Consider the following 70,678-nt stretch of genomic DNA (forward strand, 5'->3'; position numbering starts at 1 on the left):
CCAAAAAAATTTGGTATCTAGGGGGCAGGGCTTAAAACGGAGACTGTCCCAGCAAAAATGGGACATAGTGACCCTAGGCTGTGGTAAGACCTACCCAGGGAGCCCAGGAAGCGGTGTGGAGCCCTGGACCCTCCACCTGCCCTGGATGGGGTGCCAGGGTGCCTGAGAGCAGCCTTCGGTCCCGGTCCCTGCCCCCCTGGGTGCACTGCCCAGGACAGACTGAGGTCCTGGGCTCCCCACAGTAGCCCAGGTTCCCTGTGCAACTCTTACCACAGCCTGGCTTCTGGCCAGGTCAGAAGATGGGACCTGGGGGAAGGGGAGGAGCAGGGGGCAGGGCCCCATGGTGGTGTGGGGGTCTAAATGTTCTTTTTGCCCAGGGCACCAATAAATCTTAATTCGCCTCTGCCCAGGAGATATGGGACCCCCGATGGGTGCAGGCCCCAGGTTGGGCTGTGGGAGCCCCGATGGATACAGGCCCTGGGTCGGGCTGTGAGAGCCTCGATGGGTGTAGGGCACCGAGTCAGGCTGTGGGACCGCCGATGGGTGTTAGGCCCCGGGTCGGGCTGTGGGACTCCCGATGGGTGCAGGCCCCGGGTTGGGCTGTGGGAGCCCCGATGGATACAGGCCCTGGGTTGGGCTGTGGGAGCCTCAATGGGTGTAGGGCCCCGAGTCAGGCTGTGGGACCCACGATGGGTGCTAGGCCCCGGGTCGGGCTGTGGGACTCCCGATGGGTGCTAGGCCACGTATCGGGCTGTGGGAGCCCCAATGGGTGCTAGGCCCTGGGTCGGGCTGTGGGATCCCCAATGGATGCAGGCCCCAAGTCAGGCTCTGGGAGCCCCAATCGGGGTCTGGGGCAGACTGTAGTGCAGGTAAGGCATCTCCTCCCTTTCAGAGACAGTTCCATAGATGAACTTTCACTGGCTGGAAACCCCATTTACACCCACGGGATCCGGGAGCAACAAAGCCATGTCACGCTTCACATGTGCTCTGCTCTGCCTGCAAATCGCTGCTTGGCTGGTGGATTTCCTGTAAACACTTATTTGCTGGCTCAGAAGCTGAAGAACAAAACAGGAGCTGGATTGGCATGAGCTGTTTGTGGGGGCGCTTAGAGCCATCTCTGAGCCCCTCCAACCCTGGGTACACCCCCCTTTCTGGGGCTGCTGCGGGTAACCATGGGGTGGTGTCTGGCTAAACCTGCTCTAATCCTTCTGTCTAACCCTGCGCTGAGCAAACCCGCTCTGAGTGGAGGCTGGGGCTGTTACAGCTGTGGTGATGGTAATGAACTGCATGGCTTGACTTACTCGTCTTTTCCTGTCCTACGCTCCCATGTAGCTCTAATGAACCCTCTGCCCAGGTCTTCAGTGGAGACTGAACCACGGGTCATCAGTGCTAAAAGCATAATCCTCTACAACAGCTTGAGCTAAAAGAGCATCCCCACTAGCTGATGGGAGCAGTAGGTTTTTATCCTCTTACGTCACACACACACAGAGACATATATTGTGCAGGCTTGGGTGATTAGTGCTGCTAGGGACAGTGAACTAAGTGCCATGTCCCCTCCTGCCAGCGCAGAGACGGTCAAACCTGTTGGGATCAACTCCCTGTTGGACTGGAATCTTCACTCCACTCCTGACAGAACCTGCTCCCAGCGCTGGGCAAGGATGTTTACCCTGGGGAGGCCAGTCCTTATGGGTGGGAAAAGGCATGAGAAGCTGCTCACAAATGTGCTCTGGTCCAGGCAGAGACTCATAGCCCTCAAAGGCATAGGCGTCAACTCTGTGGATGCTGAGGCTGGAGCACCCATGGAAAAAAAATAGTGGGGGCTCAGCACCCACCAGTGGTCCCACCAATCAGTTCCTCCCACTCCCTGCCAGCACCTCCTGCATGCCGCGATCAGCTGTTCAGCAGCATGCAGGAGGCACTGGGGGGGAGGGGTCAGAGCAACGGCGGGGTGCACTCGGGGGAGGGGGCAGAAAGAGGCAGGGCAGAGTGGAGACTTGGGGGAAGGAGTGGAGTGAGGATGGGATAATCCCCCCGTAGAACAATAGAGAACCTCCATCCCCTGTTGAGACAGTGGAGAATGCCCACCACCCCACCCCTGTGGAGAAGAATGGGAGCTGCTGGGTGCTGATTTCTTCTGCAGATCTGGCCCTTAGTGTCTCAGGGCCTGTTTCCCCATCAGTAAGTGGGGACAATGCCTCCCCGTCTTGCAGAGCTATAGCTAGTATCTTGGGGGGGGCTCAGCCACTGTAGGTGGGGCAGGGATAGCCTGAGCGCAAAAGGATCAGAACTGAACTGAATAGTCACACACTTGCCCCACACCCCAGATGTTCTAGTGCCATGCTGGAGCAGCATGGAGCCATACCCCTGGGGGGCGCTGTCCATGCCGAGGGCAGCACAGTTGAGACCCCACGGCAGGAAGTAAAGTAACAATCCAGGGAGGAAAGTTGCTGGAAGCAGCTGGTTTGGACACTGCAAAGCTACCTACAGGTGCAGCTCTTTGGTTCCACACCCCGCTCTTGGCTCCCGACAGACCTAGTGCCATGCTACAGACGGGAAAACTGAGGCACAAAGAAGGGAAGTGACTCACTACAGTGAGTGGCAGGGTTAGGAATGGAACCCAGGAGTCCTCGACCCTGAGAGTCAGGGGTAGAATGTAGGCAGGCTGACTTCCAATCCCTGCTCTAACCACTACAGACAACCACCTCTCCTTGGTTCTGGGGGAATAAGGCGGCCTGATGTTGCTGGGATTGGCAAATTAACCCAGGAGATCAATTCTGTCCCCCCACGCCCAGCCTCCACACTGATGCCCAAAGCTGGAGGAAAGTAACTCTCACTTGTGTCCATTCATACAGCTGCATAAAGGTGCCCAGACGTCCTCTCCATGTGTTTATTTACAATGTGCATGGGCTGTTCCCAGGCAGGATCCCAGATGTCCTAGTGTTGCAAGCGCTACAGCATGTGTAACAAGAACCAGTTCCAAAGTGCTAGTGAGGTTGTGAGTAATGAGCCGCAGGTCACATGGAGCCTGTGGAGCCGAGCAATTCCCCATTTGTGCCAGCAGGGGGAACTCAACAAAGCAGAGAAATCCCCCCTAACTCCACCCCATCATCACCCTGGCAAGGCCATCGCTGTGCCCCAAGGGTTACTGATCTCGCTGGCGAACTAGGGGCTGGGGGAAGGACGATGATTTTCTGCAGTTTTTGTCAAAAGTTATGAAACAAATTTTCTTTTTTAAATACCAGAGAGCTGCGCCTCCCCCTCACCCCAGGGTCACCCTGGCTGCCTGGTGGGTGGGTACCCCTGCCACCACACTCTGCACCCTTGGGTCACCATGGCTGCCTGGCAGGTGGCTGTCCACCTGCCCCCAGGCTCACTCTGGGGAGTAGATGCCCCGTCCACTCTGCACCCCTTGGTCATCCTAGATTCCTGGTGGGTGCCCCCTGCTCCATGACATGGGTTGGCCTGGCTGCCTGGTGGGTGCTCCTGCTCCATGCTCTGGGTCACCCTGGATCCCTGGTGGGTGCCTCCTGCTCCATGCCCAGGGTCATGGGTTTCCCTGGCTGCCTGGTGCTGTCTGAATTTGAGGCACAATTCTGCTGTTCCCAGGCCCAGGAATCTGTGATCCTTCTGCCCCAGGGATCGTGCCCGGACCCTGTCATGGCTCATGAAGGGGCTTGGGATAGGCTGGAAGAAGTGTGTGGCCTGGACACAGCAGATATCTTCCTCCTGCTCAGATGAGGTCCCTCAGCCAGGGAGTCCTGACCTACACAGCCTGCCCTGTGCCACATGGGCCCCCCAATGGCCTGCCGAGCTTGGAGCAGGCTGTATCAGGAAGCTGGGTGGTGGGCGTTGAGTTGGGCGCCGGCTCCTCCACAAAACCGCTGCTGTCAGAATGCGCACTGTGGGCATGGAGCATGAAACCTAAAGCCAAAGGAAACAAAGACTGAGACTGGGCACCTCTTTTTCAGGGCATCAGCGTGAAAACCACAGCGCTCTGCGCACTCCACACCAGCGGGGCTGGGGGATGTGTGCACGGCTGTGTGAGGGGCTGGGAGTTGTGTGGGGAGGTTGGGGGCTGTGTGCGTGGCTGTATGCAGAACTGGGGGCTGTGTGAGGGGCTGGGAGTTGTGTGTGGGGCTAGGGGCTGTGTGCGTGGCTGTATGCAGGACTGGGGGCTGTGTGAGGGGCTGGGAGCTGCGTGCAGTACTGTGTAGAGGGCTGCGGGCCACGTGCAGGGCTGGGGGCTGTATGCAGGGCTGTGCGCAGGGTTAGGGGGGAGTCATGTGCAGTCTGGGAGCCGTATGCAAGGTTGAGTGCAGGACTGGGCATGGGGATGGGTGCGGGGATGGGTGAGGGGCTTGGTGAGGGGTAGGGTTACCAGGTGTCCGGTTTTCGACTGGACCACCCAGTCGCAAAAGGGACTCTGGTGGCTCCGGCTGGCAGCCGTTAAAAGTCTGGTCGGCAGCGCAGCGAGGGCCCAGGGCTAAGGCAGGATCCCAGCCTGCCCTAGCTCCGCGTGGCTCCCAGAAGCAGCTGCCAGGTCCCAGCAGCTCTTAGGCGCATGGGTGGCCAAGAAGGCTCCACACGCTGCCCCCGCCCTGAGTGGCAGCTCTGCAACTCTGAGGGGCTGCAGGGACCTGGCGGCTGCTTCCCTGGGAACTACAGTAACTGCTGCCAAGACCCCACACCCCAGACCCTCTCCCGCCCCAAACCCTCCCCTCAAGCCGGAGTCCCCTCCTGCACCCAAACTCCCTCCTGGACCCCATACCCCAATCCCATGCCACAACCCTGAGCCCCTTCCTCCATCCCAAACCTCTCATCCCGGCCCCACCCCAGACCCCACACCCCCAGTTGGAGCCCCCACCCCCTCCAGCACTCTGAACACCTCGGCCCCATCTCAGAGCCCCTTCTTGTACCCCAAACCACTCTTCACTGGCTCCACCCCAGAACCTGCACCCCCATCCAGAGTCCTCAACCTCCCACATACCCCAACCTCCTGCCCCATCCTGGAGCCCTCTCCTGCAACCCGAACGCTTCATTTCTGGCCCCACCTGGAGCCCAGACCCCCAGCCCACAGCCCATAGCTCCCGGAACCCAAATCCCCTGCCCCAGTGAGAGTAGTGGAGAGTGAGCGACAGAGGGCAGAGGGATGGAGTGAGTGGGGCGCAGCATCAAAGAAGGGGTGGAGCCGGGGCAGGGCCTGGGCAGGGGTGTTCGGTTTTGTGCCATTAGAAAGTTGGCAGCCCTAGCTGAGGGGCAGGGGGCTGCGTGCGGGGCTGGGGGACATGTGCAGGGCTGGGAGCTGTGTGCAGGGCTCAGGCCCGTGTGCAGGGTGCTGGCTGCGGGGCTGGGGGCAGAGCTGCATGAGGGGTTGGGGGCCATGTGCAGGCCTATGTGCAGGGCTGGAGGCTGGGGGCCGGACTGCGTGAGGGGCTAGGGGCCATGTGCAGGGCTGGTAGCTGTATGCAGGACTCAGGGCTGTGTGCAGGGTGCTGTGTGCAGGGCTGGGGGCAAGTCTGTGTGGGGGCTGGGGCTAGTGGGGGCCACGTGCAGGCCTGTGTGGCAGGGCTGGAGGCTGGGGGCCGGGCTGTGTGGGGGCTGGAGGCCACGTGCAGGGCTGAAGGTCATGTGCAAGGGGCTGGGTGTGGGGCCGCGTGTGGGGGGGCTGACTGCTCTCCCATAGGCTGGGCCCACTCTGCTGCCCAGGGCGCTCCCCGTCAGGCACCCAGCTGGCCAAGACACGCTCTCCGGGGTCAGCTGGGCTCTTATAGATTCACTGATTCCAAGGCCAGAAGGGCCCATTGTGATCATGTCTCCTGACCTTCTGTGTCACATAGGCCAGAGACCTGCCCCCAAAACAATCCCTAGGGCAGAGCTTTGAGAAAAACCTCCAAGCTGGATTTTAAAATTGCCAGTGATGGAGACCCCACCAGTACCCTTGGGAAGTTCTTCTGATGGTTAATTCCTCTTGCTGTTAAAAATGTACAGCACCTTACTCCCAGTCTGAATTTGTCTGGCTTCAGCTTCCAGCTGCTGGATCACATTCGACCTTTCTCAGCTTCCCCTATCTCGTGTGGCTCTGACACCCCTGCGCTTGCCCTCCTGGCTCCCAGACTGCCTGTCTCTGTGGGGCACAAGGGGTGTATATCGGGGTGCAGGATTCCAGGCCATAGGGTACAGAGCCCACCGGTTCCAAATGGGGCTGGAGGGGCTGGGCTTTGCCCAGAGCCAGGCCTGGCCCATCCCATGGGCAGGCAGCTCCGCAGAGGCTCCCTGCCCCCGAGACATCGCCGCTGCCCCTCCCCTCAGGCCCCAGTGCCCCAAACCATCCCCCTGCGGAGACTGGCTGGAAGCCGGAGCAAGGCCATTCCCTGTGCATGGCTCAAGCCAGAGCCAAGGAGCCTACTTACGCCTCCGATGTCTCGTCAACGCAGGTGCGGGCAGCCAGGCTGCTGCCTCGGGGGTGCCACCCTCATCCTCACTGGTGCTTTGCACCTGAAAGCAAGAAACCGCACAGTGGATGAGAGTGCAGGCATGGCACTGGGGGGAGGGGGACACTCGGGCCAGCAGCAGCTCTGTGTGTGTGTGTGTGTGTGTGTGTGTGTGTGTGTGTGTGTGTGTGTGTGACAGAGAGACTAGTGCCCCTGCTGGAGAGAATGAGCCCCAAGTGCACAGGCGCTGACTCCCCTCCGACCTCCCCTCCCGTCTGTGCGAGCAGCGGGCGTGGCCTCCAGGGGAAGAGGCCAAGTGGGGCAGGGACTAGGGAGTAGATGCCGAGAGGGAAAAGTGGCTCAGGGCGGAGCGCAGGAGGAGGGGGGGTTCGGGGTCACAGTCCGGGAGCCAGGACCCACAAAACATTAATCCAGCCCTCTGAGTGCTGAGCACCCCCTATTTTTTCAATAGGTGCTTGAGCCCTGGAGCACCCACAGAGCAGCGCCTATGCCAGCGCGCACGTGTGTGTGCGTGCGTGCAGGTGCATGCCAGGTGGAGGATGCTACGGATGCAATACCCTGGGTACTCACTGAAGGGGCAGGGGGTAGGCAGCAGCTGCCCTGCCGCGACAGGGCTCTGTCAGAATCCTGTTGGACGGACTGTCATAAACAGATAGCTAAGGGTTAATGTTCTTTTACCTGTAAAGGGCTAACACCAGTAACCTGAAACACCTGACCAGAGGACCAATCAGGAAACAAGACTTTTTCAAATCTGGGTGGAGGGAAGTTTTGGGTGTGAGTTCTTTGTCCTTTGTTCTTGGGTCTGACCCTCTCGGCTCTGAGAGTGATTTTTCTACCTCCAGGCTTTCTAATCTTCTGTTTCCAAGTTGTAAGTACAAGGATAGTAAGACAACAGGTTTATATATTTTTTTTTGTATTTACATGTGTGTAGTTGCTTGAGTGTATTCTTTTTGGATAAGGCTGTTTATTCATTTTCTTTAAGCAATTGACCCTGTATATTGTCACCTTATTACAGAGATCCTTTTATGTCCTTTTTTCATTCTTTTTATATAAAGCTGTCTTTTTAATACCTATTGGAGTTTTCTTTAGTGGGGACTCCAGGGAATTGAGTCTGCAGTTCACCAGGGAATTGGTGGGAGGAAGAAGTCAGGGGGAAAATCTCTTTGTGTTAGATTTACTAAGCGTGACTTTGCATACCCTCTGGGGGAGGGGGAAGAGAGATTAGCTCTCTCGGTACTTGTGTTTCCAGGACTGGAAACAGGGAGGGTAGAATCCCTTTGTTTAGATTCACGGAGCTTGCTTCTGTCTATCTCTCCAGGAACCCAGGGAGGGAACACCTGGAGAGGAGGAGGGGGAAGGGAAATAGTTTATTCCCCTTTGTTGTGAGACTCAAGGAATCTGAGTCTTGAGGTCCCCCAGGGAAGGTTTTGGGGAGACCACAGTGAGCTAGGCACTGTATAATTCCTGGCTGGTGGCAGCAATTACCAGGTCCAAGCTGGTAACTAAGCTGGGAGGTTTTCATGCTAACACCCGTATTTTGGACACTAAGGTCCAGATCTGGGAAAAAATGTTATGTATGACACGGACTCATTGCACTTGCTAGTGCTTCAAAGAGACACAAGTGTGTGTCACTGCCTCTGTTCCACCTGCATCTTCCTCCCCAGCTGATATAGGAGGCCGACCCCATCATCCTCGGCTCCCTCCCCTCCTGGGACCAGCTGCATTTAAAGCTTTTGATCTTTCAAACCCAAACAGCCTGGGTCATTGTTAGCATGTCAGGGACATTTGCTGCACCGGAGCCCAGCTGCCCTCTGCTGGCCATTCACCCTTGACTGTGTCAGGCCGTCCTACTCTTTCTAGCCAGCTCTCACTCCCGCCATCCTCTCATTCCGGCTCTTTGAACTCTCACTGTGCCCAGCCACCAGAAAGGGTCAAATCGTGCCCCCGAGCCGCACCCAGGCAGCTCCCTGCACGTGGCCCACAGCTGCCCTGCAGTGGATCTGTCCCAGGAAGCTGGTGCATCCCATAGTCTGTGACCAGGCGAGGGCATGGCCAGCTGTCCCTGTGTTGCGCTGGCCTAGTCAGACTCCCTGCTGTGGGAATTGAGTGCTGAGTGCTGGGAGCTGGAGGAGGTACAGGTGCACGCGGCCAGGGGCAGGGCCATTGAGGTGTGCATGCAGTGACCATGGCTATCTACAGGGCACTCCCTGCAGCCGGAGGGCGGAACTTGCCCTCCCCCCCGCCCGAGGGGCTCAGTGATTAGGCTCAGGGCATCCCCACGTCTATACCCACCTCTTCCAGTTCAAAAGAATCATCCTCCTGGAGGGGCAGCATTGGTGCCCAGCAGGGCCCATGGAGCATGGAGCCCCCGCCTGCTACCCACGAAGCAGGAACCTCCTCCAGGGAGAGCAACGCTGGCCCTGGGACTTCGGTGTCCCGCCCCTGGGGATGTGCCACGTCCTGGGAGCCACACGTGTGGGAGCTCCCTCTGTGTGGTGAGTGTCCTTTGCCTTCAGCCCTCAGCTCCTTTGGGCACATGATAGCTCCTCCGTAGGCCTCCAGCCCATCCTTCCCTGGGGGCCCCCCTGGCTGGGGCAGCCGGGCTATGCAGGAGCCTGCATTATCACTGCTCAGGGCCCTGGAAAAGTCTAAGGCAAACCTGACCTCACTTCTGAGCCCCACTCTGGGCTCCAGATGGAACCACGTTGTCCGGACAGTGCCCATGGCTTTGGTGGCTGTGTAGTGTGTCCCAGGAGAGGAGATGAGACAAGCCCGCGGTGCAGCCATGCCTCCAGAATAGGAACCCTCCTCATCAGACCCTGCTCCCCCTGAGGGACAGGACGTGTCCATGGAGACCTCCCATTTGGAAGGAACCATCTCCATAGTGGCTTCTCCAGGGCCTTTCTCCTCCTGGTAGCCTGGACTACCTGCCCCCTCTGCACATGCCCCAACTGTGCCAGCAGGTAGCCCCTGTGGGGCCCATTGCAGCCTTGGTGGGGTTGGCACTGCGTGGAGCTCTGCTTTCCCTCCTGGAGAAATGGCAGCTGCCTCACCTCCGTGGCAGAGATGCTCCAAAACATGCTCTGCTAGCTCTGGGGACGGTGGCTCTTGGACGGAGCTCTCCACTCTATGCTGGCACTGGAATGTCTCTGTGGGCATCTCACAGTCTGCCCCTTCCACATCCTCTATATCTGTTTGGTCAAATCGGAACCGCTCCTCCCTCGCCCTCTCCAGCACCTCCTGTACCACACTGCCCAGGCTGCTCCTCCGGCAGCTGGGTGCCCTGCTAGCTCTCCGCGAGGACCTGGCTCTGGGTGAGGTGTACAGGCACATCCTGGAGATGGCTTTCTTCAGACGGTCCACGGGAGACGTAGCCTCAGTCTTCGCAGGCACAACCCAGAAATTGGGAATTTCTGGGCAGGCCCAGAAAATCTGGGCCGGTGAAATCTTCCGCAGGGGGGTCTTGGAGACATAGGAATAGAGGCAGAAGAAGGCGTCCGCCGTCGCAGCCAGGGCCTCCACTTGCTGGAACCGACCTGGCAGCATGGAAAGGAGAGAGAGGAAGGTCAGATACTAGGCAGAGATTGGGGATGCTCAGGGCCAAGCAGAAGATACAGAACCAGAAGCAGGAGTCCCTGGGGGCATTCTCTCGCCTGGGCCACGCCCAAGGCCAGACTAGGTGCTTGGAACAATCCCTGCTGGTCTGGGTGCCTGTGGATCTATTAGCAGGGTTGCTGTGGGAAGCTGGTGAGTGGAACCCGACTGTAGTAACCAGGCTCTTCTGATGGCCCGTTCACTATTGGTTGAAGGGGGTTCGGGGGGTGGGGGGAGAAACACAACTCCCCAAGGATCAGAGGGTCTCCATGTGCTTCACTACAGTGGATCGTGTTCTGCCCAACTCACAAGTGGGGAAACTGAGGCACTAGAGGGGAAGCAACTTGCCCAAGGCTGCTCAGAGTGGGATGAGGTGGGAATAGAACCCGAGTCCTGACTTCTAATGACCTGCTCTTACCACTAGGTCCCCCACACCATCTTCCACTGCCACGATCCATCCCAAAACCTCATTTCCCCATGGGCACATCCTATCCCCACCCCAGCCCAGCTCTGCTCCCCGGGCAGAGCCCCAGAGCAGACCATCCCATGCCTCTGCACCGGTCTCTGAGACGGAGAAGCGACTGAGATGGGAACCTGCCTCTGGCACCACAAGTATGAATCCCTTGAGTGCAATGACTGGCCAGTAACCTGGGCTTGGCTAGGCAGGGTGGCAGGGCTCAGAGACCAGGGCCGGCTTTAGGAAGTGCGGGGCCCAATTCCAACACTTTCAGTGGGGCCCTGGCAGGGATGACTTAAAAAGAAAAAAGGGTAAAAAAAAGCTTTCCATTTCTTCCATATATTATTTACTTTCCATAACTATATAAATAATAAAATTGTATATTATGTACATTGCATCATATATGCTGTTGATTGGTTATTAATGACTGCCGTTTCACGTGTGTAGGTCCACGCCACTCCCTGGGGGTGTGCACATGTGTGGGTCCCCGCTGCTTCCTGCCCCCCTCATTGAAGCAAATGTGCAGGTTATTGGCCTGGGAACTGCAGGGCAGCAGTGGACATGGGGCTGGTTCGAGGCAAGGCAGGGGCTGACTGGAGGTAGGGTCTGGCTGCAGGCAGGGCAAGGGGTGCGGGGCTGACTGGAGACAAGGGAGTGTGGGGCGGGCTGGCTTCAAGCAGCGGGGTGCAGCAGGGGTTGGCTGGAGACAGGGCAGGGCAGGGCGGGCAGTGCAGGGCTGGTGCGGGCAGGGATGTGTGGCATGGGTTGGTTGGAGACAGGGCAGGGGGTTTGGTAGGGGCTGGCCACAGCCAGCAGGGGGTGCAGAGCTGGCTGCAGGCAGGGGGGGTGGGGCTGGTGCGAGCAGGACAGGGGGTGCAGCAGAGGCAGCTGGAGCCCCAGCCCTTTAAATAGCCCCCAAGTCCCCTGCTATCCCAGGGCTCTGGGGGCTATTTAAAGGGCCCAGGGCTCCCCTGCTTCTACTCCGCCCTGGACCTTTTAAATAGCCGTGGGAGCCCTGGGGAATGCATGGGGGCGGTGGGGCTCCGGCGGCTATTTAAAGAACCGGGGTGGCAGAGGCAGCTGGAGCCCTGGCCCTTTAAATAGCCCCCAGAGCCCTGGGGTAGCAGGGGGCTCTGGGGGCTACTTAAAGGGCCCGGAGCTCCAGCCGGGGACACGGGGCTTGCGGCGCTCCAGCCGGAGCTCCAGCCAGGAGAGCGGGGCCACGGAGCTTGCGGCGCTCTGGCCAGAGCTCCAGCTGGGGCCGCGGGGCTTGTTGCGCTCCGGCCGAAGCTCCAGCCAGGAGAGCGCACCACGCGGCTTGTCGCGCTCTGGTCAGAGCTCCAGCTGAGAGAGCAGGGCTGTGGGGCAGCCGCGCTCCCGCCGGCGCTTTGGTCAGGGGAACTGGGCCATGGAAGACCCCAGAGCAGACCGCAGCAGCCGGGGTAAGTAAAAAAAATTTAAAAGGCACCTAAGGCGCAGGGCCCTCTTAGGCGTGGGGCCCGATTCCCAGGAATCGGGCGAATCGGCCTAAAGTCGGCCCTGTCAGAGACTGTCCCAGCCTTGGGCACAGCTAATGGCTTCTTACCCCCGACTGCAGGTTTATTGGCCAGGCTGCTTTAACCCCCAACTATCCAGGCTCCTCTGGAGTGCCCAGGCATCCCCGTGGGAGAGGTAACCCCAGCAACACCTACTGGCCAGGGTCAGGCAGGGATCCTCCATCTCCAGGCGCTGCACCTGGGCCTTCAGGAAGAGCTGGAAATCTATGCCTTTGGCTTGGGAAGGAGCTGAGAAGAACCGGGCCGGGATCCGGGCTGTGGCCTGAGGCTCATCCTGCACGAAGCCCAAGTTGTAGAGAATCTCCTCAGCGTCCTCCTGGCACCGCTCCAGGATCTCAGAGACACTGCAGAGAGAGCAACATGGTGCACTGAGATGGGGTGATGGGGCTGGATCACCCCTCCTGCTGGGGCAGCGGTCAGAGCAGGGGGAAACCCGACACACCATCCCCACTGGAATAACTGATCCCTATGGCACATCCCTACTGCCATGCCCATCCTCACCACCAGGTCCCAGCCACCAGATCCCCAGCACCACGACCATCCACACACACTGTCCCCATCAGCATACCCCATCCCCACCGACACACCCCATCCGCACACACCATCCCCACCAGCATCACACATCCCCACACCCCATCCACATACATCGTCCCCACCAGCATAACCCATCCCCCGCACAATGCCCCATCCACACACACCATCCCCAGCAGCCTACCCCATCCCCATGTCCCATCCACACACATCGTCCTCACCACCATAACACATCCACACCGATGTACCCCATCCCCACACCGCATCCGCACACATTGTCTCCATCAGCATAACCCATCCCCACACCCCATCCGCACACACCGTCCCCACCAGCATACCCCATCCCCACCGACACACTCCATCCGCACGCACCATCCCCACCAGCATCACCCATCCCCACACCCCATCCACATACATCATCCCCACCCCCCACTATATCCCATTCCCACACACTCTCTGTGAATATGAACCGTCCCCAAACACCTTCCACACTGCTCCACTCCATGCCCCATCCCACGCACCATCCCCAAACACCATCCTCACTGCCACACCTCATCTCCACACACTGTCCCCACTGCCACGCCTCATCCCCATGCCCCATACCCCCGTTACCTGTCTGTCCCGAGTCTTCCTCTCCAAGTGCCCTGGCTGAGGCCAGTGGGTCTCAGGTTGGAGGCTGTTTGGTTGGGGTGGGGGCTATTCCAAGGAATTTGTTGCTGCTCTACAGACACCAAAGGGGAATGCTTGGCTGTGGCTGAAGGACCCCCAAGAGATCTGGCTTGGCTGCAGCTGAGCCCCCCGCCCCAGAGGGGCCAGGACTGGCTGTAGCTGCATCAACAGAGCTGAAGGCCAGATGGACTCACTGCTCCTGGGAAGTACCAACCAATCCCTGGGGTCCTGTCCTGAGGTCCTCAAGGTCCTACCTGGAGGTGGTCTTGTTGGTGCCACCAGAGATGGCACTGGATGCCATGCTATGCCCAAGGTGGGGGTACCGGCCTGGCCAGGGCTTCTCCAGCAGAGTCCTGCTGTGGGAGAGAAGGCAGGAGAGGGTCACAAACAGTTAGGGGTAGCGTGGCCTGGCCAGGGTCACCATCCCCTGGACAGTAACACCCGTGCACCAGATCCTGCCCTACATCACTCCAGGGCTTAGACCCTGCAACTGGGTACGAGCCCCACAGATATGGTTCAGGGCCTGATATGGGGGAGGGTTTCAAGGGGGCTGCTGGGAGCGAGGCCTGCAGGTGCGGGGTGGGCTACGCAGGGCGCACTCCTGCCCAGGTATGGGCTGGAAGGTGGAGACGAGGTGTGAGGGGACGTGATGGGGAGGGCAGCCTTGGTGCAGGACCTGTAGGGGTCTGTGAGGGCACAAGGGCCTGTGCTCAGGGGCAGCTGGGGCAGGGGGAGCCTGAGCTCTGAGTCCCCTGGGGGAGTATGGGGAGGTTCAGGACTCTCACCTGCCCATGGCTTTGTCACTCCTAGGTAACAACAGAGCTGGAAGAGCGAGGAGAAGCAATGGGTGAGTAACACAGGGTGTCTCCGAATCCCAGCTTGGCACCCCAAGCACCCCCATCCCCTGGGGCTCCCCTTGCCTTGGGCACCCAGAGACAGGCCTCACATGGGGCACTGTGGAGAGTAAGTCAGTGCGGTGTCTTTGGCCCAGAAGCAGCTGCCCTTGCCAAGGTTTCTGGGGCCCAGGCTGGTCAGGGTGTTTACGAGACGCTGTACAGGGTGGCTGGGTCTGACGTGCTGGACTGGGGGCAATGGGGGATCAAACTGCTGAGGGAGGGAAAAGGGATTTGAGCACATCCAGCCTCCTCCATCCCACAAGCCCCCTCCCCCACACAAGCCAGGGGATTCGGGCTCGGCTCATCCCAAGTGCATCATCTCCTCCCCGTGGAGGTGGCAGGGAAATCACACTCCTGCTGGGTGCAGGGCTGTGCTGCCCCATGGTGGCTGACACTGGTGAGAGCAGATGTGAACTGCTCCACACCAGGGGTGACTTTGGCCCCACTCCCTGCTGTCGGGGGAACTGTCTGGGCTGGCATCCCTCAAGGCTGGTACCTTCCGCTCCCAGCGTCAAGTCGTCCTCAAAGCTGGTCCCGGTACTGCTGCATCCTGCAAGAGGGCAATGGCTGAGCAGATCCCTGGGGGCTGGGCCAGCAAGCCCTGGGCTGGGCAGGGCGCTCACTGGGAGCAAAGGAGGTCCTGGTTCTGGGAGCGCTCAGGGCACCCAGGGCTGAGTAGCTTGGTCCATGGACTTTCCCCTGCCCCCTGATGAGTGGGGCTCACCGACCATAGGCTGGCCCCTGCACAGGGTCATGATTGATGACATGCAGTGACTTGCACAGGGGCTCTACTCCCCTCCCCGGCTGGGCCTGCGGTTCCCTCCCGCAGGACCATTCCCTCTCAGCTCCACAGCTCAAACCAGCTCCGAGTGCCTGCTCCTGACACCAGGAAGGGGCTGAGCACAGGAGAAAGCAACCTACCATAGGGGGCAGGCAGGCCAGGCTCCTCAGGCAGGACCTCCATGGATGCCCTGAGTCAGAGAGAAGAGCCCATTAGCAGCTATCAATGTCATTGTTATTTCAAGTGTCACAGTCTCCCCAGCATCCCCGAGCCCCTTGCAGACTGAGGGGGTCTCTGCCTACTACTCACAATGCAACTTCTTACTCCTATAACTTTGCTGAGCCCCTCTGCCCCCAGAGAGAGTACAAGGTGTCCAGCCTCAAGGAAAAAGGAAGTGATGTGAAACGGGTGTGAGGGGAGGGACAGGATGGGGTGGGGAAGGGTGTGATGGGAGCAAGGATGAAGGTAGGGAAGCATGCAAGGGGAGGGCTGGGATGGGTGTGGGGAAGGGGCAGGATGGGTTTGAGAGAAGGGGCTGGAAGGGGATGGGTGTGAGGAGATGGGGAAAGGCGTAAGGGGAGAGCTGGGATGGGGCTGGATGTGGGGATGGGGTGTGAGGAGGACTGGGATGAGGTGGGGATGAGTGTGAAGGAGATGGGGATGGGGTGAGGGAGGACTGGGTTGGAGGCAGGGATGGGGATGAGGGGAGTGCTGGTGTTGGTGTGAAGGGAGAGCTGGGATGTGTGTAGGGGGTGAGCTGGGATGGGGTTGGTAATGAATGTGAGGGAGTGGGGACAGGTGTGAGGGTTTGGGGATGAGTGTTAGGGGCAGACTAGGATGGGGTGGGATGGGTGGGAAGGGGCAAGGTTGGAGATAATAATGGGGTGAGTGTGGTTGGGAAGAGGGTGAGGAGAGGACTGAGATGGGGGTAGGGATCATAGAATCAAAGAATATCAGGGTTAGAAGAGACCTCAGGAGGTCATCTAGTCCAATCCCTTGCTCAAAGCAGGACCAACCCCAACTAACTCATGGGATGGTGATATGCGGTGGGGATGAGTGTGAGGGGAAGGGCGGGATGGGACAGGGATGATGGTATGGGGTGGGGACTGGTGTGAGGGGTGGGCTGGGATGGTGGTATGGGGTGAGGCTCAGTGTGAGGGGAGGGCTGGAATGGAGTAGGAATGGTGGTATGGGGTGGGGATAGGTGTGAGGGGAGGGCAGGGATGGGGCTGGGATGGTGGTATGGGGTGGGGATTGGTGTGAGGGAAGGCCTGGGATGGGGTAGGGGTGATGGTATGGGGTGGGGATGGGTGCGAGGGAAGGCCTGGGATGGGGTAGGGGTGATGGTATGGGGTGGGGATGGGTGCGAGGGGAGGGCTGGATGGGGGTGGGGATGGGGGGCAGGGATGAAGAGGCGATCACTAACAGCCAGCATGGATTTACCAAGAACAAATCAAGCCAAACCAGCTGATTTCCTTCTTTGACAGGGTAACTGATTTGGTGGATAGAGGGAATGCAGTGAACATAATATACCTGGACTTTAGCAAGGCTTTTGACACAGTCCCACATGACATTCTGATAAGTAAGCTGGAGAAATGTGGGCTCGGTGGAACTACCATTAGGTGGATACGTAATTGATTAAACAACCGCAAACAAAGAGTAGCTATTAATGAAATGCTATGAGATTGGAAGAAGGTCCTGAGTGGGGTTACACAGGGATCTGTTCTGGATCTGGTGTTATTTAAAATCTTTATTAATGGCCTGGATTATGGGTGGTGGGTAAACTACAAGTGTGGTGAGGCTAGCCCCCATCCCGTCCTGCCCCTCCCAACCCCATTCCCCTGCTGAAGTGCAGAGACCCTCTCCCCAGCAACCACCAGCCACCCCCCCTACACCAGCCCTGGGCTGCCCGAGTGCCGGGTGGGTGGGCACCCCTCCCCCCAAACCCTGAAGCACCAGGTAGCACGGCCCCAGCCACCCCAAACCCCACCCAGCAGGCTTCCCAGAAGAGGAGGCAGCCTGCCTGGGCTCAGACAACTAGCGGCAAGCAGGAGGGGGCCTTGGGATGGAACATGGGCGGAATCACATGGGGCTGTTTTGGGAGGCACAGCCTTCCCCAGCCTATGCTATGCGCTGCCCATGACCTGAGTGCAGGGCCACCCGGGAGGGGGGCAAGTGGGGCAATTTGCCCCAGGCCCCGGGCCCTGCAGGGGCCCCCATGAGAGTTTTTCGGGGCCCCTGGAGCAGGGTCCTTCACTTGCTCCTGGTCTTTGGCGACAATTTGATGGCGGGGGCTCCTTCCGCCTCAAGACCAGCCGCCGAAGTGCCAGGTCTTCCACGGCAATTCAGTGGCAGGGGCCCCCTGCCGCCGAAAACCCCAGGCCCCGTGAATCCTCTGGGTGGCCCTGCCTGGGTGTTGGTATAGAGAGCATACTGATCCAATTTGCAGATGACACAAAGCTGCAGGGGACGTGTGTGTGTGTGTGTGTGTGTGTGTGTGTGTGTGTGTGTGTGTGTGTGTGTGTGTGTGTGTGTGTGTGTGTGTGTGTACACCAACACTTCGGAGGATAGAGCTAAAATTCAAAGGGATCTTGATAAATTGCAGAACTAGGTTATAGACAACAAAATGAAATTCAACAAAGACAGATGTAAGGTGCTACATTTACGGAAGGAAAACCAAATGCACAAATGCAGAATGGGGGATAACTGGCTTGGCAGCTGCACTGCTGACAAGGATTAGGGAGTTGTGGTAGATCCAGGGCCGGCGCTTCCATTGAGGTGAACTAGGCAATCGCCTAGGGTGCCAGGATTTTCGGGGGGCGGCATTTTGCCAGGGGGGGCGGCCGGCGGCTCCGGTGGACCTGCCGCAGTCATGCCACTGGTTCGTGGCTTCAGTGGAGCTGCCGCAGGCATGCCTGCGGACGGTCCGCTGGTCCCGTGCAGCTCCGGTGGACCTCCTGCAGGCACGACTGCAGCAGCTCCACCGGAGCCGCGGACCCTCCGCAGAAATGGCTGCAGCAGCTGGAGCCGCGGGAGCGGCATGCGGGGCGGCGAAATGGCCGTGCGCCTAGGGCGCGAAAAACTCTAGCGCCGGTCCTGGGTAGATCACAGCCTCAACATGAGTCAGCAACACGCTGCTGTTGCCAAAAAAGCAAATGCAATTTTAGGTGCATTAACAGAGACATAGCATGCAAGTCATGGGAGGTGATGGTACTATTCTACTAGGCATTGGCTAGGCCTCGTGGCGTACCGTGTCCAATTTTGGTCACCATTGTATAAAAAGGATGGAGAGAAATTGAAAAAGATCCAGAGGGGAGCAACGAAGATGATCAAAGTGTTGGAATGCCAGCCACATAAGCAAAGGCTGAAGCTACTGGATATGTTTAATTTGAAAAGAGGAGATTAAGAGGGTGGTATGGGGTGGGGATAGGTGTGAGGGGAGGGCTGGGATGGAAGATTAGAGTTGGAAGGGACCTCAGGAGGTCATCTAGTCCAAACACCTGCTCAAAGCAGGACCAACCCCAACTAAATCATCCCAGCCAGGGCTTTGTCAAGCCAGGCCTTAAAAACCTCTAAGGATGGAGATTCCACCACCTCCCTAGATAAACCATTCCAGTGCTTCAACATCCTCCTAGTGAAATAGTGTTTCCTAATCTCTAACCTAAACCTCCCCCACTGCAACTTGAGACCATTGCTTCTTGTTCTGTCATCTGCCACCACTGAGAACAGCTGAGCTCCATCCTCTTTGGAAACTCTTTCAGGGAGTGATAGCAATCTTCAGATACTTGAAAGGCTGCCATAAAAAAGATGAAGAAAAGTTGTTCTCTCTTGCCACAGAGGGCAGGACAAGAGGCGATGGGTTTAAACTACAGCACAGCAGATATAGATTTAATCTCATGAAAAACTTCCTAACTGTAAGAACAGTAGGATTGTGGAACAGACGCCCTGCAAGGTTGTGGAGGTTTCTTCACCAAAGGTTTTCAAAAGAAGGCTGGACACCCATGTGTCTGGGATGGTTTAGACACAACAAATCCTGCCTCTTGGTAGGGGGTTAGATGAGATGACCCTTGCGGTCCCGTCTAACCCTAAGAGTCTATGATTCTATCACATACACACACACAGAAAATAGGTGGCAGCAGTCATACACACACGCTTACACACAGAGGGCAGCTGGACTCACCCACAGTCCTGCAGCCAAGTCTCAATCTTGCTGGAGGAGCTTCCTGTTGGAAATACAAAAGTCCATCAGATAAACCAGGGAGATACCTTCCCCACCCCCTTCCCAGCCCCGCACTCCCACCCTGCATCTCTCTGTGACAACAGCCCCATGACTTCCCCAAGGCCAACCCCAGAACAGCGTGCTCGTTGGGATGAACAGGTTGGGTGGACCAGCCTGGGGATCTCAGTGGATTTCCCTGGCAAGTGGGTTCTGCACTGGCTGGGAGCTTCACCTCTTGGGCTGACACTTAGCATCTTCCTCCTGTAGACAGAAGGTGCCAGGCCAAGGGGAAAGGTCCAGTCCCGGCCCTGGCCACTCTACAGGGAGAGGTCTTAGCCCCAGGCACTGGGGCAGGGGTTGGGACTGGGGACCATGGCCTCAGGAATGAGCTGTTAGGGTCAGGGAAGCAGACACAGGGCTGGGCACAAGATCTGGAATGGAGTCATTGGTGTCAGGAGCCAGGGTCATTTGATGAAAATTTTTTCCATTTCCTTGAACTTTTTCAGAGATGTTTTTGCAGATCTGAAAAGGTGGCAGGACAAGCGTTGTTCTGCTGAGTGCTCAGGGTGAACGAGAGCGGACTCTATCCAAGTCCCACCGCGCACTTACCTCTTGGGAAGTACAGCACAGAAGCTAAAGGAAGAACCCAGTCCCCCCGAACACACATCCTACCCCTGCCCCAGCTGCTCTCCCACCTTCAAGGAAGACATCATCTAGATGTGGTGGCTGCAGCCCAGACACATCCTGCACGGCCACCGCTGCCTCCTCCTCCAGCACAGTGGTACGCCAGCAGCGGCTCTGCCGGACCCACGCTCTGCGCTTCTCCCAGGATGAGGGGCTCAGCACTGATGCAGCCTCCATGGCTCGCAGGGCCACAGGACCTTCTGGGCAAAGCCAAGACCCTGAGAGAAACCAACAGTCAGTCAGTGCATCCACGTCTGAGCTGAGCCACACCTCCTGTGGTCCCTGCCGATAGGGCACAGCTGGGGATCGCCTTCTGCAGCCTGCCAGGAGAGCCATGCCTGCCATGGGCTCTCAGCACCCGGAACCTCTCCTGTTCCCCAGCACCCAGAACTGCTCCCATTCCCAGCACCTGAAACCTCTCCTGTTCCCAGTGCCTGGAACCTCTCCCATTCCCAGCTCCCGGAACCTCTCCCATCCCAGCACTGAGAACTGCTCCCATTCGCAGCACCCAGAACCTCTCCCATTCCCAGCACCCACAACTGCTCCCAATCCCAGTTCCTGGAACCTCTCTCATTCCCCAGCACTCAGAACCTCTCCCATTCCCAGTACCCGCAAATGCCCCCAGTTCCAGCTCCCAGAACCTCTCCCATTCCCAGCACCCACAACTGCTCCCAGTCCCAGTTCCCGGAATCTCACTCATCAGTGATTTCCCCAACTCCCCCCCTGAATTTCCCCAGCACCCCCCTGCAGTTTTGTGAGCTAGTTACATACCAATTTAGTGACTGTTTAAAAATCTGAATTTAAACTGAAACATTAATGCACTCTTTAAAAGCTTATACAGTGTATGATAAAATATGTGTATCTGAAAAAGTATAATAGATTTGAAAAGTATGAACATAGACTAGCTTCCTTGTTTCCTTATACAGCTGCTGTTTTTTATGACAATGTCAGTGCATTCATTTCGGTGATGTTGGCCAACCTAATAATTTCAAATGATGATTTGTAAGCAAAGTCTAAATGAGCTCTCCCTGATAGCCAGTGATGAGCTGGGGCTGCAGGGAAAGGCTTCAGGGCCAGATTATAGTTACATTCACACCTAATCTACCTAGGTATCCAGCAAACAGAGCTGTGCTGTCCAAGTGATAGATTTTGGCTGGGGTTGGGTTACAAATCACTTGAATGTGGGGGAAATGGGGGATGAACTGTTGTTCTTATTGTATGAGTAAAGGGCAGTAGAACTGTACTTAGTCTGTGATGATTTGAAGGCATCAAGAGAGAGGGTGGGGACCTGTCCCTCTCCACTGTTTAAAGACAGAGCTGATTAGGCTCCATAGAGAGTCTTTTGTTCTGTTAAGTGACCACTGCAGCTGAAATGACTGACATTCAGGTCTAAGTGCTTAGTCCTGTTGTGGGGACAGTGTTCCTGTGGGTACAGCGTTTTTGTGTAAGAGACAGCCCAGACTGCACGAGCAGTGAGCAAGGTTCCCACACTGAGAGCTCAGCTGAAATCACTGAGAACTGGTGGAACCTCAAGAGACCAATTTGCAGAGCTCACAGTGGCAGGTAGCAGCAGAAGGTGACTGCGCAGGACCATTGGGAACAGAACGGTGAACAGTGACACAATGAACAGCCGTGACCAGAGCGAACAGTGAGCATCTGGAGGAACAAGTAAGGTGCCTTTTTATCCTCCACCTGGAAGGTGTACTCACGTGAAAGCACCTCTGAGCTCTGAGTCTCCAATGACTAAAGACAACGCCGGTGAGCGGGGTGTGGTGGAGGGAAAAGTGAGGGGCACGTTAAATAAACATTTGTTTGTTGGACTATATTTTAGTCACTTTGCTTCAGAATGCTAGATTTGTGACTGGGAATGGAAACTTACATAAATATGTTTCCTAGTAGGCTAAGATTTTTAAAATGCATTATTTGCCAAGGTTGTTATCTCACATTGTTGCTATCTTGAGAGGTCATTATGTTGGGGAGTTTCTGTACTAAACATTTTTATTATTATAATTAATTTTTACATAAGAATGGTCATACTGGGTCAGACCAATGGCCCATATAGCCCAATATCCTGTCTTCTGACAGTGGTCAAGGCCAGGTGCTTCAGAGGGAATGAACAGAACAGGTAATCATCAAGTGACCATCCCCTGTTGCCCATTCCCAGCTTCTGGCAAACAGGCTAGGGACACTCAGAGCATGGTGTTGCATCCCTCCCATCCTGGCTAATAGCCACTGATGGACCTATTCTCCAGGAATTTATCTAGTTCTTTTTTTAATCCTGTTATACGTTTGGTCTTCACACCATCCCCTGGCAAAGAGTTCACTGGGTTGACTTTGTATTGTGTGAAGAAGTACTTCCTTTTGTTTTTCTCAAAACTGCTGCCTATTAATTTAATTGGGTGACTGCTAGTTCTTGTGTTATGTGAAGGATTAAATAACATTTCCTTATTCACTTTCTTTGCACCAGTCAAGATTTTATAGACCTCTATCATATCCCCCTTAGTCATCTCTTTTCTAATTTGGCCAGCGTCACCGAAATGAATGCACTGACATCGTCATAAAAACAAAAGCTGTATAAGGAAGCTAGTCTATGTTCATACTTTTCAAATCTAATATACTATTTCAGATACACATATTTTATCATACACTTTATATGCTTTTAAAGTATGTATTAATGTTTCAATTTCAATTAAAATTTCCAAACAATCACTAAATTGGCAACACTGCATGTAACTAATTCACAAAACTGGGGATGGGGTGTTGGAGAAATTCAAGAGGGATATGGCGGGGTGTAGGGAAACCCCTGCTGCTACGGCCCTACAGAGGCATGTGACCAAGTTGCCTGGTACTGGCTCCATCATAGAATACTAGTGTTTTTCCACTGAAAGACGCGGGAACTAAAGTTGGAGACAAAGGCTTCCTGCCACATGCAAAAGCTATTTAAGGCAAGGGAGTGACATCATCATGTTTCTTCACTGACTTCCCTCCCAAAGGAGACTCTTAGAAACACCTGAGAAACACGGACTGAACTGGGGGAGAAGGAGTGAACCCAGGCTAGAGAGATTTCTAACCTGTGAAAGAAATACCTTGGGTTTAAGCTGCAAGCAAGTGCAGATTTCCCTCAAGAACTTCTACAAACTGCCTAAACCAACAATTAGGGTGAGAATTTGCTAGTCATATCCAATTTCTTTAGTATATTAAGCTTAGATTGCATTTTTGCTTTATTTGCTAGGTGATCTGCTTTGATTTGTTTGCTATCACTTATAATCACTTAAAATCCCTCTTTTGTAGTTAATAAACTTGTTTCTGCTTTGTCTAAAACCAGTGTGTGGGTGTCATAACTCGGGGCAGAAAGCTGTTGTATATTCTTCTCCACATTGAGGGAGGGGGAGAATTTTATGAGCTTACACTACAGTTCCCTGTGCAGCGCAAGACGGTATAATTTTGAGTTTACCCTTCAAAGTAGGGAGTTCACTTGAGTAACCGAGCAGTTTCTTAGCTGAGCCTTCCCATGCCAAGCTGATCTCAGCATCTGTGTGTACCTGCAGCTAGGAGTGTCCCAACCTGTATGTGTGCTGGAGGGGGCTTGAGGACCTGTCACAGCAGTACAGTATAAAGGAAGCCTAGGCTGATGAGTCAGGCATGTTCAGTGGTATCTCAGTTCCAGGTGGCATCCCAGGGAAAATCTTTCACACTCAGCACCCAGAATCACTCCCACTGCCAGCATCCGGAACCTCTCCTGTTCCCAACACCCAGAACCTTTCTCATTACCAGCACCCGGAACCGCTCCAGTTCCCAGTGCCCAGAATTTAGAAAGTTAAGATCAGAGTCTGTAAGTATCTAAATGGGGAACAAATATTTCCAAATGGACTCTTCTCTCTAGCAATGAAAAGTCTATAAGGTGGATAGACCTTTAAGGTGGATAAAAGTCTATCAGGTGGAAAGGTCTATAAGGTGGATAGAAACCTGGCTAGATTGTCGGGCTCAATGGGTAGTGATCAACGGCTTGATGTCTGTTTGGCAGCCGGTATCAAGTGGAGTGCCCCAGAGGTCAGTTTTGTTCAATATCTTATTAATGATCTGGATGATGGGATGAATTGCACCCTCAGAAAGCTCTCAGATGACACTAAGCTCAGGGGAGAGGTAGATACACTGGCGGGTAGGGATAGGGTCCAGAGTGACCTAGACAAATTGGAGGACTGGGCCAAAAGAAATCTGATGAGGTTCAACAAGGACAAGTGCAGAGTCCTGCACTTAGGAAGGAAGAATCCCATGCATCACTACAGGCTGGGGACCGACTGGCTAAGCAGCAGTTCTGCAGAAAAGGACCTGGGGATTACAGTGGATGAGAAGCTGGATATGACTTAGCAGTGTGCCCTTGTTGCCAAGAACGCCAATGGCATATTTGGCTGTATAAGTAGGAGCATTGCCAGCAGATGGAGGGAAGTGATTATTCCCCTCTATTTGACACTGGTGAGGGCACACTTGGAGTATTGCGTCCAGTTTTGGTCCCCCCATTACAGAAGGGATGTGAACAAACTGGAGAGCCCAGCTGAGGACAACAAAAATGATTAGTGGGCTGAAGCACATGACTTATGAGAAGAGGCTGAGGGAACTGGGATTGTTTAGTCTGCAGAAGAGAAGAGTGAGAGGGATTTGATAGCAGCCTTCAACTACCTGAAGAGAGGTTCCAAAGAGGATGGAGCTCGGCTATTCTCAGTGGTGGCAGATGACAGAACAAGAAGCAATGGTCTCAAGTTGCAGTGGGGGAAGTCTAGGGTGGATATTAGGAAACACTATTTCACTAGGGAAGTGGTGGAATCTCGATCCTTAGAAGTTTTTAAGGCCTGTCTTGACAAATCCCTGGCTGGGATGATTTAAATTGGGGTTGGTCCTGCTTTGAGCAGGAGATTGGACTAGATGGCCTCCTGAGGTCCCTTCCAACCCTAATATTCTATGATTCTAACATGATCCAGTGCTGAAAGTTGAAGCTAAAGAAATTCAGACTGGGAATAGTTTACCAAGGGCCATGGTGGATTCTCCCTCACTAGCAATTTTAGACTGGATTTATCCTATGCTCTACTTCAAACAGGAACTATTTGGGGCAGGTCTCTGGCCTATGTGACACAAGAGGTCAGACTTGATGATCACAGTGGGACCTTCTGGCCTTGGAATCTATGACTGTATGAATTGCTGCCCTTCCCAGCGCCCAGAGTGATTTCCAGGGTGTGCCTATATGGGAAGAGGGGGGCATTCTGAACTCGAATTAGCCAGCACAGGACACCTAGCAGTGAACACAGGGCAACTTGGCTTTAACTCAGGTGAGGCACGTTTGCCAGGGGATCTTTTTAAAAGCTTTTGTTCATTGCTTTGTGGGCTCTGTGGGCTCCTTCCCCCTCACCCCCAGCTCATGCCATCTGTGAGCGAGTGGGCGGCATGAGCCCTGATTTGCACACATCAGAAATTCTAGGAAATTGGGGCCCTGGCATGAGGTTCCGCTGTGCAGTGATAGCTGGGGTAACTCTCAGGCACCGTGACCTGGCAGCACAAAGCAATTAAATTACTAGGCAGCAGATTCAAAACAAACATAAGGAAGTATTTCTCCACACAAAGCACAGTCAACCTGTGGAACTCATTGCCAGGGGATGTTCTGAAGGCCAACAATATAACTGGGTTAAAAAAAGAAAGAGATAAGGTCATCATGGAGAATAGGTCCATCAATGGCTGTTAGCCAAGATGGTCATGGATGCATCCTCATGCTCTGGGTAACCTTAAAGCTCTGAGATAATTTCCCTGTTCTGTTCATTCCTTCTGAAGCATCTAGCATGAGCCACTGTCAGAAGACAGGATACCGGGCTAGATGGACCATTGGTTTGACCCAGTATGGCCGTTCTTTTGTTCTTATGTCCTACCCACAGTAGGGTCGGTACCACATGTCCTCCCCACACATATACCCTAGGGCAGTGGGGGGTGTGGCCTGTGATAACCCCACCCAATCACAGAGTGGAAAATTGTGGCCCCCTCCTGCAGATGGAAATTCCTGCAGCATGACAGCTAGGCAGGCACCAGGTGTCCAGGCGAGGGAGGCGAGCGACTCACCCTCCATCAGCATAGCTCAGGGATTCCTGCACCAGCAGCAGCTACCGAAACCACCGCCCACCCCCTGCAGCCGTGCGGATATCATAGACGCTGCATTGCTAAATCACATGAGCAACAGCCCTGGGGCCCATGGCCATGGGTCTTGTGCTGGCCCAGACCAGGAGTCATGAGCATCTGAGAGTGGCTCAGGGGCTATGCAAGACAAGCTGGGAGGGTCTCAGCCCAATTCCCTAAGTCGCCTTCTCTGCTAGGCTGGTGTGAGGCACCCTGCCAGGAGCCAGAGAGGGAGCTCTCTGTAACATCTCCCTGCTGAGGGCAAACAGGTCTCGGCCCTGCGGCAGAGCAAGCGGTGCGCAGCCAGACATTCACTGAGAAACTAGAAGCAGAACCCCCCCATACGTCCATGCCTGACATGGGAGAATTGCCAGGGCCAGTCAGTCAGAGAGACAGTGTTCACTGCACCATCAGGGCCAATGCCCCCATCCCACCCCACTGAATGTGTGGCCATGCCCCAATCACAGCCAAGGTGCCGCTCGGGGCAGCACTTGGGCCCCAACATACCCTGCACCATCACTTCCAATGCCGGGATTTGGTTTAGCTCTCATAGCTCCTGGCCCAGTGAGATCTGGAGGGGGGACCTGCCTGAGGGACGAGCAAGATGACTATGTTTGGGGACCCCTCCATTACCATAATTGGGGTAATGCCAAAGAGACTGAGGTCACCACAGGCAGCAACAGGCTGTGTCCTGTGACCGCAGGAAAGATCTTCAAAAATGTGTGATTTCTTCTAATTCGAGTTCTTCTAGAGTTCTCCCTCTCCCTACTCCCTCTCCGTTTCCACTGCCACCTTCCCCTGCCTCCCTGTGCACTCCCGAATGGTGCACAAACCCGCCTGCATTTTCTGAGCACCGGTGCAAGCGGGATTGTGTCTGTGCAAATATTGGCCACAGGGGGAAGTGCTGTGAATCCTCCTGCAAATCGATCTTCGCATGAGTGTCTGGGGCTAAAGTGCCTGCGTGGCCATCTTGTGGAGAAGCCTTGTCACATGACTGAGGAGGTGCCAGTCGCCCAGCTCAGCCGCACATCACAAACAGCCCCTGCTCAGAGCAGCAGCCATGGAGATTCTGCAGGAGCCACTGGGAAATTATTCATAGATCCACACAAGAGGCCATTAGACCCTCCAGTCTGACTCCTGGATGGCTCAGGGCAGAGAATGTCACCCAGGCCCTCTGCTGCTGAGCCCACTAACTTGGGTTTGCTTAACACCTCTTCCAGAGAAAGGTTCCAGTCCACATTGGAAGAGACCAAGAGACGGAGACCCCAGCCCTTTCCTTGGGAGTCTGTCCTAATGGTGTCACTCAGGAAGGGGAAACGCTTTGAATAACTAGCCAAGCTCTCACCACCTTCCATCCAAGGCTCCAGCCCCCAGAGCCTCGGGGTGCTGTGTGACCCTTTGCTAAGTATAATGCTGCCTTTCACCTCCAGCTTGCTGGGAAACTCTGCCCTCCTCTGGTTCTGGGCAGGGCCAGCTTTAGGAAGTGCAGGGCCTAATTTGAATAGTTTCGACGGGCCCCACCGCTGAAATGCCACCAAAGACCCGGAGCGAGTGAAGGACCTGCTGCCGAAGTGCTGCTGAAGACCTGGAGCGCGGGGCCCACTTAGGCATGGGGCCCGATTCGGAGGAATCAGGGGACTCGGCCTAAAGTCGGCTCTGACTGTGTGTCCCATTTTGGCCAGGACAGTCCTTTTTTTAAGCCCTGTCCCGGTTGTCCCGACTTCTTTGGCAAAACTGGGCATTTGTGTGATCGTCCATCGAGAAGAGCAAATGGGACAAATGCCCAGTTTTGTCAAAGGGGGCATGCGACCCCTAGCAGAGTGCAGAGGAACTTGGGGGGCAGTGGTAATACCAGCCCCCCATGGGAGGGAGGGCTCAGGAAAGCAGCTCGAGCTGGGCTGGCCCCGCGGATGGCAGGGGGGCTCAGGCCTCCCTGCATGTGGAGAGAAGAGAGACAGGCCTTGGGCTGTCCTTGCACGGGCAGGCAGCTTGGGGCTCAGGGTGCCTCGCACACAGGGGAGAGAGGGGGCCTCAGGCTGTACCCAGGGCATGGGGGGAGAGGACCTCAGACAAGCCTACTGTAGGCGGGAGGCAGGGAGGGCTCAGGCTGGCCCCATGTGGGGTCTCCTTTTCCCTTTAGGGAAATATGGCCACCCTAAGCATTTGGCCACCCGCCTTCTCCATGGCTCAGGCCCCTGGGAGCATATCAGGCCTGTGCCCAGGTCCCTCCACTGGCTCCGTCAGCTCCTTGTGCTGGTTTAAAGCTTTGGTCCAAATCAGCACAGCAGGCAGCTAATGGGTCGAGCCCCAGTGACACCAGAGATCGAATTTCCATCTGTGACCTGCGCTCCCTTGGGATGGTGCAGATCACAGATCCAGGGGGAGTGCAGGAGAGCTGGGGACCCCCATTCCCAGCCGAGGGGGTCTGGCTGTGGGACGTACTCCCAGAGATCTGGAGAATCCAGTGTCTGACCAGCACAAGGAAACACCGCAAGCCCTTCCTCTTTGAGAAAGGCTCTCTACCATGAGAATGACAGCCATACACTGACCTCACTTCTACCTGCAAACCCCAGCACTGGCCCGCCTGCTCCCCCCACAGCCTGACCCTCCTTCAATCCCCCAAACCCAGACACTGGCCTGCCTGCTCCCCGCAGACCCTGACTCCCCTTCAATCCCTAGACCCCAGCACTGAGCCTCTTTCTCCCCTCAGACCCTGGCACTGACCCCCCCCCTTCTATCTCCTAAACACTAACACAGCCCCTTCTATCCCTTAAACCCTGTCATTGATCTCCCTCCTCCCTCTTCTTCCTCCAAAATGGAAATCTTAAAGAAAAGAAAAGGACTCGAAGCAGAGCCTGGCCCCTCCCTGACACAGAGTCAAACTGGCCGAAGGCAGACGCAGGCAGAACTGGCCGAGGCTGCACAGCCCACTGCAGTGACGCTGGCTCCTGCCAGGCTGCCCTTGTGCCAGCTTTGCCCTGTTGCAGCTGGGCAGTGTGCTGGGCTTGGCACCTCCAGGAGCGCAAGGCTCCCAGGCCACAGGGGTCATTGGGAGTATCCTGCCCCCTCCCAGGCACTGCCATGGCTGGGCCAGCCTCCATGCTGCCATATGCTGCAGAGTCTATGGGACGAGGCCGCTGCAGGCCCCAGCCCTGGCTCCTGGGCAATGAGGGAAATGCTGGGAACTGCGAGTCTGATGGCCCATGGTGCTGTGGGGAAGGGCACACGCAGTACACGAGCCAGCCCCTCACCCCCAGCACCACAATGGCAGCTGCAGCCCCACCATAATGAAACAGACCGGGGCTGACCTGCCCCCCAGACCCCCACAGCAGGCTGGGTGACGGCAGCCACAGACCCTCCGGACAGAGAAACAAAGGGCCACAAAGGCTTCAGCATGGATATGCCAGCTCTACTCGAGTGAAACCACTGATTCCCCCGCCTTCCTGCCCCCCACTCTGCCTCTACTGCCTGCCCCTGCCCTCCCCATCCTGCACCCACAACTCTGTCCCCGACCCTGCCCCTACTGCCTGCCCCTGCCCTCCTCACTCCCTGCCGCCACCACCTTCCCTCCCCATTCCCAACCCTGCCCCCCATCCTGCCCCTACTGCCTGCCCCTGCCCTCACCACCCTGACCCCATCCCCTTCCTTCCCTACTCCCAAACCTGCCCCCCACCCTGCCCCTACTGCCTGCCCCTGCTCCCACTCCCTACATTGTCCCCTGCCCTCCCCACTCCCTACCCTGCCCCTACTGCCTGCCCCAGCCGCCTGCTCCTGCCCTCCCCACCCTGCCCCTACTGCCTGCCCCACCCCCTGCCCTGACCCTCACCCCCACCCTCTGCCCTCCCCATTCCCAACCCTGCCCCCCACCCAGGCCCCTACAGCCTGCCACTATCCTCCCCACCCCCTGCCTTGCCCCCCACCATCTTCTCTCACAGCCCTGACCCTGCCTTCCCCACCCTGCCCCCTTCCCTGCTCATCCTGTCCCCATCCCCTGCCATCCCCACTCTTAACTCTTCCTCCTGTCCTCTCTGCACCCCACCTCCTGCCCTACCTTCTACTTCCCCACCTGTCTCCACTCCCCATCTCACCCTCCGAAACAAAGCAGCAAGAGGGTAATTTCCTGTTGTTTCATGTACACTGTCCTGCCCACCATACATCCCCTTCAACACCATCCCTCTGGGTCCCTCTCTCACCTCCCACCTCCACCCTCTTCCTCTACTGCCATGCCCCCCTCCCCCCCGGCACCTCTCCCTCTTTGCTGGCGCCACCTGCAAACCCTGCCCTGCGGAGCCCTTGCTGAGCACATTCTCAGAACAGGTGCCCAGAGTAAGGGGTTTCAGCCGCCCAGCAAGGTCTGTCACTCACCGGGGCTGGGGGGCGCCAGCGTGATCCTGGTCACTGGCTGACCCGGATCACCGTCTAGCTCCAGAGAGGGGCCATCTGTCGTGGCATCCCGTCACAGCCCTGAGGCACAACGGCCCACGCATGCATCTTTCGTCAGCAGGGAGGGAGGAAGCTGATCTGTTTTGAAGAGGAAATTTAAAAAAAATCAACAACGAAACCTCAAACGTTGACCCACATCCGCTGCCTAGACGGGAAAACTTAATGATCCGCCAACGCAGGAGGGGGCGGCTAATAATAGCACACAGCCCTGATATAACCCTTTGTCATCACCCCATCCAGAGGGGGAAATTGAGGCATGGGGAGGGGAAAGGACGTTCCAGAGATGCAGATAGAACCCACTGTCATGGCTCTGGGCTCTAGTGCCATAAAGCTCAACCAAAATTGCTCCTTTGGTTACTCATGCTCTGAAAGGTGCTGTCCATTCAGTGACTCTGAACACACTGGCCAAAGGCTTCTTTATCCCTGACTCTGGAAAGGAGGGGCACAATTATTACTGGGGGAAACTGAGGCATGGAGATAGGAGAGTCACATAGCAGATTGGTGGCAGGGCTAGCAGTCATTAAATCCAGCTCTCCAAACTCCTAGTTCAATATTTTCAAGGTGATCTGCCCAGTTAGGGGTGGGGGGGAAGCGAGTTTCTCCCAATATTCTGCTGTCTGTGGTGGAAACCGTCGAAGAAGTGGGAATAAAGACCTTGCAAATCCCATGGGCAAGCAGGGCTGGGAACTTAGTGTCAAGCAATGTAAACAGGCCCAGCTGGCAGTGAGAGCGCCTCCAGCTGATCTGGGCCTGACACTTGACTCCTGTCACAATGTTTCACAAGGGGATTTGAAACACTTGCACATGCCTGTTTACAGACAGCAAAGTGTTTTACAGAAACCTGCTGAGGTGCTGGAACAATGTGTACAGTGGGGGTGCTGAGAGCCATTGATCCAAACTGCAAACCCTGGAAACCACTTCAAGCCAGGGTGTACAGCAGCACTCCCAGCATCCCTAGTTCCAGCACCTATGAAACCTGTCAATTTAGATAGATCTTTCCTTAGAACACAATTTTTCAAAATCTGCCTGGTCTCTTGCCAGCACCTCAGCATCCCATCAAGAGGACTGGCCAGGACTGGGGACCCCAAACCTTCTTGACTGCTGGGCCAGCTGGCTCCCTGTGCTGTCTGACTCCCCCAGCCTGAAGAACCAGCTGCCCCAAGTGCTGGGCAGCTCAGGGAGCCCTGGGAACCCGACCTTAGGGCAGGCCACACAGCAGGGCTTGAGCGGCTCAGCAGCTGAACCACAGACCTTGAAATCCCTCAGGAATCCTTCCAAGGCCGTCAGCTTGGAAGGGCAGACATGAAGCAAGGGACCCTGCAAGACCTTGCAGGGGCAGAATGAAATTAACATGATTCTTATCAGTTTCACTGCTATTCTGAAACTGGGGTCTTCCTCCACTGCCAGTTAGGGCAAAGCAAGCTGGTGCGCTGTGGACTCACAGCCTGGCTTGCCTTGCAGTAACTCATCACCTAGACAAGCCCTGGGTCAGTTTGACTGCTGCTAGTCAGTGGGGCACAGCAAGGAAACTGACAAAAGTTATGTCAACTTTAGTGCACAGCTGACCAGGATACTGGGGGGCCCATTTTGTTGCAGAAACCTTTCAGGAGTTCCTGGTACTGTGAGGTTTCAGTTCTGTGAAAAGTTCTGACTTTATGGCTGTCATAAACAAATAGTTAAGGGTTAATAGAACAGAAGTACTTCATATCTTTTTTGCCTGTAAAGGGTTAACAAGATCAGTAAGCCTGGCTGTCACCTGACCAGAGGACCAATCAGGAGACAGGATACTTTCAAATCTTGAGGGAGGGAAGTTTGTGTGTGTGCTGTTAGTGTTTGGTGGTTGTTCTCTCTGGGTTCTGAGACTGACCAGATGTGCAACCAGGTTTCTCTCCAGTCTCTTATATGTCCAGAATAGTGAGTACTAGGTAGATAAAGCGAGTTAGGCTTATGTTTGATTTCTTTATTTGCAAATGTGTATTTGGCTGGAAGGAGTTCAAATTTGTATTTTGCTGAAAGGATTTTAATTTGTACTTGTATACTTAGGCTGGGAGGGTGTTCCCAGTGTCTATAGCTGAAAGACTCTGCAACATATTCCATCTTAAATTTGCAAAGATAATTTTTACTGTTTTTTCTGTCTTTAATTAAAAGCTTTTCTTGTTTAAGAACCTGATGGGTTTTTTTTATTCTGGTGAGACCCCAGGGGACTGGGTCTGGATCCACCAGGGAATTGGTGGGGAGAAAAGAGGGAAGGGGGAGAGAAAGGTTAATTTCTCTCTGTGTTAGGATTACTTTCTCTCTCAGGGAGAGTCTGGGAGGGGGAGAGAGAAGGAGGGGGGAAGGTGGATTTTCCTCTCTGTTTTAAGATTCAAGGAGTTTGAATCACAATGATCTTCCAGGGTAACCCAGGGAGGGGAAGCCTGGGAGAGGCAATGGTGGGGGAAAGGGTTTACTTTCCATGTGTTAAGATCCAGAGGGTCTGGGTCTTGGGGGTCCCCAGGCAAGGTATTGGGGGGACCAGAGTGTACCAGGCACTGTAATTCCTGGTTGGTGGCAGCGCTACAGGTTCTAAGCTGGTAATTAAGCTTAGAGGAATTCATGCTGGTACCTCATCTTTTGGATGCTAAGGTTCAGAGTGGGGAATTATACCATGACAATGGCTCTTTGTCCTGATTTGAAAATGACCATGGAACAGAATTTGGGTTTTCTGGATGGCTCAGTCTCAGAGTCAGTTTGCACTAGTGCAAATGGCTGCACGGTGTGAAGGAGGATCAGGCCCCCATGTCCACCTGTGTAATTGTAAGAGGAAATTGGCCCATAAATACACTGTCCCCACGTGTCTTGGTCATGGATAAATGTGCAGGTGTGATGGAGGAAAACATTTCCAGTGCTTGTACTGATGGTGCAAACACCCAGCAGATACAGCCTGGTGTGCAGGGGGTGCTGGGTGCTTGGAATGAGTGCAATAAATCACTGCAGCCTTGAGAGAGGCTGAAATGAAACAGGGGCAGAACCTGAGCTGGTGGCAATGGATCCAGCTCCAGTGGCGCCATTGGCACCGTGCTGATGTAGCATGCATAGATTCCCGCACCACATGTGTGCATGAAAGCCCAGGCTGGGATCCAGCCACCACAGTCACTTGGTCCCTGGTTCGAAGCCCCTGTAGAAATCAGACTGGATTTTTCATAAAGCATCAGTCCAAGCACTGACCGTGCTTCCAGCTTGGCACCTCTCCTGGAAAGATCCTGGTGCAAGCAGCACACTGGTACCAGAGAGACCCTGCCACAGAAATAGATGCTCCCTGGGGAGGGAGTGTCAGGGCGGGGTCTTTGCCAGCAGTATCAACACTCTGGCCTCTCACACTAACACCTGCAGAAGGTCAGCAAGAAGTGCTGGTTGAATGCCCCCCACCCCTGACCTGGGATAAGGCTGGGGCAAGGGGACAGGAGTGGGGAGGGATTTGAGCATGGGCCTGCTAAACCCAGGATTATGAGCTCAATCCTTGAGGGGGCCATTTAGGGAAGTGGGGCAAAAAAAAATTGTTGGGGATTGGTCCTGCTTCGAGCAGGGGGTTGGACTAGATGACCTCCTGAGGTCCCTTCCACCCCTGATATTCTGTGAACCACGATCTTCCTAATTCACCAGCCAGAGGCTCCCATTGAGGAAAGACCAGGGCTGCAAGAAAGGGGATGAGACAGCATCATTCACACCTTAGGCCTGGTCTACACAAGAGTGTTGCACCAGTTGGTTTAATTTAAATTGGTTTTGTTAACCTGTGTGGACGCTCTGATTTGGGTTTAAAAGGGTGCAGTTTAGTTTAAACTGGTTCCTGTTTGGCTTTGTGCGTAGAGCAACTGACAGTGCACTGCTTGGCTGATCAGAGTCAGGCATCCACACGGGGGGTGGCACCACGTAAATGGCTCTTACACTGATGTACATCAATCCAATGTACTTGTGCATGTAAATGAGTGTGTGTAAATTCCTGCAAGAGCCAGGGCCACACAGCATCCCCTGGCAGAGCCATGAGAGTGTTGGGAGAGGACAAGGGCCTGATACTAAGCCTTTATCACTGGGACTTTGCACACAGGTGACCAGGGCACCGGCACTTATTCTCACACCATTTCACACCCCAGACTTTCACACTTCGGAGGGTTTTGCCAAGAGGGTCATTTGGCCGGATGCCCATCCCAGCTGAAGGGCAGGGTCAGGTGGAAAGGCCTCAAATGGTCAGACCTGGGCAGTGACTCCAGGTACCCAGCTCGGGACACAGAGGCCTGTCTCTGACACTGTTGTGCCCCCAGCCCTGAGTCAGGCTGCTGCAAAGGTCACGGGTCAGGGCCCAGCATCCCCCAGGCTCTATCATTTTGGACGTTTTTATTCTTCCCCTTGTTTTGGGCAAAAGTCTGGGGACTCTGTGCAGGGGATTCTCTGGTCTGTGTTACTCAGGCAACTAGACCGATGACCTAATGGCTCTGTTCATGAGCTGGGAAGTTCTGGGCTGATGTGTGAATGGGTCCTCCATTTAAGACAGTTGTAAGAGACAGTTAAGGATCCACACCTAAAACAAAGACTAAGGGATAGGGCCCTACCAAATTCATGGCCATGAAAAACACATCACGAGTAAAATCTGGCTATTGCAGGGGGTTGTGGCATTGCCACCCTTCCTTCTGTGCTGTCTTCAGAGCTGGGTGGCCGGCCAGCAGCCTCTGCTCTCCAGCCACGTAGCTCTGAAGGCAGGGCTGCACCACAGCAATGCAGAAGTGCAGGTGTTATGGGGGGAATCACTTTTTGAGGGTGGGGAAGGGCCAGCCTTACGGGTGGGTGATGTGGGTGACTGCTCAGGACGCTGTGGTCACTCCCCACCACACACACACACACACACACGGTCAGCCCAAGGCCCCTTTAATCCTCAAGTGCTGGAGGAGCAGAGTCAGGTGTGCCCTGGTGGAAAGTTCCTACCATGCGCTGGGCTCCAGCTGCTAGCCCCAGCTAGGCTGTGGAGGGACGGGACTTCCTCTTTCCCTGCATGGGGTCAGACTCACTTCTGGTGGTGATGCAGAAGCAAGGGTGACAACACCATACCATGCCACCCTCACTCCTGCGCTGCTGCTAGCGACGGCGCTGCCTTCAGAGCTGGGCTCTCGGCCAGCAGCTGTCACTCTCCAGCTGCCCAGCTCTGAAGGTAGCACCATCACCAGCAGCAGCAACACCCCTACAATAGCCTTGCAACCCTGCATGACCCTCCCCCCCACACAGTTACACATTTGTGAAATTTCAGGTTTAAATGTCTGAAACGGTGAAATTTCAGATTTTTAAAATCCTATGACTGTGAAATTTACCAAAATGGACTTGGTAGAGCCCTGTTAATGGAGTCTGCCCTGAAACTGTAGCATCAGGTTTGCAGAAGGTTTGACTGGGTATTGTGACCAGATTAGGGGATAGGATGGGGCGAGAACAACAGACAAGTGAAAAGGGCTGTGACTGATAGGGAAAGCCAGCTGGGTAAGGAGCAGCTGGCAGCACAGCAGCAAACTCTGGAAGAAACCTGGGAGAGGTTTTTGGGCCAGGGGGCTCTTAGGGCTGGTTCCTGCTATTTGATTCCCCCTGCGTTCAAAGACACAGGACTTTGCACATTCTTTGTAAACAAACAAAACTCCACCAAAGAAGTATCCAACTAGCCCGTTTCTACTCCCAGCAGGAACATCCACCGGGCCCCAAACTCTGACTACCCACTTGGGTTGAAAGGGGGAAATGGGCCTGTCTGGGACCCAACATCCCAAAATCCATCAGCTGTATGTGTGGCCAGTCAGAGCCCAATTTTAAATTGAAGGTGGGCTCTGGAGTCTCAAAGTACCCCTGGATTTGAGAGGTGAAATGCCCCTCAGGCTGCCAAAGGCAGCAGTGGTGCCTCGCTTGGGCCTGGGAGGCCAATTGCTGGGCTTTGCTTTAGACTTTCCCTACAAACTCACCAGTTGCCAAGAGCTGCCTGTCCAGAAGCAGCAGCACCACTGGGTTCCAGGGGCTGTTTGCAGCTCGCTCCCCGGGGCTCTGCAGATAATAGCTGTCTGCAAGGAACAGATGAGTGCAGGCTCCAGGCAGGCAGCATGAAGCTCTGCTTCCTCCTTGGAAGGGGCAGGTGGCCCCACTCGCTGCCCTGAATCAGCATGGAGACTCAGGGAACAGGGGCAGCTCTAGGCACCAGCAAAGCAAGCACCTGCTTGGGGCATCCCATTTGCAGGGGCGGCATGGGAGCTGAGAACCAACAGGGGGCTCTGCGAACTGTAGTTCCTTGGTTAGCTCCCTGCCTATAGAGCCAGCCCTGGAGCAGGGAAAGAACTCCATTTCCCAGCATTCCCTTGGCCACTACCAACTGGAAAGGAAGGAGGGGGACCTCATGCGGCAGTCTGCTGTGAGTGCTGTGAATGGTGGGGAGACCATACTTTAACATTCAAAAAATAGGACACTCCAGGGGGAGGGAAGCTGCACCCTGCCACCATCCACTCCCTCCGACTGCCCCCCCCAGAAGCCCCAACCCAACCAACTCCCCCCTGCTCCTTGTCCCCTTATTGCCCCCTCCTGGGACCCCACTCCCATCTAAGCCTCCCTTCTCCTTGTCCCCAACTTCCCCCCAGGACCCCCCCCCAGGACTCCCATGCCTATCTAACTGCTGCCTGTCCCCTGAGTGCCCCTCCGAGCCTCTGCCCCATCCAACCCCCCTGCTCCCTGTCCATTGACTGCCCCCCCCGGAACCCCTTACCCCTTCTCCAACCCCCCAGCCCCCTTACTGTGCCACTCAGACCAGCTTGTCTGGCTTCGCGCAGCACCAAACACGCTGCTGCATACATGCTGCCGTGCTCCCTCGTGGAGCCCACAGCCCTCCCCCCCCCCAACATACACGGTTAGCTCTGCCCAGTGCAGTGAGAGCCTGGGATAGGGAATGAACTGGGATCCCCTGAGTCTCCATGCTGGGATTCTCTGACAGGGCCGACTCTAGGTTTTTTGCCGCCCTAAGCAAAAAAAATTTTGGCTGCCCCCCGTCCCAGCCCTGGGCTCCCCCCTGTAAACCCCTGCTGCCCCAGCCCTGGGCTCTCCCCCCTCTATACTGCCTGCCATCCCAGCTCTGGGCTACCCTTTTCCCCCTCACCGTTGCCCTGGCTATAAAGGAGCTCAAGAAAGCAGGAATGAACCAGTATCTCCTCCCCATTCCTTGGGGCTGGTGCAGGATGAAGCATCGATATTCCAGAACGGACTGGGACCACTGCAGGGCTTGGAAACTTACCGCGGCTGTGCCTGGCTCAACCCAGCGCTCCCCAAGGGAGAAGAGCAAGAAAACAAGATATAGAAGGGAAAACAGACCCTCCTTCCAAGCTCAGTGCTAGGCAGAGGCCCAGAGAGCCCCAGCCATGTGACACACAGTGGGAGCTGTTTAATAATAACGTGTGCTGGCCTGGCTCTGTGGTTCCTAATAGGGGCTGTCTGGGATGGTCCAGCCAGGAAGGAAGAGATGGATCAAGATGGTCCCCTAACAGTTTCCACTGTAGGGTCTTTACAGGACAACGCTGGGTGCTACGAGCCAATGCCAGTACTGCTAGCTCTGCCGACACTGACTCGGGTCCTGGATGGGACCTCATTGACCAGGAGAGGCTGAAGCAATCAACATGGGAAGACACGTCCTGGAGAAGAAAGGGCCTGGCCCCTTGCAGAGTTTAATGGGACACTCCAGGACACAGGAGGAACCAGCCTGAGCCAGGGTAGCTGCAGACGCTGCACCTGTACGAGAGCAGCAGGAGTTCAGGACAGCTGGATGTGCGCACGGGGGTGGTTACTTTAAAATCCTTTGAGCTCCAACACATTGATCCAGCGGCTAAATAAAGACATGTTGTTTGCAGGAGGCTGCTGGCCACTCATGCTGCTCACCAGTCAGTGAAGACAGGAAATGCAGCCGGGGTCAGGAACCCCACCCAATCTGCAGGGCGATGAGCGACTGGTGCATGGGCAGTGCACCCAGGGCCCAGTCTGAGAGCAGGAGAGTCACGAGATTCCACAGAATCTCAGGTCAGGGCAAGAGGCCGACGCAAAGCAGTGGGTGCTCCCACGGACACCCACGACGCAGCAGCGGTGCTGGGAAAGCCTGGCCCAAGGCTCTGATTGGCAGAGGGGAGCAGGAGCCATTGATTAGGGAGGGAGGGCAGGAAATCCTGTCCCGACAGCCTGTTGCACAACATCCTGGAAAGAAGAGGAGGTGAGTACGCTGTGCCCTTTGTGTCCCTGGCAGCACAGGGCAGCGAGAGCTCTGGGCATGGCTGCTGCTGCAGCGACCCAGGGAGCTCAGGGCTGGGGGATGCCGCTGATCGCTGGCTGAGGGCACTGGGGCTATGAGCTGCTAACTGAGGTGCCTGCCACACACCTAGGGCAAGAAGTGCGCCCAGGCTGCTCTCGGTCTGTAACTCCAGTTTGTCCTAGCAAACCCCAAGGTTCCAAGGAGGTCCTGCATTGGAGAGACCGGGGTGGGAGATGCAGGGCCGGCGCTTCCATTTAGGCGGCCTAGGCAATCGCCTAGGGCGCCAGGATTATTGCGGTGCGGCATTTTGCTGGGGGGAGGGGTGGCAGGCGGCTCCAGTGGACCTGCCGCAGTCGTGCCTGCAGAGGGTCCCCTGGTCCCGTGGCTCCAGTGGAGCTGCCGCAGGCATTCCTGCGGACGGTCCGCTGCTCCCGCGGCTCCAGTGGACCTCCCGCAGGCATGACTGCAGCAGGTCCACTGGAGCCGCAGGACCAGCGCGCGGGGCGGCAAAATGGCCATGCGCCTAGGGCACTAAAAATGCTAACGCCGGTCCGGGAAGATGGACACGGAGGGCAGACAAGTTCACACTCTCCATCTCATAGGGGTGTCATTGAGTGCTGAGGAGCATGTCTTAGCACTAAGAGGCCCCCATGGCTTTAGCTGATGGCCTAGCACTAGGTGAGGCACCCTGACCCTTGGACTGAAGACGGTTTGATCTGACAGGCAAGCCCCTTATCTGCATTCCCATCTCCAGCAGCCCACCAGCTGAAAAAGCTGAGCACTGCATCAGGCCGGACAGATCAGCACTTCCTCCAGCCACGTTAACATGCACCAGACACGGATACTTGCGAGGGGACAACAGATCAACATGGCCAGGAACTCAGGGCCTGGAGCACACAGAGAGCCCCTCGGGAGCAGTGAGCCAGGGGGAGGAGGGCAGGCAGGAAGGCTGAGTGCTGATGGGAAGCCACCTTGAACTGGCATCTGAACATTGCACGTGACCCGCCCCTCCAGGGCACGGCTGGGTGATTCTCAGAGGTCTCGGGGAATCACAGCCTCACCCAGCATTCCGTCCAGATGCCACAGCAATTCCTGCAAGTACCTGGGCTTGGTCTGTGCCGGCCTTTGGAGGTGGTTGACAGTGGTAGGGCTGAGGGGTGCATCCAGCGTACCATGGAGAGTGGATTGGGCAAGGAGCCTGGCTTGCCTCTTTTTCCAGCAGCTGAACATCATTGGCAGACTCTGGGGAAGTGCAGCTGGGCAGTGACCATCCGGCAGCAAGGCGGGTCCAGGGCTGGACCAAACATGGGAACTATTTTAGACAAAAACTTTGAAAATAAATTAAATGCATTTGAATGCAGCCAAATGCAAGGTCCCCCAACTCGGAACAAGGAATCAGGCCATGGCTACTGAATAGGGGCTGGAGCCACGCACAGTGATGCCTGAAAGGGTTAGGGTTCGTGGAAAACCAGCTGAGCATGCACTCCCCCGCAATGGCTGGTGGGCTCCTTGGCTGTATAAACAAGGGAATAGTGAGCTAAGGACGGAGCCAGACACATTTCAATTCAAAATTAAGCACTAATTTTGAGTGGTGAGAGTGATTAAACATTGCAACAACCTGCTGTGACGATGCGGTTCTGGCGGGACCCAACTGAGAGTGCCAGTTCAGGACCAATTGCTTAAACAGGGCAGTTACAGCACAAGGCTGGGGTTTTTCCACCTCTAAGGCAAACCAAAGCAGCCAGACAAAGAGGACTTTGGTCTTACCCCACTGGCTAACCACAAGTCACACAAGCAATTCCCTTAGACACTCCAGTCTCCCGGTATCACCACCAGTCCCACTTGTCCTGGGGATGAATGGTTATGAAAACCAACACCCCAATAAAAGAAAAACGTTCTCTCGATTCCAAAGAATCAAGCCCCAGACCCAGGTCAATATACACATCAGATCTTACCCACAAATCATGCTGTTGCCAATCCTTTAGAATCTAAAATCTATGGTTTATTCATAAAGGAAAAAAGGGAGAGATGAGAGCTAGAATTGGTTAAATGGAATCAATTACACGCAGTAATGGCAAAGTTCTTAGTTCAGGCTTATAGCAGTGATGGAGTAAACTACAGGTTCAAATCAAGTCTCTGGAGTACATCCCCGCTGGGATGGGTCAGTCAGTCCTTTATTCAGAGCTTCAGTTTGTAGCAAAGTTCCTCCAGAGGTAAGAAGCAGGATTGAAGACAAGATGGAGATGAGGCATCAGCCTTTTAAAGGCTTTTCCAGGTGTAAGAACACTTCTTTGTTCTTACTGTGGAAAATTACAGCAAAATGGAGTCTGGAGTCACATGGGCAAGTTCCTGCATACTTTGCTGAGTTACAAGGCGTATTTGCCTTCTCTCGGTGGGTCCATTGTGTAGCTGATGGTCCTTAATGGGCCATCAAGCAGGCTAGGCAGAGCTAACACCAACTTGTCTGGGATGTCTCCCAGAAGCACAGCATAAGTTTGAAATACAGACAGTATAGAGCCAATACTCATAACTTCAACTACAAAATGATACATACATATAGACACTATAATTATAACAAGGAACCCATAACCTGGTCCTAGACACCTTATATGACCCCCTTTACATAAGATTTGGTGCCACTACAGGATCTTGGTTGCAACCATGTTCTATATGGTCCCAGAATATATCAATAACGTCATACCTGCCAAGTGCCAGGGTGGATTCTCCATCTCTGGATGTCCAAGGATATCCAGCCAAAGCTTTTCTGGAAGATGCTTTAAACAAACACAAGTTAGTGGGCTCCACACTGGGGTAACTAGAATCATAGAATCATAGACTATCAGGGTTGGAAGGGACCTCAGGAGGTCATCTAGTCCAATCCCCTGCTCAAAGCAGGACCAGCACCAACTAAATCATCCCAGCCAGGGCTTTGTCAAGCTGGGCCCTAAAAACCTCTAAGGAAGGTGATTCCACCATCTCCCTAGGTAATCCATTCCAGTGCTTCACCATCCTCCTAGTGAAAAACTTTTTCCTAATATCCAACCTAAACCTCCCCCAATGCAACTTGAGACCATTACTCCTTGTTCTGTCATCTGCCACCACTGAGAACAGTCTAGATCCATCCCCTTTGGAACCCCCTTTCAGGTAGTTGAAAGCAGCTATCAAATGCCCCCTCATTCTTCTCTTCTGCGAACTAAACAATCCCAGTTCCCTCAGCCTCATCTCATAAGTCATGTGCTTCAGCCCCCTAATCATTTTTGTTGCCCTCTGGTGGACTCCCTATTGTCCACATCCTTCTTGTAGTGTCAAGTATCAGAGGGGTAGCCATGTTAGTCTGGATCTGTAAAAGCAGCAAAGAGTCCTGTGGCACCTTATAGACTAACAGACATAGTGGAGCATGAACTTTCGTGGGTGAATACCCACTTCGTCGGATGCATGTAGTGGAAATTCACCCACGAAAGCTCATGCTCCAATGAGTCTGTTAGTATATAAGGTACCACAGGACTCTTTTCCTGCTTCTTGTAGTGTCTGGCCCAAAATTGGATACAGTACTCCAGATGAGGCCTCACCAGTGACGGGAATGATCACATCCCTCAATCTGCTGGAAATGCTAGGTGGAAATTGATGGCTTGTGATATACTGGAGGTGAAACTAAATGTTTAATGGTCTCTTCTAGGGATCTTAAACATTTTTCATTTTGTTTGACATTTCTGACACACCTTTGGGGGAGAGTCAGCAAAATGAAACAAAAATGTCATGAGTTTGGTTCAAAGCAAAATGAAAACTTCAGTATTTCGAGGGTTAGGGGTTCTACCATAATACACCTAATAAGCAATGTACAGCTCCTGGCACAATGAGGTCCTGGCCTTGATGGGCTTCAGGATGCTACCATAATACATCTAATAAATCATCATCATATTCTGCTAGGTAAATAGCAGCACATGAGAAAGAAGCCTCAATATGGGCATGAGAGAGGAGAGGAAGATGAAGGTACATGAGGGAGAAGGCAGCTTCCTAGCACTGAACATGGCAGTTTGTACATGAATCCTTCCTCATCAATAATTGACAGTCTCTGAGTGGGATCAGAGCAGGACACAGTTGCGTTTGCAGCCGTTGGGAGTGAAGTGGGTTTAGTACAGGGTATCTCAATCCAGGGGTCATGACCCAAAATGGGGTCACCAGCATGTGACATAGGGTGGCATGCGAGGCTGCGGTGGGGTTCCAGAGCTTGCCCTACACTCACCCTGCAGTAGCAGCTCCCATGGCTCCAGTCTTGTGGAGATGGCTGGGCTCGGCTCTCCACTCACTTCAGGCATTGTGAGTTGGTGCATGGGGTCACAGCTCTGCTCAGATTTGGCCCAGCACCCTTCTGTCCTGGTGACAGGGGCTATCTGGGCTGGGACCCCATGTACCAGATTACAACACCACTTGCACAAATTTGGTCCAGCTCCTCTCCCCCTCCCCGTATCAGGGGAGCTGGACCAAATCTGAGTGATGCTGAGGCCTTGGAAATTGCAAGGTCCTGAGCAGGGAGCTGAGCCCAGACAGCCCCACAGAACAGGAGCCACAGGAGGTGCTGCTACAATGAGCACAGGGTTCTTATTGAGAACGTATTACATGAATGTGTATATTATATATTGTGGGTAAGAAATGTTTAATAAGCCAGCTATTTCCTGGGACATGATATGCTATCAAGGTGTACAAATGGGTCCTGAGCCCAAAAAAGGTTGAGACCCACCGATTCAGCACTTTTATTCTTAGCCAGAGGTCAGAGTTTGGGTATTCCTAGGGCCTTTCGCCCTGTCTTCAGCTGGTGGAACTCAGCACCCGAGTCAACGCAGTATTGCTGAGTTACTGCTGCTAAGCGGCTGGCCACAGACTCTCAAGATACTGGGCAAAGCAGTGAGTTTGCTAACGGCGGGGCGGGGCAGGACCTGCGTGTGTGGATGCAGTGACAGTTACATGCTCAGCTAGGGGCATCACCCAGGGACAACTGGATGTGGTTTGGATGGACGTGGTGTACAGGCAAGTGTAACCCAAACTGCTGCATCAAGCCAGGCAGCCCCTAGTGGCTCCCGCCCCTCTGGCTGCAGGGCATTAGCTGGCCGGTTGGCTGAGACACAGAGGTACCACAGAGCGCCAGGCCCTGCCACTGCTGCTAGAGGGTAATGAAAGGCCAGATAAAATAGGAGGAGCTGATTTACAGTAGACCCTGCTCCAGGCTATGGAGTGGGGGTGTCTCTCTGTCCCAGCCCTATTGGCAGTGATGCCACTAAAGTCACATTGTCCCAAACGTATCCAGGAAATCTGAGTTGGTCCTGCAGTGCTGAGTAGCTGCCCACTGCTGCCGCCTTGCCCTAGCCGATTGCCATGGCCAGGCACTGACATGGTACTGCAGGACAGGCTGGATTCACTCATTCCTGTGTGTGCTACAGTCATACGGCAGGACAGCAAGACGCTCTGGCTGGGCCTTGAAGAGACGCTGAACGCTTCCGCTCCCACAGCCACACCTGGCCTGTTTAGCGAAGCTGGTGGGTTTGGGTCAGGGGAGCCCAGAAGAAAGGGGTTCAGAACCTGGTAAATCTGGATTAACTCCTTTGGCGTCAATGGAGATGCACCAGTGCCCAAGAGGTGTGAGGTCAGAATCAGGCCTGGATTCTAGGCCACATGCAGCCTCGCGATCGGGCCCAGTGGGAATTGTTCTCCCAGTACTGTTCCCACTAGTCCCCAGCCAGATGGATTATGCCCCCCTCTCCCACCATCACCACTGGGATCCTGGTTCTCCCACATCTGCATCTAGGGAGATGGGCACAGGCTGCAGCGAGGAAAGTCAGCCCAGCTTGCCAGGTGCTTCGTTTGGCCCGAGTTCTGGGGCAAGGCCAGACAGCTCTTGTAGCAGCACTTTAGATACAATTCTGCTTCTTTAGCGTGTTTCCCATCCCTGGCTCCTTGTGACCAAAGATGCAAACAAAACTGGAATCCTTCAAAATCCTCCTGACAAAGCCGCATCCCATGAGACCCCAGCTCTGGCAGGCACACGGACCCTCACAGACCCTGCAGACGATGATCCAGAGAGACCAGCACTTTGCATGCAGGCAGGGGCGTCAGACACTGAACGCACCTGAGGGTCAGCCCTTGGCTCCGGGCCAGTGCCCGTATCACCCTGGCCCCAGGAAGAGGAAGTCGTTGGGTCCAATGAGAGCAGCACTGCGTGTTTTAAAGCTTTCTGCCAGGTACTGGAAGATGCTGTGCCGTCAATATCTGCCCAGCCTGCTCTGGGATCTCAATGCACCCCAAAAGCACACACCACTGCAGGGATGCTCCCGGAACCGGAAGGACCCACAGAAGGAAAGTGGATCAGCCAGGTCTCTGCTGCACTGGGAAAAGTGTGTGTGTGGGGGGAGGTGAGCGAGGGGACCAGGGCGGAGGGAGGGAGGCTCCACTGGGACACCCACAGATCATGCCCAGCACTCTGGTCCTCTCCTCTTCCCCCAGCTGACTGATTAGCCAGCGAGTCAGAACAGACACGGCCCATCTCAATCCCCCACGTTCACTGACCTAGTTAGTTAATTCCTTCTGTTGTAGACTTGCAGAAAACTAAAAGAGCCTCCCTGCTGCATGAATAAGTGATGGTACTTTCATTTCTTTGCTGCTGCTGCTGCTGTTTGACACAGGCAGCTGTGGACCACCCCCCACCCCATGCCTATAAGTCTGGGCCAGCGGCTCTCAGTCCCAGCAACCTGGACTGATTGAAGGGCCTGTGCCCTGAGGACTTGCTGACCTGAGTCAGGCTGATTCATTTGTGGACAGAAGCAGGGGCTTGGCCTCAAACTTGAGTCAGAGTCTGGCTTATGATATGTCTCTACATGGAAGAAAAAAACCCAAAGCACAGCAGCGAATCTCAGAGCCCAGTGCAGCTGACTTGGGCTCCTGGCACTCAAGCTAAAAATAGCAGTGTAGACGCAGCTCAGGTGCTGAAGCCCGGGGAGGGAAGTGGGTTTCACAGTCCAAGTTCCCAAGCTGGAACAATGACGTGGCTACTTTTAGTGATGGAGCCCAAGCCCTGCAAGCCTGAATCTGCAGACCAGTTCTCTGAGACTCACCACCACGAGATTGTTTTGCAGTAGATGTACTCTCTGGGCACCAAGTTACAGCTTGCTTGCTGCAGACCCTGGCTCCATCTGTCTACCTGTCAGTCTGTCTGTGTCAGCCTGCTGCGTGTTTAGTATCCCATCACTCCGCACCCGCACCCCCGCTTCCTGCCAGTGGCACCTGTCTAACCCCTTAGGGACTTTTGATCTCAGTCCTAGCCTTGGGAAGAAAAAACATCTTCAGGGCTATATCTAGGCTATTGTTTTGCCCTTCCTGCTGCCACAGGTCTCTGACAACCTCCTCTGATTTGCCTGTGCATCCAGGCGGGGCAATGTCACCCACAACAAAGCAATACAAACACTGCCCATTTTGGCCCAGCATGGGGGGAGGGATTCACCCTTTCTGCATAACCCGGCAGGGCTAGACCCAGCCAAGCTAGTGCAGGGAGGGTCAGTTACCCTTACCCCAGCCTGTCTCCCTGCCCCCAGACACGTGTGGGTGCTGAGGCTGCCAGTCCTGCTGGAGAGGGAACCCTCAGGCTGCACTTGGGACTAGAGCAGTGGTTCCCAAACTGGGGTTTGTGAACCCTTGGGGGTTCGTGAAATGTATCAGGGGGTTCTCAGGAAAAATAAATTCTGTAATGAGGGACAGAACCATCCCAAGGGCCTGAGCCCCGTGACCATGACTTCCTGGCAGAACAAGTTTAAGCTTTGTTGTAGTCGTGCGTTATTTGCCTAGACTGCTCAAGATCCGAATGCTTCTGGGAGGAACTCTTCACTGAGTTGGCTTCTTAAATATTTTCATGCTATTTCACATCTGGTACTCCTGGATGAAACATGGAGGAGGCTTAATCAAAGTGATATAAGCTACAAAAGTGAAATCTTGGAAGACTGTTGCCGTTTTCATAATGTAATAAAATTAATAATGTAATAATAGTGTGTAATAAGCATGTCATTAAAAAAAACAATTATTTCCAAGATCACTGCTTCTATAATTTATGCTCAGGCAAAGGAGAAAATCCCTGGAAATGTTCATGGGCGGGGGGGTTCCTCCAGATTTGATAGTTTCATGAAAGGGGTATGCGGATTGTTAAAGCTTGGGAACTACTCAGCTAGAGGAAGTGTGGGGAGGGATAGCTCAGTGGTTTGAGCATTGGCCTGCTAAATTCAGGCCTGTGAGTTCAATCCTTGAGGGGGACCATTTGGGGATAGGGCAAAGATCTATCTGGGGATTGGTCCTGCTTTGAGCAGGGGGTTGGACTAGATGACCTCTTGAGGTCTCTTCCAACCCTGATAGACTATGACCCTGCCTCAGCTTCAGAGAATGGAGCCAGCTCCACTCTACAATACACCTCACAGCCCTATGTCTACATTGCAATAAAAAACCTGCAGAGCAACTGACTCAGACTCACAGGGCCCATGCTTAGGGGCTAGAAATAGACATTTGGGCTCAGGTTGGAGCTTGAGCTCTGCCACCCAGCAAGGGGGGAGGGTCTCACAAGCCAAATATCTGCACTGCTATTTTTTGCCTTGTAGCACAAGCCCTATGAGCCATAGTACAAGACCCTGCTGAGATCTCATCTGGAATGGTGTGTGCAATTCTGGTTTCCTGTTGTGTTTCAGAAAGATTAAGATTAAGACTGGAACAGCAAAGAAGGGCTACCTGGATGGGCAGAGGAAGGGAAAAACCTACCTGACAAGAGGAGAAAGCCTTTGACAAGATCACCCACCAAAGGCTCTTTCAGCAAAACAAGCAGTCATGAGATAAGAGGGAAGGTCCTGTCATGGATCAGTAACTGGTTAAACATCAGGAAAGAAAGGGTAGGAATTAATGGTTAGTTTTCAGACTGGAGACAAGTGAATAGTGAATAGCAAGTGAATAGCAGTGTCCCCCAAGGACCGACTAAGGTCCTAGCAGTGACCCCTAAGGACAAGGCTAAGCAACCGTTCTGCAGAAAAGGACCTGGGGATTACAGTGGATGAGAAACTGGATATGAGTCAGCAGTGTGGCTTGCTGCCAAGAAGGCTATCGGCATATTGGGCTGTGTTAGTAGGAGCATTGCCAGCAGATTGAGGACAATGATTATTCCCCTCTATTCGTCACTGGTGAGACCACATCTGGAGTATTGTGTCCAGTTTTGGGCCCCCGACTACAGAAAGGATGTGGACAAATTGGAGAGCGTCCAGAGGAGGGCAACGAAAATGATTAGGGGACTGGGGCACATGACTTATGAGGAGAGGTTGATGGAACTTGGCTTGTTTAATCTGCAGAAGAGAAGAGTGATGGGGGATTTGATAGCAGCCTTCAATGACCTGAAGTGGGGTTCCAAAGAGGATGGAGCTTGGCTGTTCTCCATGGTGACAGATGATAGAACAAGGAGCAATGGTCTCAAATTGCAGTGTGGGAGGTCTAGGTTGGATATTAAGAAAAACTATTTCACTAGGAGGATGGTGAAGCACTGGAATGGGTTACCTAAGGAGGTGGTGGAATCTCCATCCTTAAAGATTTGTAAGGTCTGTCTTGACAAAGCCCTGGCTGGGATGATTTAGCTGGTTTTGGTCCTGTTTGAGCAAGGGGTTGAACTTGATGACCTCCTGAGGTCTCTTCCAACCCTAATCTTCTATGATCTTCTAGGACCAGTGCTATTCAACACCTTCATCAATGATCTGGAAACAGGTTAAACAGTGAGGTGACAAAATTTGTGTAATGTAACAGACCCTACTCGGCAGTGGGCAGGATTGAATCTGGGACTTTGGAGCTAAATGCAGGGGCCTCTACTGCATTAGCTAAAAGCCACATGGCTCGTAGCTAATGCTGTGACAGACTCATTAATCTCTAAGTGGTCTAAGTGCCACCAGAGAGGAAAGAGCACCACAGCCAGGAGGTGTGTGGGTTACATTTGCAGATGATAAGAACAGCCATACCGAGTCAGACTAAATGTCCATCTAGCCCAGTATCCTGTCTTCTGATAGTGGCCAATGCCAGGTGTCCCAGATGGAATGTACAAAACAGGTAATCATCAAGTGATTCATCCCCTGTCACCCATTCACAGCTTCTGACAAATAGAGGCTAGGGACATCATCCCTGCCCATACTGGCTCATAGCCACTGATGGATCTATCCTCCATTAACTTATCTAGTTCTTTTTAGAACCCTGTTATAGACTTGGCCTTCACAACATCCTCTGACAGAGTTCCACAGGTTGACCATGCATTGTATGAATAAATACTTCCTTTTGTTTGTTTTAAACCTGCTGCCGATAAATTTCATTGGGTGACCCGTAGTTCTTGTGTTATGAGAATAAGTAAATAACAGTTTCTTATTCACTTTCTTCACACCAGTCATGATTTTATAGACCTCAATCATATCCCCCCTTAGTCGTCTCCTTTCCAAGCTGAAAAGTCCCAGTCTTAATCACACCTCATACAGAAGTTGTTCCACCCCTCCAATCATTTGTGTTGCCCTCTAATTCCAATATGGCTTTTTTAAGATGAGACAGCCAGAACTGCACACTGTATTCAAGGTGTGGGTGTACCATGGATTTATATAGAATCAATATGATATTTTCTGTCTTATTATTTATCCCTTTCTTAATGATTCCCAATGTTTTGGTTGCTTTTTTGACTGTACTGCACATTGAGTGGATGTTTTCAGAAAACTATCCACAATGACTCTAAGATCTCTTCCTTGAGTGGTAACAGCTAATTTAGGCCCATCATTTTATATGTATAGTTGATACAAAATTATTCAAGATAGTTAAGTCCGAGGCTGACTTTGAAGAGCTACAAAGGGAGCTCGCAGAACTGGGTGACTGGGCCACAAAATGGCAGATGAAATTCAATGTTGATAAATGCAAAGTAATACACATTGGAAAACAGAATCCCAACGCTACATAAAAAATGATGGGATCTAAATGGGGTTAACAAAAGTTTTGCCGACAAAGTTCCAGTGTAGACAAAGCCTTAGGAAACTATTAAGTGCTAACTGTAAACAAGATGTACGTGTCACATCGGAGACAACACAAAATGCACATACACAGAAGATGTAAGCAAGAATTTGCAATTCACTTGAAGGACAGTTGCAGAGGATGTAGGCAATGGGACTGCCTAACCCCAGCACCCTTGCTAGGATTTTTCCAGCACAGAGTTGGGGTATAAGGAGGAGGGAAAAAGGCCTCTGGTCACTTCCCCTCCCCCATCTCGACACATGAAAGCAAGATCAGTTGGAAGTCAAAGGACTGGTCTACACTAGGGGGCAGGGTCGATGTAAGATATGCAACTTCAGTTACGGGAATACCATAGCTGAAGTCGACATATCTTATTCAGACTTACCTCCCGTCCTCACGGTGCGGGATCAACCGCTGCGGCTCCCCCATCAACTCCGCTACCACCACTCGCTCCAGTGGAGTTCCAGAGTCGACGGGGAGCGCGTTTGGGGATCGATCACTGCTCGCCGATATGGCGGGTAGTCTGGATGTACCCAAAGAGAAGCATCTGTGGGAGGTCCCAGGCTGGAAGGAGACAGCCTCTGAAATGTATGGCAACAAAGATGAGATAATCTCATTTGCTTTTAGAACTATTGGCCTTGATAAAGTTTAGGAAATAGCTTGCTTGTTTATTTTTTATTTCTTTCATAATCAATCCTGACTTGTATGCCTTTATCCCTTACAATCCCTGAAAATCTCCTTCCCTAGTTAATACACTTGTTTCAATGTTTTATCTAAACCAGCGGAGTTTTCGTTGAAGTGTCTAGGGAGTCTCTATGCAGGTTAACAAAGGCTGTTGCATATTCATTGCCCTTTGATGGGGTGATGAACTTTATATGGGCTTGGTCTGCACAGTGAGGGAAGTAGGCAGTATATTTCTCAGGGTGCAAGTCTGGGGCTAGATCACTGACTGGGGCTGCTCTGTGTGTAGCTGATGAGTGATGGGGAGAGCATCCATGTAGCTTTGCTGGGTGTGCCTTTACAAGCTAATGCAGGGGTCAGCAACCTTTCAGTAGTGGTATGCCAAGTCTTCATTTATTCACTCTAATTTAAGGTTTCGCGTGCCAGTAATACATTTTAACATTTTTAGAAGGTCTCTTTCTGTAAGTCTATAATTTATAACTAAACTATTGTTGTATGTAAAGTAAATAAGGTTTTTAAAATGTTTAAGAAGCTTCATTTAAAATTAAATTAAAATGCAGAGCCCCCCTTGAGCAGTGGTCAGGTCCCGGGCAGTGTGAGTGCCACTAAAAATCAGCTTGCGTGCCACCTTCGGCATGTATGCATGCCATAGGTTGCCTACTCCATAGCTAATGGCTGGGTGAGCAAGGCCTGGAGTGGCTGCTTCTCACTAGCAGAGAACGGTCAGAGACACGCTGGCCAGGAGAATTAAGCTGACAGCAGTTCAGGGGTTCAGGTTGCACCCTGGCAGAACTGGGAATTGAAGCTGGGTCTTCTGTGTATGACTCAGTACCTGAACCACTAGGCCATCCTTCCCAGGGCAAGAGTCAGGGCTGAGAAACCCTAGACCAGGGGTATTATCCTACCAACCCCACCCTCACAAACCCCCAGGCAGGTACTAGGCTCAAAGGGCCCCATTGCATCTCCCCATTAAAGCCCAGAGCGAGGTGTCTGGGAGCCAGTTACAGAGCTGGACGGCTCAGTCAGACAGGAACCAGGGCCTGACATGGAGTAGGTTTTACCTGACAGGCCAGTTAGACTGCGACCTGCCTGGTGGAATAAAACCCTCATCCCCAGAGAGAGATGAGTCTGACGCAGCCACAGTCCCTCTGGGAATGGGCCACATGCCTCGCTATCGATGAGACCCAGAACTTGGCATTTCTGACCTGAGCCAGAGACCAGGTCCCAGACCCCCCAAACAAACCCAGACAGGACTGGACCTGACACCTCATTAACAATGGGCCTCGGCGGAGTGGGAACAGCCCAGTGCTTAGGGAGGGGGTAGTGCTTAGGAACTGGCTTTGGATTTAGGCAACTCAGAGTCAATTCTCTGCTCAGCCATGGACTCCCTGTGTGCCCCTGCTGTCACCTGTCTCGGGGCGGGGACCTTGTCCCACTCCCTTCTGACCAGGGGTTTTAAGCTGGCACAGTTCCCTTCCTTACACTATGATATCCACAGCAAGCCAGGCTGCCTAATGGCTAGTGCCTCGGTGTTGATTTTCTCCACGGGCTGGGAACAGCGTATTGCCAACAGCTATAAGTCACCACCCAGATCTTCTAAGCAAGCACATTTATTCTCATAATAAACACTTTAGAGAGAAACCATATGAAAACATTCAAAGTGCATGATGTGATGAATCCGGTGAGGGTATCCGAAAGTGTGGAAACCGATGGCATACAAAGCATACGAAGACTGTTCTGGTAGCCAAGGCGGAAGAGACCATAACTTGGTCCAATGGCTTGAAAAGCAGTGCAGCAATGTATTGTGGAAGGCAAAAGGCATGATGGCGAGCTACAGAAGTCATGGCTCTCCACTACAGCTAAAGAAGCCTCCAGTTGTAACAGCTGTTGTGCCACTGGGTCAAGCTTCAGCAGCTGAGAGAATGGGACTGTCCCAGTGCAACGACTTTCCCACATAGACTCATAGACTCATAGGTCAGAAGGACATGTCATTCACGTACATGCACAACCCAACACCGGTGAGTGCCCAGGCCTGGAGTCTTCGCTCAGGGTTAGACGTTCTTCCTTTCACTCGAAGGGGAAGTTGGATTTGAAGATCTGGGCTGGAGAACAGAGTTTCACCATTTACACTGTTACCAGTGGATCAAGCACCAGCTAGTGCTGGGAAGAGGATGAGCACAGGCACTAACCACAGCACTTGAGCTGGTAAATACAGTGAGGAACCCCTCAGTGGGTGTCAATGCATCAATGCTAAGCTGTGGAGTGACACCAATTTACACACACTCAGGATCTAGCCCATTACGCTTCTCTGTGCTAAACGAGGGAAGTTCACTCCACCTGCATTGAGACTCTGTGCAGGTAAATGCACCCCCCCCAGCCAGGTTGCTGGGCAGCTCTGGGCTGGAATATCAGGCTCAGCCCTGATGCAACAGCTGCATGGGACCACTGGATCCACCTAACTGCAGGGCTGCCCCCTCTCTCTCCCCACAATGCCACTCTCTGCCCCTGGTGAATTTCACCCAGTGCAAGTTATTGGGAAATACTAACATTGAAATCTCAGGGCTGGAGCCTCAGCTGCTGTAAATCAACCTGCCGGAGCTCTGATGAGTGACCCCAGCTGAGTGATGTGTAAGTAGGGCTCTAGGGCTCTGTGGATCTGCAAGTTCAAATCCTTCTGTTTGTGGCACCAGTTTGCTGAGGGAGACACCGGAGTGAGTGAGTACCAACATGAGCAATGCCCTTGAAGCAGCTCGCTGTGTTCGTGCAGACTTTCTTAATGATAACAAAGATCAGCTTCCGACAGCCAGAGGCAGTATGTTCCTAACAATAACAAAAAGCAACTTCCGACAGCCGATGGCAGTGTATACCAGATGCAACTGAGTCTCACAGGGAGAGCTGACTCTCGAAAAAGCCAGATACAGGCAGAACCCTCTGTCAAGGGTGTCGGATACACCTGCTTCCTGGTGGCACCAGATAGACACAGCTTCACCAGTCGCGCAGGAACAGTTCTGAGCAGGAAGCAGGCAGCCCCCTCGGCAGTTGGTTGAGCTGGGGACTGACGATGTAAAGGGAAAGCCACTCCTGTGCTCAGATGAACCGGAGGCAGAAGCCTGAGCTGGGCACTCTGCAGAGAGCGTCCCTGAACCTCACAAGGCTCTTACAGCTCCAGAGAACGTAAGGCCAGAAGGGACCATCAGAGTGTCCAGGTTGACCTGTTGTGGCGCACAGGCCAGAGAAGGTCACCCAGTCCCCCCTGTACTGAGCCCAGTGACGTGTATTTGGCTAAAGCCCCTCTCAGAAAGGCCTGGATCTAAGCACAGGAGTGGCTTCCCCTTTAAGTCCCCAGTGTGTTTGTTCCTATGGTTAATCCCCCTCCCTGTTAAACAGTTGTGTCTTATTTCTAATCTGAATCTGCCTGGCTTCAGCTGCCAGCCATTGGCTCTTGTTCTGCCTTTCTCCGCTAGATCTAAGAGCCCATTAGTACCTGCTGTTTTCTCCCCATGAAGGGGCCTACATGGTGATCAAGTCACTGCCCAGCTTAGCTTCTGTGGGATAAACTCAACAGACTGAATTCTTTAAGTCTCTCACTGTGTCAAGTGTTTTCTCCAGCCCTCAGCTTATTTTTGTGGCTCTTCTCTGCCCCCTCACCAATTTCTCAACACCCTTTTAAAACTCTCCTGAGAAGCCTGCTGGGCAGCTGCTGTCACTGTCACTCCAGGGCTGGCAAAGCCCCATCCCTGCAGTGCCTCTCCACACCCATGCTGGCCAGGGCTGTGAGCAGAGGCGAAGCCCCTGGAGTGTGTAAAAGATGCCAGGCTAGGAGTTTCAGTGGGGCCTGCACTTAAGTGCCACAAAGACACACATATCAGTGGAGCCAATGGCAGCTACACTGGGATTCAGCCAGGACCCAGAGCCTGCACTCTTGAGCCCAGGAGATGGTCCCGGCATGTGGGGACAGAAGTAGGGGCAAGGAAGAAGGAGCTCAAAGTCCCACGTTTTATGGTCCAGAAGCATCCAGCAAGGTGTGTGCTGTGGGCACAATCCTGTGCACACCTTTAATGCATCCCATAATCATACCAAAGCAAGAGCCTTCATGGGCCCATGGGTCAGCCCCACAGCTATGTGCTCTGGGGCTGCAATTGGCTCTGGACCGTGCAGTACAAAATCTTTCCCCAGAAGCCCTCTCCCTCTTGCTTGACCCAATCCCACTCACCTAGACTGGCCCCTGCTTTGAGTGGCTGGGCCTGGCCTAGATTTGTCTGATTTTTTCCATAAGTTCATTGGATTTACATTATTTCCCCAAGGGCCAAGACTCCTCCCCTCTGCCCACCAGACCCTCTCCCGTTGGTCCCAGCAGGTCTCATAAGGCATAGAAGGAACCAGGTTCCCCGGCTATCGGCACATCCTTTCACACTGCTCTGAATCCGGAGGAGCCGCTGCCTTCAGCTTTGCGACAATGAAAGTTTTTGGGTGCCTGGCACTGGCAGACACCTTCTCCAGCTAGGTCTCTGGGGGTGAGTAGGGACGGTTGTGACCCTTATGGACCCTCAGTGCAAACTGGCAGAGAGCCACTACTCTGTAACACCTATCAGGCCTGACATGCTCACTACACCTATCACATTGCTGACATAGTAATTAGCTATAAGGAGGGTTATGTGGGTTATTGAATGAACACTGGTGACACACCGGTCATTAATATCATTCCCCGGCATGTACAGGGTTATGTCTGTGTACTGGAAATATGTGCTTAAAATATGTTTTAGGGGCAGAATGGGATAAACAAGTTTGTCCTCGACAAAGGAATGTTGATTTGCCTGTTTGCCTGGGTGTCTTATGTAAATTGAGCATGAGGATGCCAGAGACAATGGGCAGCTCATTTCCATCCGCAGTCCCCACAGGTAGCAGGAGGATGAGGTACCAGCATGGCATCAGCACGCTGGAGGGCACCCTGCAGTTTGAACCCCAGAGGGCCATCCTGACTTTTCAAAGACAATGAGCTTTGGGAAATATAAGGCAAAGCAAAGGGGCATCTTGTTACCCAGCACTGAGGGAACAAAGAGGTCGGCGCTTTTTGCACCTAATAATGGTGGATCCCCAGTTAAGGGGGTTTGGTGACTCTAAACAGTAATTATAGGTGAGAAAAGGGCTTTAGACCAAGCTTGGAGGTTGCTATGGTTACAGACAGGGCCGGTGCAACCATTTAGGCGAACTAGGCGGTTGCCTAGGGCGCCAAGATTTGAGGGTGCCAAAAAGCGGTGCCCCCCAAAAAAATTTTAAATGGCTGCAGCCGCTGCTGCTGGAGAGGCAGTCTGAGCTGCCCACGGCAGCAGCTACCTACAGCCGGCAGCCCAGGGCACCCCCGGGGTCAGCGCGCAGCCGCAGCAGCCCAGCAGCCCGGGGCGCCCCCGGGGTCAGGGAGACGCTGCGGCAGCCTGGCAGCCCAGGGTGCCCCCGGGATCAGCACACTGCCACGGCAGCCCAGCAGCCCAGGGTGCCCCCAGGATCAGGGCGCAGCCACGGCAGCCCAGGGCGCCCCCGGGGTCAGGGTGCAGCTGTGGCAGCCCAGCAGCCCGGGGCGCCCCCGGGGTCAGCGCACTGCCACGCGACAGCCCAGCAGCCGGGGGCACCCCCGGGGTCAGGGAGCCGCCGCGGCAGCCCAACAGCCCAGGGCACCCCCGGGGTCAGCGCGCCGCCGCGCGACAGCCCAGCAGCCTGGGGCACCCCGGGGTCAGGGAGCCGCCGTGGCAGCCCAGCAGCCCAGGGCACCCCCAGGATCAGGGTGGCAGCCCGGCAGCCCAGGGCATCCCCAGGGTCAGGGAGCCACTGAGGCAGCCCGGAAGCCCAGGGCGCCCCCGGGGTCAGCGTGCCGCCGCGCGGCAGCCCGGCAGCCAGGGGCACCCCTGGGGTCAGAGAGCCGCTGCGGCAGCCCGGCAGCCCAGGGCACCCCCGGGGTCAGCATACCGCCGCGGCAGCCCAGAGGTTTGGGCTGACCGTGGCTGCGCTGACCCAGGGGAATCCCTGAGCTGCAAGCAGAGGCTCAGAATCCCTCTCCCTCCCAGAGCAGGGGCTCCAGCCTCTGTAATTTTTCTTGTTGCCCAGTGGGGGCGCCGGCGGCTGGGCAGAGCTGCGCAGCTCTATGTAGGGCACGTGGCAGGGGCCCTGTGACAGCGGCGCAACACCAGGGCTTCGCTTCTGGAAGAAAGCTGCGGATGCCCCCTGGCTCAGCCTCCACGTCAGCCCCAGCGAGGGGCACGGAGAAGAAAAGAGCCTCAGTAGTTGATTGGTGGAGTGGAGGAAGAAAGAGGACCCTAGCGCTCATGCATTGGGCAAGGTAAGCAAGTGCCTCCCCAAAGGTCGGCCTCAGGTGCCTGTGCTCCTGCCCCCTTGGTCCTTAGCTGGTCCCTGCTCCTGCTCCCCTTGTGCCTGGACGGCTGAAGAGAACAGCAGCCTGCAGAGCTGAGCTGTCCCAGTGCCCCCAGGCACCCCCCTGATCCCATCCCCCCACAGCCCTGACCCCAACTCCGAGCCCAGTCCCTCTGAGCTGGAAACCCTCTGACCCCATCCCCCCAACAGCCCTGACCCCCAGCTCTGAGCCCAGCCCCTCTTAGCTGGACACCCTCCTGACCCTATCTCCCCACATCCCTGAGCCCAGCCCTTGTGAGCTACCTACAGCTGGCAGCCCAGGGCGCCTCCGGAGACAGCATGAAGCCGCGGCAGCCCGGCAGCCCAGCAGCCTGGGGCGCCCCGGGGTCAGCACACCACCGCGCGACAGCCCAGCAGCGTGGGGCGCCCCTCTGAGCTGGACACCCCCCTGACCCTATCTCCCCACATCCCTGAGCCAAGCCCCTGTGAGCTGGGCACCCCTGAACCCAGAGCCCAGCTCCCCACCCAGCCGTGGGCAACAACAGCACCACCCCCAGGCAACGACAGCCCATTGGTACCAACTTTCACAATCACCCAGCAACTGCCCATTATGTAATTGCAAATGTATACAGACCATTACAGCTTTTAATGTTTTTAAATAATGTATTTAGTTTATTTTCAAATTATTACAAATTAATTTTTGAATGTATTTCACTAGTTATTTTTTACATTTCCTAATACATGTTACTATAGGATTGCAAATGTTTTATGGAAGGGGCCCCCGATTTTGCTTTGCCCAAGGCCCCCTGAGTCCTCTGGGCGGCCCTGTCTGAGTTTTAAGCCCTGCTGCTGTGTTTTGCCTGCAACAGGCAGGCCTAAGCCTGTGAGTGACCGCCATAGCAGCTGCCTGAAGAAGTGCTTGGGGGAATCATGCAGAAGGAGCATGATATTTGTTTGAGTTCTCTCCTCATGGAGGCTATGCTCCACTTGGTGCAGGACAGCAGTCTCAGCAGGACTCTAGGCCCAGCACCTTGCCTCAGTTTGTAGATTTGTAGTGCACCCATCACCGGGCTCAGTCTGGCACCGCTACCCCTCACCAGTGCCCAAGAAGCAGTCAAAAAAGTTGGATGGACTGGTTAGGTTAGTTGTCATGCTGTTGCTTGGCCACTGTAGAGACCACTGAATGCATAGTATTCCTCTATGATATTCTGTCCTGAGCAAAATTGGCATGTTATGAGGTAGTGCCTGTGAGGGACAGGTGTCTGTTTATGTATCCAGCCATCATGTCTTAGGTCTTCTGCGGGGGGAGCTTTTCCATCCTGCTTTCATTGGTGACATCTGTGATGCTCTGGTAGACATCTATGAAGACAATACTCTGACAGGATCATCTGGCAATACATCACGAATTGATGCAAAGGCTCTTACAAAAGCCATTTCTAGTTTCAAGTTTCTTGTTTCTCTTGTTTTGTGGTATGACATATTGTTTGAGATCAACATAACTAGCAAACAACTTCAGGCAAAAGAATTTGATATATGTGATGCCATTAATCAACTTGGAGAAACCAAGAAGTTTCTTGTGGGCCACAGAAGTGACACAGCCTTTGAGAAAACATTGGTAGATGCAGGTGAACTTGCGGAGGAGTTGTATGTACCGGCACTTTTTGAACCAGATCCAATCCATATTAGAAAGAAGAGGAAGCAGTTCACATATGAAGCAGATGACGAACCTATTTATGATCCGAAAGAAAAATTCAAAGTGAACTTTTACTTTGCAGTCATTGACACAGCAATACATTAGGCTGAAGAAAGATTCACATTGATGCAGCAAATTAGGTCAGCATTTGGCTTCATATATGATGTTTACAGTTTGCAAAATAAAACACCAAAGCAAATTATGGAACATTGCTTGAATCTGGAGAAAGCTTTGCAACATGGTGAATCCAAGGATATTGATGCCTTTGACTTGTGCAGTGAATTGCAAGCTATTGCAAGACGAGTCCAAAGGAGTTAATCACCCCAAGATGTATTGAACTTCATATGGGAAAATAAGCTGACAGATAGTGTCCCTAACAAAGTTATTGCTCTTCGCATCCTCTTGACTCTCCCAGTTTCTGTGGCCAGTGGTGAGCAAAGCTTCTCGAAGCTCAAGTTGATAAAAACATATATGCGAACATCAATGTTGCAACAAAGACTTGTTGGCGTATCTACCTTGTCAACAGAACATGACATTGCTCACAGCATTGACTTGGAGGAACTTGTTTCTAAATTTGCTAAACTTAAAGCGCGGAAACATAAATTCTAAATTATAACATGTTACTCTGTGACCGTGTATTGCGTATAATGTATGTGATTTGGGGGGGGGGGCGCAAGATGGAATTTTCGCCTAGGGCGCAAAATATCCTTGCACCGGCCCTGGTTACCAATAGTCTCTTACAAGTGTGTTACACTTTTGTTGCATTTGTAACCATTTTCTGTTTCGATTACCTCTCCTTGGTATCACTTAAATCTCTGTTCTTTCTTAATAAACTTACTCTGGTTTAATTGTAAATTCATCCCACTGGTGTTCTATGAAAGCAAGATGTGACTATTCAGCTGCCCCAACAGGCTGGTGTGTATATTGTCTCTCTGGAGATAGAGGACAGGATAATTTCTGGGAGTACCCAGTGTCAGGGGCTGGATACTACAGGGATACATCTGCAGGAGCTCTGTGGAGCTCGGGCACTGAAGTGCACCCAGAGTTAACCTATAAAGGCAAGGAAAGGACTGGCAGAGGACTAAGGAGTTTGGCTGGCTGGCTAACAGACTAGGGTGGCAGGGAGCACCAACAAATCTCTTCTGCTACAGGAGAAAGGTAACAGGGTGATACAGTTCTGGAAACTCAGAGGAAGCAGAACACTGGCGTAGTTGGAAGAGGATTTGCACAGTTTGCTGGTTGACTAAGGGTATGGCGACACTTACAGCCGTACAGCGCTGCCGTGGGAGCGCTCCCGCGGCAGTGCTTTGAAGTGCGAGTGTGGTTGGGGCGCCAGCGCTGGGAGAGAGCTCTCCCAGCGCTGCAGGTACTCCACCTCCCCTTGGAGATTAGCTTGCAGTGCTGGGAGCCGCGCTTCCAACACTGGGGCAGTGTTTACACTGGCGCTTTGCAGTGCTGTAACTTGCTGCGCTCAGGGGTGTGTTTTTTCACACCCCTGAGTGAGAAAGTTGCAGCGCTGTAAAGCGCCAGTGTAGCCAAGGCCTTAGGTTCACACTTCAAACACTGATCAATTAGAATCTAAGAGATTCACAAGTGAGATTAGAAACAGACAGAAAGGTCACAGTTTCATTATTTTCTGCTAGTTTATTTCCAGTGAGGAACTAGAACAAAAGAAAGTATAAAAATGAGCAACAGTGAAACACCCATGAAGTTAGAACTGGCCAGACGGAGTTAGAGAAGCAAATAAGGAATATGAGTACCAACAATGATAAACCAAACTGACAGACAAAGAGCGAAAAGGCTGAGAGGGCAGAACCCAAGCACCAGAAATGGGAAGCTGAACACAGAGCCGAAGAGTGGGAGGCAGAAAAACAGCAGCAAGAAGCAGTGCACAGCGAACCCTGGAGCTTGAAGTGCTGAAGTGTGAGGAGAGGGACCAACTCAAGACGCTGACAGTGCAGATAGAAAACCCGCAAGCAATAATCTATCCTTCCCAAAACCCACCCACCTGGGACAAATTGTGCTCCAGTTACAAGGAAATGGAAATGACTGTCCTCCTCTCTCCATTGGGGTAAAGCATCACAGGTGTTTAATGATTTAGATGTAAATGAAGCAATGAATTGTGATGTTTTTAAAATGTCTCTGTTAAAATGGTTACAGATTACACGAGAAACGTATTGCCTCAGGTTCAGGAACCTCAGACACATTGATAAATTAAGCCATCGGGAAGTTATGTGTAACTTTAGTGCCCTCGTGGCCAAGATGGAGTCTACTCAGCAGGCAGCTCTGGCCAAGAGAAGGTACGCACAGGGATGCAGCAGGAGAAATCCCTTCCACCCCAGGGACATCTGTTCCAAACCCCCCAGAGTGAACACACTCACCCACTGGAAAAGTACAGTAGATATAACAAAGGGAGATATTTATTTACAGAGGGATGAGAGGAGAAAAACAACAAGGGGAAATACAGAGGGAGCAGTAGAATAGGGCTGCATCCAAACCAAGGCCCCACAGCCCAGTGGTAGCACAGTCTGGAAGGGCAGACACTGAGCAGTGTGTCTGCACACAGAGTTCAGGAGTCCTGAGCAAAGTTCCAGTCCAGTGGTGAGTCGTGGGTGCTCCTAGTCGTGGGTGCTCCTAGTCGTCTTCAGCACCAGTGAAGTTTCCCTCAACAAACCCCTCCGGTGCCCTCTTCTGCCGCTCTCTGCAAAGCCACACAGAGCGACCACCTCCCCACTTAACTAGCTAGCAGCTTCCCTCCTTATTCCCAATGCAGAGTCACAAGCCCCAGTACTCATAGCCCCACGCAGCTCTGGGCAGCTGTGATACTGGGTCCAGCTCCGGCCTGTCCTTCTCGGGCAATTCCTCCCTGGCACAGTGCTCCTCCTGGCTCCTGTCCTGGGCTGTCCCCGATCGGCCGCCCTGTCCTTCCCAGGCTCCAGGCAGGTTCTCTGCTGCTTCACCTTGCGAGGACCTGCGGGCTGCTGCCCTTCTCTCTCCAGCTCCAGAGCCACACCCTGGAGTTTCTCTCCTTTCCCTTACTGCTCCCCCTCCCCCCTTAGGAAAAAGATTTAAAGGGGCCATGCTCTGTAAACCCCAAAGGGGTTACACCAGGGGTAAGCAACCTACGGCATGCGTGCACTCACACTGCCTGGGTCCTGGCCACCGGTCCGGGCGTCTCTGCATTTTAATTTAATTTTAAATGAAGCTTCTTAAACATTTTAAAAACCTTATTTACTTTACATACAACAATACTTTAGTTATATATTATAGACTTATAGAAAGACCTTCTAAAAATGTTAAAATGTAATACTGGCACGCGAAACCTTACATTAGAGTGAATAAATGAAGACTTGGCACAGCACTTCTGAAAGGTTGCCAATCCCTGGGTTACACTCTGTCCCTGGCAAAAGAAATAATCCTTGATGTCCCCATTAAGGTGGACAACTCTAAACCATGGATACCCCACAGGAGACCCTGGGCCCCCAATTGTCAGGAGCATTCCCATCGTCCATCCCACAGGACCCAGAGGGGTGGAACAGGTTTCCCATGAGGCAACTCGCCCCCTGTGGCACCCCAAACATCTGTAGGTCACTGGGTTCCCCTAAACAAACATACATCAGCACACATCTGGGCTTCCCTTCCCTAGAGGAACATCTAGGCTGGCTGTCAGGTATTGGCTGAGGTGACATAAAATAAACACTCTATAGACAGTATAAAGAACATATTTCTCAACTTGATACATATTTTGAAGCATATGAATTTGCCCTTGTAATTCAGAGATTCTCTGAACCTCTGGTAGCAGCAAAAGCAAATTTTGAAACTGATCAGATACTAAGGCAGTCCAAGTACAGGGTATCTGAAACCTAAGGGCTAATTATAAAATTCTATCTGCAGGCCAATTAATAATATGATCGCCTGCAGCAGTGATGAGATTAAAACGTATATCTCGCAGAATGGTGGCCTCAACATACACACAGCTATCATTAGCTTGGAAAAGTAGGTGTCCTGTCAGGGTAGTTCCTTGTCCCATATCCTCCTGGCAAACGTTGTCATGAACAGTGACAACTTCTCCTGGCTTCAGTTTACAAACACACTGAAGCTGGGGGGGTTCTAAATGACCAAAATATCAGTTCACTCCCTATTCCTATCCAAATGTCAGGTATTATCCCAGGAGCACTGCCTAAAAATCAGCTAGGCATACCAGGTGGTCTAATCTCCCAGATATCATGGTGAATAATCCAGTCTCACGTGCATCCTCCCCATGGACCCAGCAGGATTCAGTATGTGGGAGCCCACACCCTTCCTACAAGCCCATATGCTTGGATGGAGCACTGTGAATGTCCGCACTTTCACCCAGAAAATCTCCAAGTATGTCTCCATTGCCACAGATCAGATGGTACTCCTGAAGTGTCTGTAAGGGCAGTGGGCCACTCCTCATGCTCGAGATCACTCCGAATGGCCATTAGCTGGTCAATCAGGAAATCTTGGATTCTGAGCAAGCCAGATCCCATTGCAATGCCTTTCCAGCCTCAGTGATATTCAGTACCTACTCTTTAAAAATTCTGGGTCATTGAACTAAGGACAGAATAACATGTAATTCACCCACTCCAGCCTGAACCTGGGTTAGCTGTGCTCCAGTCATAAGGCCAGTGGCTTTTTCCAACTGTCCTAATTTCTCTTCATGTTCTTGATTTCTATAAATATTCCAGATTGCTGTTGCACTATTAGCCCCATCCCATAGGTATCCGGTCAAGTCCCTCTTCTTTCTAGAGCAAATAACCCAGGCCCTCTGTTGTGCTAACCTAATGGCAGCCCCCCATGAGCAATTTAGGTATGTAGAGGTGATCTGGAAACTAGATAAGGGCAGTGTGAATTTTATAATCCCTATTGTAGTATTAATCACAGTCCATTGATATCCTAACACATCTCTCTTTGGTGAAGTACCATACCACATCTATTGACTAATCACTTTCATGTATTTCCAAAAGGCATTAACATTAATAGCGTAGGAAGGGGTATATTGCAATATGGTAATTACTGGAATTATTTAAGTACAGATAAAATTTCCAGTGACAGAACAAACTCTTTGGGTATATGTTTGGTTATTCACTAACTGGGTGATCAAATAACAGTAAGGGCCTCTTCATCTAACATGTTACAAACTCCAGGAACAGCCACCATCTCTACCTCGTTTTACAACCTACTAATCTCAATTTCAGATTCTTGGGCTTCATCTGTAGTGATATCACATATTTTCACTGATCCATTTGTTTTCCATTCAATTGTTCTCTCATATGAACTATTCTGAACCTTAAAAAGATAGGTTTTCTGAACAAAATTTCAATAAGTCACTTAGATGTGAAGGCCTTGGCCATTGGGTTTTGTCAGATCTATGGCATTGTCTGTATTTGGATGTATTACAGGGGTAATAGTATAATGGAGGAAATGGCCGGGGGGAGTGGGGGCAGTGGCAACAAGGTGCCTTTGGTATTAGTCCTTTAAAATCCAATTAGGGAGGGTAATACATGCTGAAGGTACTATATACCCCAAAATCCAATCAATATCACATTCCCAAGCATGGGTCCCACATGTTTCTTCCTGTCAGTGTCTTATTCTTTGTTTCTTCACCAGGATCAGTTCTTAATGTCTTTTGTAGTCAGGAATTCCTGGACTTTCGCAATTTAAGTGGAGGGAGTGTTCCTTCTTCTTTCCTGAAGCAATCCTGGCTCAGCATCATACAGGGGAGAGGTTATCAGCACATCACCCTGTAGTGCTTTGGTTTCTATAACAAATACTGAATGCAGGTTAACTCTGTCAGTGAACGAGGGAGAGGTTACCAGCACATAACCTTGTCCTTTTCTCCTGTTGTTCAGAAGGAGGAAAAGAAATACGAGAAGGCAAGACAGGCTGATCAATAGTACGAGTGGAATTATCTCGAGGCGGAGAGGCCTTTTTCCAATAAGAAGCCTGGGTCCAGGCAGTCAGTCACTTCACAGCAGTGTTGGTAGTCAGCCGGACTTGGTAAGGGCCTTTCCAGCATGGAGCCAAAGCAATCTTTCACTGGTGGAACTTTACATAGATCCAGTCTCCTGGTTCTAAGGAGTGGCAGGGCTGCTAGAATTTTTGGGTAGCGCTTCTTTACCTGTGAGAAAAGAAACCTAACAAATTTCATTAATGCCTGGCAGTGTTTTGCAGATTTTACAGCTGCTTGGGCACATTCAAACCCCACCCCCCTTTCTTGGTTGTCAGCCAAGTCTTAGCTGTGAGCAGTGTCCATGAATGGGGCCAGTGTCTTTTTTGATAACTTGTTCTGCTCTTTTTCCTTCTCCCCTTCTTGGCTTCTTTTAACCTACAAAGGAAACTTCCACTCTTCACTCATACACCTTTTCCCAACAATGAACACATACACATTGCCACTATACAGTACTTTAGTCTTATTATTCAACGTATGGCACATAAATCCTTCCAGGAAAATAACTTATTACAGCGTTTCGGAGCAACAAGCCAGGACAAGCACACCCACTTTTGAGGAGTCCACTCCTTACAACCTCTGGTGTCCAATAGTTTTCCTCCCTCCCCAGCCCTCTGGCTAGAAATCTGAGTTAGCCAGAAGGATCCCATGTGCAATATGGGGAGTGGGTTAACCTTTCATATCCTTGCTTCCAACGACTGTTGGTGTGTAAATTTTAACAACAATTTTTTCAATTAAAAGATCTGGCCAGTGAAGTTTCTTTTTCTTACTTAAGCAAATGTATTAGACTTTAGTATATAACATTTTCCTGATTTATCCAACACTTTGTATTCCAAGTTGAATAAAACAAGTATTTGCATTTTGATTTAACCCTTCTATTTGATTTTGAACTACACTGTCCTATGGAAATATTAAACACAATAATTCTAGCCACACAACAAACACCACGAGACAGGACATAAAACACAGAACATAATTCCTATTGTGCCAGTAAATGCATGGTATGTTGATTGCTTTTCAGCTGGCATCAGTTTTCTCTGATTATCTGAAAGACAAAAGAACAGAGGTCTCCCCCTTCTGGGCAGTCAGTCATTGCTTAAAATATTTCCTTTATATACAAATACCCTTGTTGATTTCAAGCAAAACAGAGGAATTACCCCATATTTTCTTGTATTTGTTTCATAGGCAGCCCAGGTTTCATTGGCTCCTACTTTATCAGTTAGATAATTTGCATTAATACAGATGCTTTCTGGTTTGCTTCTGGATCCAAAGCGATCAGCAGCTTAGAGACTCTTGCTTAAAAGAGACACAATTGTTGTTACCAGAATTTTGATCGCCTTTTACTTTTAACTCCTGCTTTCAAAACACACAGTGATCTGAAAGAAAACACCACTTATTGTAGCCACTCAGAGCCTAATGGGATTTTAATTAAGTAACACTGTATATTACATTTCTTTAGTTAATTCGACTGAATTGTTCATAGCCAAATGATTGCAATCAAATAATTTCTTTGCTTGGATTTATTTACAAACATTTCAGAGACACCAAGAATTTTCCTCTTCAGCGTTTTACAAAGTTCAGCTGCTTGATTCCCTCTAGCAACTACAGAGTTAATGTCTCTCTCTCTTTCCTTGCTTATCTCCCAAAACGACACCCAATCAACTCAGATTTTACCATTCCAATTATTGTTCCAGGGACTTAAGTTTCCCATTCCTGTACTTACTTACTCCTTTCTTTTCATTATGCCCTCCAAGTTTCCAACCTGTTTTCCAATCTCTCTATCTCTTGCCTGCCCACTTGGGCCCGATCCTGCTTTTATCACTGAATCATCCCTTCCATGGGCACCAGCTTTGTTCCACTACCAATTTAGCAAGGAGGGGAGGCTTCTCAACTAGCCCCCACCCTTCCTGGTCTCTTTCTTTAAACATCCTTACTCACAAGGCTACCCGAGTCCTCCCTCATGAGCTTTGCCACCTAGGCAAAAACGCATGGCCCATTGGCATTTAACTATTCAATTCCCTCTTTGTAGCAAACACACTGCTGTTACGGTGTATGCTGAGCAAAAATGGTTAAATTTTGACAAGTCCCTGAAGGACCAGTACTTGCTTAGCCAGTGCTTCCTTTCTTCCTGGAAGTCCTGTCTCAGGACTTTCAACTTGCCCTGGGTGTAGGTTTGAGTTGCTGCCTGGTTCATGATCCCTACGACTGAGGGTAGATCCAACTGACTCCCTTCCACCTGACACCCTTCCCGGTCAACCGGGGTGGAGAGAGGAATGCTAAATCGCTCTCTGGTTCTCAGATTTACTGCGGCTGAGAGTGGGCACGCCTTTAATCATGCAATCCTCAACATATAACACCAACAGTACCAAGCAAACAAACATAAAATAACAAGGGCAAAACAAATAGATGGTGTGCATTCTGCTCCCCCACTACTCAATTTTTCACCAAACTGACAGATTCTGTTACCTATCTATCCCTCATGTCAGGTGATCAGGCTGACACCACAGGATCGTTGGGGGAAGATAAAGAAAACACACCGCATGACAGAATTTTAAAGCTTTGTTAATAAAATAATAAACAACCGAGAGTGTTGGGAACGCTCCCACATCACTCAGGGGAAGAAAAACGTTAATGCCCCAGGCCCTAAGCCACTTTCATACTCACACACGTACATCCAGACTGGCCACGTCTGTGTATAATGTTCAGAGAAGGGGGAGAGGTGAACAGGAGATTATCCTGTATACAGCTTGTCCAGAATCTCCAACTTGCTTCCACTCTGGAGGGCTGTTCTTTTACACCCTGGGGTCTCCTGCAGCGTCTCTTTCAGAGATTCCAGTCCAGGTCGGCTGCCTGTGGCTTCTTCAGTGTCACCAAACCACACCGGCTCCAGGGTCGCAAAGGCAGACTGTTGGAGCTCACTGGACAGCTAAGCTTTGCGAATGTAATCTCAGTCCTATAACTTGTACTGCCTTTGGTTTGCCTCTGTCTATATTTTTTCACAGCCAGCTGGGGCTGAAAGCAGTTTTGTACTTGGCATGGTCTGTGTTGATTCTTGACCTTGAATGCAGAGCAGCTTTCTCTTTATCTCTGGGCCAAGCTGAATTTTAACCCATTCCTTTCCTCAATAGACAAATTGCTCCCACTGTGTGTCAGAGGCTTTTTGGTGATTAAAAGCTCCTCTAAGATGTATGATCTTATCTAGATTGAAGGTACCTTCTAGTGGGCATTGTTTAGATGGATTTTCATATGTGTAAAGATTCCAATTGTCTAAATACCTGCAGGTTCTAGGACCATAATGTACGTACATGTAATATGTGTGTGTGATTGGAAAATGGCAGGGGGCAGTCTAAGCATTCCCTCTCACCTTTAGGGGGTGACAGGGAATGCTTAGACTGCCCTACCCCCATTTTCCAATCACACACACACACAGGGAGGGCACTCTGTCTGCTAGAGGCTCATAAACTAAGGGTATCGCACCACAGATCACTCACACAGAAGAGGCTAACGAGGATGGCCACGACCCTCCTACACTTCCCTTCAGCCAAGAGCGTTGTCTAGTCTCAGAGAGACGGTGCCGCTTACTCTTGTTGCCTCAGACGGAGAGGAAAGGAGAGGGAAGTTGGGTTAACACAATCCTAGACCCAGGCAGCCCCTTGCTGGACGATGCCAGGCAGAGGCAACCCACCGCGGGTCGGATCTTTCACCGATCCACTACGTGGAGTCACCAGGCTTGCGTTAGAATATTTCTGGTCATGAGTCTACTAGCTTCACAGAATACTCTTCCAGTGACTCTCATTCACACTGGTATACCCACACACACACCAAGGCCTCTATTTCTAAATATCACGATGCATCTTTACCTTATGTCCAGACTGAATACTCTTTCCCTTATCTGAGGCAGTCAAAACCCCTCTTGAGGTGGTAAAAAACCCTCAGCACTGGTGCATTAACCTAATGCATTTCCCTTATGCATTAACCTTATTGGGGGTGGCAAAACAATTCCCCAGCACCACATCAAACTAACCTTATTGGGGGCGGCAAAACAATTCCCCAGCACCACTCTGCATCTGATCTTTCTGCACAGTCAATAAGTTCCGATGGCGTAAGCCCAACAGGGACCAATGGCCCCACGGACAGTCCTCCTCCGACACCCCAATAGAGATTTCAAAAGGTCTCTACCTCTATTGTGGCTCCATGGGGTTCGAAGGGGAACAGTCTACAGCAGCTGCTGTTGTCTCCGCAGGCATTGCCATCCTGGACAAGCCCCCAAATTGTCGGAGAAAAACAGAGTTCTCACTCTCTGATTGGGTGCAGCAAGTCAGATACTTTATTATCTCTGGCAATTGTGTGGAGGGAAAGAGCTAAACAGGTCTCTCTCCAGATAAACAATTACAGCAGCATTTATACCTTTTGTTACATACAATAATGAGCAACAGCTGCATTTTGTTTAATACTTCAGTCATCCTGATATCTTATTTTTCTCGTTTCTATTTAGATTATATTCTACATTCCATACTTACCTAACACAAGGTCGCAACAACTTTTCACACAGTTCTTTCCCACTCACCTCACACAATCCTCGCTTCTACAAGTCTCATGTTAATAGGGTTACAGCTAGCCTGACTCTTGCTCACAGAGGCGACTGTTTGCACTGAAATCCCCTTCCAAGCCCTGTCAGTTCTTGCTCTACTTCCACAGTGTGAAACCTGTTGCACTGTGTCGAGTGCAGTTACATGCATGTACCAAATAAGAAGAAGTGTCCAGGGTAAGCAGAAGCTGCCCCTGAATCAGCTGACACGTATGTACAGGCAAGGCTGTTCAGAGAGAGAAAGCCCAAAAGAGAAGGGCAAAAACACGTCCCTGGTTTGTCCCTGGGAAGACGAAGGGCAGTAGAGAGTGCCAGTAAATCAACAACCAGTCCCCTTCTGGTAATCCTTCCAAGACCTCTACCACAGGACAGTCCAAGGAAGTGTTTCCCATGTGACTCCACTGAGCTGATGAGAAACAACTGCCCTAAGCAACGGGAATCCAAGTTCACACTCAATTCCACCCATATTAATATGCTGTCATAAAATACAGGACTCACCGAGGTACCTGAGGGAGTCTTGAGGAATTTTGTAAGGACTGACCCATTGGAGGTTGGCAATTAATTTACTAAACTTCCAAGGTGAATGGCAAAGAATGCCAAGGTTGGAGAGACACTGGCACCCAGATTTCTCTGGTCAGGGAAACCGACATGCTTTCTGGGGAAAGGTATCAGAGGGGTAGCCATGTTAGTCTGAATCTGTAAAAAGCAACAAAGAGTCCTGTGGCACCTCATAGACTAACAGATGTATTGGAGCATGAGCTTTCGTGGGTGAATATCCACTTTGTCAGACACATGTAATGGAAATTTCCAGAGGCAGGCATAAATATGCAGGCCAGAATCAGTCTAGAGATAATGAGGTTAGTTCAGTCAGGGAGGATGAGGCCCTCTTCTAGCAGCTGAGGTGTGAACATAGATTGATTTCTGAGTTAGAGCTGCTTATGGTGCGGTGTGTGGCTGCACCATAGCAACTCTAGCTCAGGAACCAATCCCTGTAACAAACCTCGATGCCAACTCTGTCCACATGTCTACACCAGCGACACCATCACAGGACCTAACCCGATCAGCCATACCATCACCGGTTCATTCACCTGCACGCAGGGGTGACTCTAGGTGTTTTGCTGCCCCAAGCACGGCAGGCAGGCTGCCTTCGGCAGCACGCCTGTGGGAGATTCCTGGTCCCGCGGATTCAATGGCATGCCTGCGGGAGGTCCACTGAAGCCTCGGGACCAGCAGACCCTCCACAGGCATGCCACCGAAGACAACCTGCCTGCCACCCTAGCAGCGACTGGCAGAGCGCCTCCCCATGGCTTGCCGCTCCAGGCACACGCTTGGCATGCTGGTGCCTGGAGCCACCCCGCCTGCACGTCCACCAATATTATATATGCCATCATATGCCAGCAATGCCCTCTGCTGTGTACATTGGCCAAACTGGACAGTCCCTACGTAAAAGGATAAATGGACACAAGTCAGATATTAGGAATGGCAATATACAAAAACCTGTAGGAGAACACTTCAACCTCTCTGGACACACAATGGCAGATTTTAAGGTGGCCATCCTGCAGCAAAAAAACTTCAGGGCCAGACTCCAAAGAGAAACTGCTGAACTTCAGTTCATTTGCAAATTTGATACCA

At 52.7% G+C, this 70,678-nt stretch overlaps 1 protein-coding gene and 1 long non-coding RNA gene across 3 annotated transcripts; both read right to left on the reverse strand.

The window, feature by feature from the left end:
• Positions 1–2,873: 2,873 nt before the first annotated feature.
• On the reverse strand, positions 2,874–30,479 carry TESPA1 (thymocyte expressed, positive selection associated 1). Of its 2 annotated transcripts, none has more exons than XM_030546222.1 (11): positions 30,358–30,479; positions 19,851–20,057; positions 19,117–19,159; positions 15,077–15,126; positions 14,652–14,705; positions 14,045–14,081; positions 13,514–13,612; positions 12,195–12,403; positions 8,745–9,988; positions 6,411–6,495; positions 2,874–3,921 (listed from the first exon to the last, which is right to left on the reverse strand). In XM_030546222.1, exons 2-11 carry the CDS (start codon positions 20,014–20,016, stop codon positions 3,764–3,766), a joined length of 2,145 nt encoding a protein of 714 aa, XP_030402082.1. In that variant the 5' UTR covers positions 20,017–20,057; positions 30,358–30,479; the 3' UTR covers positions 2,874–3,763. The 2 variants fall into 2 exon arrangements, with proteins under 2 accessions (XP_030402082.1, XP_030402081.1); XM_030546221.1 differs by having other exon boundaries at positions 13,514–13,615.
• Positions 30,480–41,253: 10,774 nt separating this feature from the next.
• Positions 41,254–58,622, reverse strand: LOC115642583. Its single transcript, XR_003998211.1, has 3 exons — positions 58,610–58,622; positions 54,977–54,988; positions 41,254–41,414 (listed from the first exon to the last, which is right to left on the reverse strand). It is a non-coding gene; the product is annotated as an uncharacterized LOC115642583 (long non-coding RNA).
• Positions 58,623–70,678: the final 12,056 nt, after the last annotated feature.

This window comes from Gopherus evgoodei, unplaced genomic scaffold (assembly GCF_007399415.2).
Source record: "Gopherus evgoodei ecotype Sinaloan lineage unplaced genomic scaffold, rGopEvg1_v1.p scaffold_42_arrow_ctg1, whole genome shotgun sequence".
Taxonomy (NCBI): Eukaryota; Metazoa; Chordata; order Testudines; family Testudinidae; genus Gopherus; species Gopherus evgoodei.

Excerpts from the sequence above, each read along its gene's own strand:
- TESPA1 (XM_030546221.1), bottom strand. The coding sequence starts at position 20,016 with ATGGAGGCTGCATCAGTGCTGAGCCCCTCATCCTGGGAGAAGCGCAGA. Across the intron at positions 13,616-14,044 it reads AGTGACAAAGCCATGGGCAG|CAGGACTCTGCTGGAGAAGC; the intron begins GTGAGAGTCCTG and ends TCTCTCCCACAG. Across the intron at positions 6,496-8,744 it reads ATTCTTTTGAACTGGAAGAG|GTGCAAAGCACCAGTGAGGA; the intron begins GTGGGTATAGAC and ends TCTTGCTTTCAG.